Source organism: Antedon mediterranea, chromosome 2 (assembly GCF_964355755.1).
Source record: "Antedon mediterranea chromosome 2, ecAntMedi1.1, whole genome shotgun sequence".
Taxonomy (NCBI): Eukaryota; Metazoa; Echinodermata; class Crinoidea; order Comatulida; family Antedonidae; genus Antedon; species Antedon mediterranea.
This window is the reverse complement of record NC_092671.1, coordinates 18909495-18967254: the sequence shown is the minus strand read 5'-3', so window position 1 is coordinate 18967254 and position 57760 is coordinate 18909495. Positions and strand designations below refer to the sequence as shown.

General features: G+C 34.9%; 4 protein-coding genes and 1 long non-coding RNA gene across 6 annotated transcripts; 4 read left to right on the top strand and 1 right to left on the bottom strand.

Annotated features, from left to right (window-relative positions):
* Positions 1-16516: 16516 nt before the first annotated feature.
* Positions 16517-19641, bottom strand: LOC140039337 (uncharacterized). Its single transcript, XM_072084942.1, has 2 exons — positions 17053-19641; positions 16517-16915 (listed from the first exon to the last, which is right to left on the bottom strand). Exons 1-2 carry the CDS (start codon positions 19639-19641, stop codon positions 16517-16519), a joined length of 2988 nt encoding a protein of 995 aa, XP_071941043.1.
* Positions 19642-23366: 3725 nt separating this feature from the next.
* On the top strand, positions 23367-34498 carry LOC140040662 (actin, cytoplasmic 2-like). Of its 2 annotated transcripts, none has more exons than XM_072086762.1 (5): positions 23367-23428; positions 25717-25882; positions 26033-26278; positions 33159-33398; positions 33514-34498. In XM_072086762.1, exons 2-5 carry the CDS (start codon positions 25745-25747, stop codon positions 34030-34032), a joined length of 1143 nt encoding a protein of 380 aa, XP_071942863.1. In that variant the 5' UTR covers positions 23367-23428; positions 25717-25744; the 3' UTR covers positions 34033-34498. The 2 variants fall into 2 exon arrangements, with proteins under 2 accessions (XP_071942863.1, XP_071942862.1); XM_072086761.1 differs by lacking the exon at positions 23367-23428 and adding an exon at positions 23627-24084.
* Positions 34499-40535: 6037 nt separating this feature from the next.
* Positions 40536-41557, top strand: LOC140039754 (uncharacterized). The gene is made up of 3 exons (XR_011842576.1): positions 40536-40677; positions 41229-41295; positions 41426-41557. It is a non-coding gene; the product is annotated as an uncharacterized lncRNA (long non-coding RNA).
* Positions 41558-41696: 139 nt separating this feature from the next.
* Positions 41697-43242, top strand: LOC140039336 (uncharacterized). Its single transcript, XM_072084941.1, has one exon. It carries the CDS (start codon positions 41773-41775, stop codon positions 43240-43242), a length of 1470 nt encoding a protein of 489 aa, XP_071941042.1. The 5' UTR covers positions 41697-41772.
* A 5138-nt stretch (positions 43243-48380) lies between these two features.
* On the top strand, positions 48381-48914 carry LOC140039335 (uncharacterized). Its single transcript, XM_072084940.1, has one exon. The coding sequence runs from the start codon at positions 48381-48383 to the stop codon at positions 48912-48914; it is 534 nt and encodes a 177-aa protein (XP_071941041.1).
* The last annotated feature ends 8846 nt before the right edge of the window (positions 48915-57760 follow it).

Below are 57760 nucleotides of genomic sequence, written 5' to 3'. Positions count from 1 at the left end.
GTTCATCGTCATGCACCAATGATTGCACTACCGACTTTGTTTACCGATTGAAGATTCCATTATTGATAGGGTAGCAAAAATAATCGTACTGCATTTATTTTTATGTAACTCATTGATGCATGTAGCTCTTAAAAAAATAATAATAACTTAAGCCCAGATTTTCAGTTTTAGCTACAAAATCGATGAAACACAGAATTCCAATACAAAATGCTTTTATTAATTATAACACAACTGCTTACTTTAAAACTCAATACTAACTACACAGATCTGACTCATTTATCCAATTTCACAGTATTCCTAGATAACACGTCAGGCTATAAACATTTCTTATTCCCCACCACAAACCCACAAAATGGACCAGTTATTATGGAAACCTAGATAGAGGAGATTAATTCAGAGTGTGGAATGTGTAAAATCTAATGATATGATCATTGAGGATATACAAGCTACTAGTAAATATGAACTTAAATACAATAAGATAATAATACTGCTTTTAGAGTATCGCTACATGTAACTAAAGGCAACAATTGGGTGCCCATGTGAGATTTTTGACTAGGGATCATATAAACTTTATGGTATCAACCTAAATTATACCTTGATGACAGAAAGCAATGTGTTTCTTGTTATAATGACCTCAATTTCTCCTTTTGTTTCACATACAAAAAATAACAACAACAATTATCAATAATGAATTGGAAAATAATATGTACACGACATGGTTCAAGTTAATTGTCACTAAACGTTTTTAAAACAATATACTTTATAAATCCCTAACAATTAAAATTGATAAGGATTTAATTAAACATGGATTTAATTAAACATGTAAAAATAAAAATAAATTTCGTTTAGTATTATATTATCTTATGTCGACAGCCTCAACGAATAGCATTTCTAATATTGTTTCTATGTTGTTGTAAAAGTAAATTAAAGTATTTATCTTTCTCAACATATTTTACCATCATTATAACACTTTAACATACAACTAACATATTCCCTAGAAAAGTCCTGAAGTAACACAAATTAGTAATATTTATTTGCAAAAACGCACAATAAGGATTTGTGCAGGTACATCTTGACTATCACAAAACCTTTATTGTATAAATTTAAAGTCCTTATGTCTTTTGATATAAAGTTGTTTTTATCTCTATGGAATATTATTAGGGGAGATATTTTTCTTTTCTCCTACGCTGAGAGTGAAGAGTCTCTATAATGAAAATGAAATCCACAGTGGTGGTCTATGGCGCCGTTTGGGTCAACAAAAAATTGATGGGTCGTAAAATCTTCTCCGATGGTGAAACTTTTTATCAATAATACATTGTTTGGGTCGCGAAAAAAAATTGCACATAGGCGCAATGTTGATTAATTAATATCTTAATTAATTAAGACTGTACCTCCTTTATCTAGGTTTCCATAACAAATGGTCCATTTTGTGGGTTTTGTGGTGTGGAATAAGAAAGTTTTATAGCCTGTGTTATCTAGGAATACTGTAAAATTGGATAGATGAGTCAGATCTGACGTGGAGTTAGTACAGTATTGAGTTTTTAAAGTAAGCAATTGTGCTATAATACAAGCATTTTGTATTGAAATTCTGTCTTTCATCGATTTTGTAGCTAAAATTGAGATCCTGGCTTTAAGTTATTATTGTTATTATTTTGTGAAGAGTTACATACATCAATGAGTTACATAAAAATAAATGCAGTACGATTATTTTCGCTGCCCTATCAATAATAGAATCGTCCAAATCTTCAAATCGGTAGTGCAATCATTGGTGCATGACGATGAACGACTTGGGGACAAACGACTTTATGATGAACAACTTGAGGACAAACGACTTTATGATGAATGACTTGAGGGCGGACGACTTGAAGACGAACGACTTGATGATGAACAACTTTAGGCCGAATGACTTGAAGACGAATGACTTAAAGACGAACGACTTGATGATGAACAACTTGAGGACAAACTACTTTATGATGAACAACTTGAGGACCAACGACTTGATGATGAACAACTTTAGGACGAACGACTTAATTATGAATGACTTAATGATGAACGACTTAATGATGAACGACTTGAGAACGAATGACTTGAGGACGAACGACTTAATGATGAATGACTTAATAATGAATGACTTGAGGACGAACGACTTGAGGACGAACGACTTAATGATGAATGACTTAATGATGAACGACTTAATGATGAATGACTTGAGGACGAACGACTTGAGGACGAACGACTTAATGATGAATGATTTAATGATGAATGACTTAATGATGAATGACTTTAGGACGAACGACTTGAGAATGAACGACTTGAGGATGAATGACTTAATGATGACTGACTTGAGGACGAACGACTTAATGATGAATGACTTAATGATGAATGACTTAATGATGACTGACTTACTGATGACTGACTTAAATGATGAATGACTAGGACGAGCGACTTGAAGATGAACGACTTAAGCACGAACGACTTGAAGACGAATAACGTAACGAAAAACGACTTAGAGACGAATGACTCGTGGACGAACGACTTAATGATGAATGACGTAACGATGAATGACTTGAAGACGAACGGTTTGGCTTGGTCATGAAACAAATAGATTCATAATGATTGGTTTGGCTTCACGGTGATTGGTCTGGCGATGAACAATTTGACTTCATGGTGAAGGGTTTGGTTTCGCGATGAACGATCTGGCTTCACGATGAATGATTTTTGGATGAATCGTTTGACTTGACGGCGACCGATGTGACTTCACGATGAATGGGTTGGTTTGACGATGAATGATTTCACATGACAATGCATGGCTTGACAATGAATGGTTTTACTTGACAATGAATTGAATGAAATGATAACAAATGGTGTGGCTGGACGGTGAATGATGTAGGTTCACGTTGATTGTTTACATGAATGTATTGTTGTTGAATGGTATGGATTGAGGACTTTTGGCGGACTTGGCTTGCCATAGCTCTGTGGTCTAGTGGTATGATACTCGTCCTGTAAGCGAGAGGTTGTTCGAATCCCGTCAGAGACATTTTTTCATACAATTAAAAAATACGGAACTTTCGCCAATGAGCTATGCTCGACGCGATTATGAGAGATTTCTTTCTTCTTTCTCCAGAAGATTACTATTACGTAATTTTTTTGCTGATTCAGACAGCAGCACCACGCAAAACGAAGGCAACGTTAACAAATTTAAACCAAAAATTTCATGGAATCCATCTAAAAATCGTTGTCCCGAGTTCTGATAAACGTGACAATCTCTCAAAACAAGAGAGGCAGGCCATTGCGTCAGCGTAATGATATCATCATTAAACCCGCTGTTTCTATAAACATCAAATTTTATGAAGAGGAGTCCTTAAGAAAGCTAAACAATCCTCTTCATTACAACGGATCCCACCCCGGAAATTGCGGATAAGGTAGCCAAATCTGTTTCTGTGATGGTAAAAAAACACTCCATCGATCCTAAGATTGGACCTCATTTGGCACAGGTCAATCCAGTTCCAGGCAGATTTCCTACCTAAAATCCACAAAGCAGGCAATCCTGGTAGACACATTATTTCGGGCAATGGCACTGCTACAGAGAAAATTTCTGAATATGTGGATGATTTACTAAGACCATATGTGACTGATCTCCCTTCATACATTCAGGACTCCACGGACTTTATCCGCAAAATTAACCAATACTAAAGCTCATGTACCAGAACTGGTCATGTTGATTTTAACCAACAACAATGTTATTTTTGGAAATGACCATTACCTTCAAATTCAAGGCACGTCGATGGGCACAAACATGGCGCCAACTTTTGCAAATTTATTTATGGGACAATTTGAGGCCAATTTTCTGTCCCTCCAACCTAATAAACCACTTGTTTGGTTTAGATACATTGACGACATCTTCATGATCTGGACCCATGGTGAAGATAATTTTGAATTTTTTCATCTCAATATTTATTCAGCACACCCAACTATCAAATTTACAGCTACCAAATCCACAAGTAGCGTTGATTTTTTGGATACTACAGTGACCATAGAAAATGGTACACTCAAAACTGACCCATTCCGTAAACCCACGGATAAAAATATGTACCTGCTCCCTAGCAGTTGTCATCCCCGACACTGTACTAAAAACATACCGTACAGTCAAGCATTACGTATCAGACGTATCTCTTCTTCAGATTTAGATTTTCAGAATCGTACCGAAGAACTAACCGGACCTCTCCGGAATAGAAATTACAAGAAGGAATACATCGAAAGTGCTATAAAGAAAGCCAAAAGTCAAACACTGACGTGCAAACCACGTCAGCCAAATTCGACCAGAGTGCCATTGGTCACAACCTATCACCCTGGGTTGCCTCCATTACGGGCTATTATTGAGAAACATACGCCCATTCTACAGTCCACAGAACGTCTCAGGACTGTTTTTCCGGAACCACCCATTATTGCATTTCGTAGACCTCCCAACCTTCGTGATATATTAGTCAGATCCCAATTTAAGAGTGAAATTAACTCTCATGACAGCCACAATTTGGGCAGTCACCTTTGCGGAAAATCTTGTTCATTGGTTGATTCTACTGAAAAATTTAAAAGGAACCAAACTGGCCGCATTTTTCGGATAAGACAATCAATTAATTAAATGGTAAAATAAAAGTTAGTAGATAAAATGGTGGGCGGTAAATATTTATATATTATATAAGTGTAGTCTTTCTATGTCTCAATGCAGCAGTTAAGTATTGTTTAAAGTGATAGTCAACAATTTCACATATTTTCTCAAAATGGAAATTCTAAATAAACGTCATCAAGTAAAATATGATGTTGGTATTCAACAATACAACTTCTAAAATTCTCCCAGTATATAGGCCTATCATAACCACAATACAATAAATCATTGTTTAGTAAGTTATCTCTTACATGCTTAGGGTTTGAACATTCAAATAGAAAATGGTCTGTAGTTTCAATTACCTGATTGCTGCATAGCTTACAAAATCCAGACTCATTTTCTGACCAGGTAATGACCTACAAAATGTCCCAGATATGTATGTTGTAGCCAACATTTTGACATTGTATCGCATGGAACGCCTTAGAATGGATTCAAGAGGATTGATTTTGCTCCAAAATAAGGTCCAAACCGATCCTACAGGATGTAAACAAACAGATTTAGATTACCACAAATAAATAAATAAACAAATGTTTGCTGTAGACAGCATTAGTTGATATATTATCCACAAATCAATTTGATTGATTTTTTTTGATTGATTGATTCTTTTATTTTTCACACAACATTCTTAAAAATATAAATAAAAGATTAAGTACAATAAAGTGTGAAAAACAGGATAACCACAAGCAAGCAAAGCTTTTAATCTGTGGCACCCTAACTTAAAATATAAATTTACAAATATATTACAAAAAATGTTTTCATGTAGTAAATAAATGAAGGAAAATACAACGTACTATAATATAACATATATATATACATCAGTCTCAGAATATATACAAAAATGTAATTAATTAAGTTAAAGTTAGACATATTTTACAAATGTTGTTTTCGCATAGATATATTGTTTCTTTATAACTATTAATGCACTTATTTAGTAATAGTTTTTTAAATATTGATATATTTTCACTCTCTCTTATATTTCTTATAAGTTGATTCCATAGCTTAGGTCCTCTATATGCTATACTTTGCTGACCCATATTAGTTGATTTTAATTTTATACAATAATTGTCTTTATTTCGAGTGTTATATGTATGATAATTATCAAATAAATTGAATAAAGAATTAAAACATTTTGGAAGTTGTCCTTTTTGGTATTTAAACATAAAATTTAAAACACTGTTTTTATACAAATCAAATATATTAAATGTGCCCGTTTTCACAAAGAGCTGAGAAGAGGGATGATGAAAGTCTACCTTACAAATGATCCTAAGAGCTTTTTTTTGAAGCAATAGAAGGCGATCCAAATTGTCTTTGTTCCCCGCACCCCATACAATAATACCATATGTCAACACTGGTAATATAAGTGTCTTGTATATGGTAAGTAACACTTCAGTAGATACTAATTTTTTTATATGACACATGGCACCAATTATTGAGGATGCTTTACAAGAAACTGCATTTGTATGGTGTCTAAAGTTCAGTTTCTCATCAATGACGACACCGAGAAATTTAGTATATGGTACTCTGTCTATTGAAACTCTATTTATTGAAAGTACAAATTGGGATGTGTCAATGTTGGTATTCTTTCCACTAAATAACATATACGTAGTCTTGGTTGTATTAATAGTTAATCTATTAGTTTTACACCATTTCTCAATTTTATTTAGTTCATTTGTCATTATTGTAAAGGCAGTGACGATATCATTGTGTTGTAAAAACATATTCGTATCATCTGCAAACATTATTAAATCAACGACATTACTTACAGAAAACATGTCATTTATGAAAATCAAAAACAGCAGGGGTCCAAGGATTGACCCTTGTGGAACGCCTTGTTTTATTATTTTGGTTACAGACTGACACTTCCCAATTTGTACGAATTGTTGTCTTTCTCTAAGGTAGCTTCGGTACCAATCAAGAACCACGCCTCTTATTCCATAATGGGGCAATTTTGTGAGCAATAATTCATGATCTATCGAATCGAACGCCTTGGATAAATCCAAAAATACGCCAATCATAAATTGCTTGTTGTCAACGGCTGTTGTTATTTTATCAAGGACTTGTAGGAGGGCGTGGTTAGTTGAATGACCTGCCCTGAATCCATATTGAGATTCATGTAACATATCATATTTACACAAAAAAGCGATTGTTTGGTCATATACGACCCTTTCAAATACCTTAGATATACATGGTAATATCGATATCGGTCTATAATTTTCTATGTTCTCCCTTGCTCCTTTTTTATACACAGGAATTGTTTTAGCAATTTTTAGTTGACAAGGAAATACACCCGATTGAAGGGATACATTGATTATATGAGATAACGGTTTAGCCAGTATATCTGAGTTATTTTTTATATAAATGGTACCTATGTCATCACAACCACTTGACTTATTTACATTTAAGTCATTAATGTATTTAATGATATCGGACTCGGATACAGCTCTAAAAAACATTGAATTCAAAATGTCATGTTGTATTTTATATTCGGTGTTACTATTACGGTTATCATCACCTGTCATTTGGTCACCTATATTTATAAAGTATGTGTTAAACGCATTCGCTATGGATGTTGGGTCATTAAGTTGATGGGAGTTGATTTTCATTTTTTGAGGCATGTCTTGATGTTTCATCCTACCTAATAATGAGTTTATGACACCCCATGTTTTCTTTATATTACTCTTGTGCTTTTCAAATTCATTTTTGTAATAAGTAGTTTTCCTTTCTCTTATTATTGATGTTAACTTATTCTTATATTTCTTATATTTAGATTTATTTATATCTGTTGGTTTCTGTTTATATTTGATGTATAATTTATTTTTGGTACAAAGAGATTTTTGAATTCCATATGTTATCCACGGGGATTTAATTGTATCTACTTTTAACCTAACTCTTTTTAGTGGGAAATGCTTATCTATCATTGTTTTTAAAGAATCTGAGAAACATTTATATGATTCATTCGAATTTTCAATGCTAGTTACATATTGCCAATCATAGCCCTGTAATTCAAGTCTAAATTGCCGTTTTTGTTGATCAGTATAGCTTCTTTTTATTATAAATTTTTCTGATCGTGGTAATGAATAATTTTCTGAATCATCCATGCAGAAAACTGCAAAGTGGTCAGATATGTCGTTAACTAATATCCCTGTGTTAATATTTTGGAATTCCTGATAATTTGTATAAATATTGTCAATTACTGTTGCGGTATCTTTTGTGATTCGGGTGGGTTTATTAACTAGTGGAATGAAAGATTCTGTTAGCATGTTGTCTACGTGAGTTTGAACATTATTGTCACAGTTATATTTTTGTAGATCTAGGTTAAAGTCACCCATAAGGTATGCCTTTTTATTTTCATTGTTTATCATGTGCATTAATTCACTAAGTTGATTATTAAATGTTGGAATATGGGCTTTAGGGGGCCTGTAGATTATTCCACATATAATTGATTTATCATTATTTTTTAATTCAATTATAATGCACTCTCCCTCGTTTATCATAGCAGACAAGTCATTTCTTATTTGATATGATATATTTGAGTGTATGTACAATGCTACACATCCCCCTGTCTGGGTTTCTCTGTTTTTAAAGATAGGTGTATAGTTTGGAAGTGTATATAAACCAAGGTGATGTTTGCTTGAAAGCCAAGTTTCAGTAAGTCCTATTACATTAAATTCAAAATCGAGAGAGGATACATAATTTTTAAATTCTTCAAATTTGTTAACAATACTTCTACAGTTTAATGCAAACATAGAAAAACTATTAGTTGACGTTTGACTGAACGTGGATTTAAATGTATCAATACTAAAGTAATAGTTTTCCTTATAGTTAAATGCGGTTGTATTTTCGTCTTCATAATTAAAATTATCAATATTTAGAATTGAAAACATATAATTTCGTTAATATAAATAAATATCAGTTAATTATAGGGCCTAATGACAAAAGAAATATTTGATAATAAATATAACCTTATTTGCTATATCTGTACATTAGCTCCCCGTCAATTTTAACTATAAAAATAAAAATGAATACACCAACTGCTAATAATAATATATGTGTATATATTTTAGAATCTTAAAAATTGTCTACAATAAACAAAACTTTATGCGACAATAAAATGTGATGTGCCCATATATGACATGATGATGTCATATCACTACTATATTTGGGCACATCACACCCTTTTTTTGTCAAACTAATTTGAAAGTGTAGACAGAGCCTTAAGCCTTGTCTACACTATCAAACTTTATGTGACAAGAATATGTGACAAGATGATATCACATTTTTTTTGTCAAACTATTTTGATAGTGTGGACAGAGCTTTATGATATTTTCTTGCTGACTTACTGCATATTCGCTGCCGCCGTCGTAAAACCAGATATAATCCGTATTCAACATAGCATCCAGCTCAAACTCCACAAACTGTAGCTGGATAGTGTTCCCCTCGGACACGATGATCTTCAATTGGCAGTCTAGGTTATTCCCATAATTCATTGGGAAATTCGGAGAAATGAAATAACCCGGGTTGTCTTCCAGATAGTTCATGCACTTGCCGCAGCTCTCTTCATCGCGCCCGTCTGAACACTCTTTGACAGTATCGCATTTCCTTATGTCAGATAAGCATTCTTTTTCTTGTGTGTGGCGGCGGATATGCAGGAAAACGAATGTAACCCCTGAAACCACACGAATCAGTATATATCTGAGCCAAAAAGTACCTGTGTGACGTCACGTATAATATGTTTTATTCATTCATATATAAAGTAAAACTCGATTGAATCGACAAGCTGGATGGCTCATTGAGCTTGTATTGAGGGTATTGCACAGGGGGTTGTGAACATTCTCTACTGGACAATCTTTTAAAATATTTTTTTTTAGTTTGAGAGAGATTATTTAAAGGGTTAGGTTTTTAGGACGAGTGCTTTTACTTATGTTTTTATCAAGACAAGTTCATAGTTGATAAAACTAAGCCGTCAGACAGATAGATGCACTATTAGACTAAACAACGATGCCACATACATGACCAATGTGAGTACATACACTATCCTAAACATTCACTTCCAACATCAAAATCAGTAGGTGAGAGGATGCATTCCCCGTATGGGTAATGCATCCTCTCACCACCAGAATCCTTCATCAACAACAGCCATCATCCAAGCACAGGAGGAACATAACACAACATTATGTGCAACATCAAAACATCTCGAAACATGTACACCAATACATTGAAATTCCTTCATCAGGCCATGCCTTCAACAAGCACTGCATGTTAGCCAAAGTAATTGTACCTGTTCATTTTGCTAACACCTTTATCTTTTAATTATCTATAAATGTACGGGTATCCCCTTTCATCTGACCAGACGCAATACATTGCATTTATCTCTAGTTCCGAAAAACTCTGGATTGTATTAGCTGTAGATAATTGTGTTTAGCCAGTAGGTTATTAACATGGGATGTACCTTTCAACAAATCTTCATTGAAATCACCCATTATAATGCATTTTGTACCCATGTATTGCTTCCAATAGGTTTTCAAGAACGTTACAGAATTTCTTGATAACTGTAGGCCTAATAATAACAGACATTGGGGATGTTACCATAAAGGAAATGAATTCAATATTTTTAAAATTACTATTACTACAATATTTATTTTTGGTATACAGTACCACCTTGTTACTTATTTTTTAATTCCGAAGTGATTGTGTTGTCATTAGCATATGATGGACACCTTGGCTGGTGATACAATTTGAAATATCCTTACAAATATTACTGATATCGTTGTCATTAATCCAGGTGTATGTAAAACAAATAAAATCTGAATTGGCGAAATATGTATTACATTTTAAGTCGGCTAAATTTTGTCTCAAGCCATGTATGTTATGCAACATTGAAATTTACAGTACAATAAATGTTCATTCGGTTGTCAAAATGTCATATTGCTTAAAGCATGTTTTGATTGTTGGGTCACAACGTATATGTTTGGGATCAAAGTTTTCAATATAGAGACCCGTTAAAGATGTAACACGACTTAAACCTACATAAGCTTGTCCAGACAAAAATGTATTTTTAAGATTGAAAACAGTCTTATTCATTGTCATTCTCTGTACTTTGTGCACGGAAATTTTTGGCGATTATATTTTGTCCCTTAGATTCTTGGTACATTTCAATAGGCTGTATATCAACTTGGTTATTAAATTGTTTTATTTTAAATTTTTTATTGATGTTGGTTTAGAATGTTCATCAGGTTGAGTTATTTCTGTAACATTTCCCATACATCCATTTGTCATTCTCTTACTTACATCAACATTTTTAATTAACATTACTCTGGAATTAGGTGCAACCCATAAGTAACTTGGAAGTGAACATTGATTAGACTTCTTTATTTGTTAAATTTCCGTTTCTCAGTAGTTTTACATTTATTTTTCTATTAATACATTTTATTTTCAATAAATCCATCCAAATTAACATCTAATATTCTATTAACAATGTTTGCTTTTTTTCATCTGATTAAAACAATTAGTTGTATTCATTTCGTAACATATTATCATTATTTTTTTGTTTTTATCTATTCTTATATAATAAAAAAAAAAAAGTAAGTACTGATTTCCTCTTTTTATACATATAATCTCTTCTTATCTCTCCACACATTCCCATTCACTATTACAGTTGCATTTGTTTCGATCAAACATATATTCAATTAACAATGCATACTCTTTTAACTAAAAATTACTACTTACTAGCTATTTAAACTAACAAAATGTTTTCATTTAACATTGCTTTTTATTTTAAATAAATCCACTTTTCAACAGAGTTTCTTTTGCTTTATTGTTACATAAAATTTACATGAAACATAGCGAATGTTGCATGAATTTTAAGTGAATCAAAGAAAAAAAAACCCCATATGATAAAAAGCCTAAAATATTTAACGACATAAAATGTCGTATATTATGTTACCAATCTTTGTGATTAGTTCATTATGAAGACATTAATAAGATTGTTTTTATGGTTATTGTGTTTAAATTTACATATTGAGAATTTTGCAATAAATATAATTTTATTTATATATTTACAATTCATTCTTTGTGCGTAAAATCCAAACATAACATGTTTCTAACTCTATATTTATCATTATATTTCGTCTAAGTTCATCCCATAAACAGGAGACTCTGGGATATAAATAATGTTCTATATTGTCTATCAAGTGTGCATTACGGAAGTTACAAAAATGATCTTCAATTATTATTATTACATATTGAGAATTTTGCAATAAATATAATTTTATTTATATATTTACAATTCATTCTTTGTGCGTAAAATCCAAACATAACATGTTTCTAACTCTATATTTATCATTATATTTCGTCTAAGTTCATCCCATAAACAGGAGACTCTGGGATATAAATAATGTTCTATATTGTCTATCAATTGTGCATTACAGAAGTTACAAAAATGATCTTCAATTATTCCCATTATTTCAGTAAAATGTTTGTAACATTTATTCAGGATTTCCCAGTTTGTAGAGAATACTCTAGGGTATTGGGAGACTATGCATAGATTGTTCCAAATATCATCCCAATTAAATTCGTAAAATTTGAAGCGGTGATGCCAGTACATTTGACTGCTTGTGGTTTGAAATATTTATATATTCATACCTTATTAATAAATTAGTTAGTGACTCTAGGGGAATTAAGTACTTGGTCACAATTTTGGTTATAGTTATCCACTCTTTTGGAATTGCCTTAAAAGCATAAAGTATTCTATGGTGAAAGATTCTTTTCTTTGCACCACTTCTTTAGGTTGTGAAAAAGACTTAAATTAATGTTGCATCTTTATTAAAAAGATCTTTGACATAAACAATCCCGTTTTCTATCCTTTTTAAAATACAGTTTCCTATTTTCATGTAATGCAAGAATTGCACCAAATAATCTCGTTTGCAGGCATACCAACTTCAATTGTATTCTTGGGAGTTTAAAGTTCATACCAACATAACAAACACTTAACATAAAATTCTTTTCTTTGCGTCTCTAAAGTTATATAGAGTTGTGATGCAAAGGAATTGAAATAGAAAGACGAGATTCGGTGCAATACCTGATATTATTGACAGTGGTATGGTTTTCCATGCTGCTATTTAATCGTTAACAATTCTTTTGATCCAATTGATTTTAAAGATAGTTATTATAGTAGGTACATGGACTATATCTAGACCTATATGTATGTTGTTTCCAATAACCGTAGTCCGTTTAACTTTTTTCTTTTTTCATCCCCATACAAATGTATATAGTATTTTTTATAGCTTTATTAACCCATTGCGGTACATCGAGGACCATAATTGTAAATAAAATTTGGGATATCAGCAGTGATTTAATAATTACCACTTTAACTTTCAACGACAGATATCTTTTTCCCATAGGTAGGTAATTTTGTGTAGTTTTTCTATTCGCTTCGTCCAATTTTGTCCCCAATATAGCGTCCCTTCATAAATCCTTTTTAATCTGAGCTAATTATGTCACTTATCCCGTATTGTAGTCTATTAGTTAATGCTTTGACTGCAATTTTGTAGTCTATGTTGAGGAGTGTCAGGGGACGCCAATTTTTACAGTCTCTACTGTCTCCCTTTCCTTTGAATATCTGCACAATGACGCCACGTGTTTGTGTTTGTGATAGTTCACCATGAATTTAAGCTTCATTGAGGCTGTTAATTAGAAGGTGACTTATTTCGTTCCAAAAAAAACGTGTAAAATTCAACAGACAGTCCGTCTATTCCCGGACTCTTATTTAAGACCATGTCGTCTAGTGCCTTTTTACATTCTATTGATTTGATTTGAATTTCCCTTAGCAGTGCTCTGCAAAGGTATTACTAACTGTACTGTAGGAATTTGAATATCATAAGAAAAATTATCAAATTGTTCCGATATTTCTTCATAACTAGTAGACGAGCTATACATGGACTTATAATATTTAACTTGTTCTCTTATAATATCATTTTCATCATGTAATTCTATTCCATTCTTATCAATAACACTAATCATTGAATTTTTTCACCGTTGTATTTTTCCATCCCTAGGAAATATTGTATTCTATTGTATTTTTTAAAATCTTCTTTATTGGTTTTTCACGAATAGTTTTTATTCTAGGATTCATTTCGGTATCGTCTGCTAAAATACATATTATATCTGTGCATTGTTTGTGCCACATTTGTTTATTTCATGCGAAAACATATTTGATATATGAATAAATATGAATAGCTTCTTCACAATCTTCACCAGTTTCACGTAATTTCAAGGTTTGTAAGTACACCAACAGCTTATTTAGTAAGGGACTGCTTCTCATAATCGACCATCTCCCATCACAACGACCTCTCGAAAGTGACCGCCTCTATTGAACGACCACCGTCTCTGTTAATAGACCGCTTCTTATCATTGCCCACCTCTCGTAAGCGACCAGGGGAGGATTGCAATAAAGGTCTTAACCGCGGTCTTAGACTTAAGCCCAAGATGAAACCCTTAGCAACGATGGTCTTAGATTTAAGACCATTGCAATAAGAAGTCCTAGTCTTAGAATTTCAGCGCCGTGGTCTTAGATTCTAAGCCTCCTCCGGGCAGGCTTGCGCTAACCGCGCGACGCGAGCGCTCCTAGGCTAGCTAGTAATATCATGGCGAAATTAACTTCTTTAAATACTGATGTGAATTGATTTTATGATACTAGTGTAGAAAAAGGGTATTGAACTATAAGACAATAGATAAAATCTATATAGGCCCACACCTACCTGACGATCAATTACTATTAGCGGTCCACAACCGCACCAACAAGCTGTACGCATATTGTCCATACGCGGCCTAGCGCTACACTATTTTGACCAAGAAAAGACTGCATATAGTAGCATATTTAAAATTTATTTTTTTAAAATATTTGTTTGTAAACTTTAAGAATGTATTAATTAACCAATATTTACTATCAAATTACATACAATTTTGTTGCCAATATTTTTAATTATTTGCTAAAATCTGCTAGTATTTACGTAATCTTAACGCTATTGAATAGGCAGTGTGTCTGTAAGTACACGTACTTAAGAATGAAACGCTACCGACGAATTTACTGGCTCATTTATGCTGTATTACAGCCTTTATTTCTTCATTTATCTCTAACCTCTAATCTCTAGCCTCCTAGCCTCTAGCCGTAAATTACTGAAAACAAACAAGTAATAGCAATCAGCAAATACAACCTCAAACTGAGGTAAATACAACATTAAATCTTAGGAAGAGAACAATGACGTATCTCAACCATACTGTATATGACGTAATCTATGCTTCGTCAAGCGGAACGACCGCTCAGATGTGCACAACACACCATGACGTGCAGCTAACTGTGTGATACATGATGCAAATCTGCATGTCTTAAATAGACTAAATAACTATAAAGTAATCTTAAAGTTCACATCATAACTTCTACAATCATTCTGCTATCAGTAAACGTAATGATAATAATCAGTAAATAACAATTTAAATAAACAATGTAAACAAACAACTGAGGGCATAAAAGTGGGCTCCACAGAACAGCGACACCCATGACAACCTGCTCCGGCCATGCCACTCCAACCCTCCATGCTCTAGGCGGCGAGTCTAAACGACCTCGCCATCTAAATAATGCCAATCTGCCTAAGCAAGAAGGAGTCACGAATATTAACTGTATCATAACTAAAGCTAAATACATCTATAACAAAGCATTACCGGTTCCGGTATCGTAGCTCAAATTCAACATAACAACTTTGTTGATTATTATGTCCTCTAAACAAACAATTAATTATCACGTTCTCATATCTGTCCAAAAGGACCCGCACGATGGCGCTATACAAATTAACCTACTGATTAGAAATCAGTACAGGCCTCCCATAAATTGACTACAATTTCTAACAAACAAATTAAACAATGGTAATTATCAATAATAAATAAAGTAACATTCAAACAATTACTAAATTATATAATTTCTACAAATGCAGTGTTAGATTACTGATCTTTAGGAACCAACAACACAATCTTGGTTACTGGCCTATCCAATGTTGTTCTTCTTCATCCAACGAAGACAGTGACGCTTCTCACTAAACCATCATCACTCGGCTTGGTATTGGTAACTCGAGCAAGCTCCCAATGATTTCTCGGGACACCTTCTTCATACAAAAGTACAATATCTCCAATGCTTATGTTTCTTTTCTTCTTAGTCCACTTCTGTCTTTGCTGTAAATTGATAATATATTCTTTTCGCCATCTACTCCAAAACGTATCCGCCAGATGCTGGACTCTTCTCCAGAGCTTCCGGCTAAACTTCCCGTCCCTTTTGAAGTTTCCTGGCGGAGCATACACCGCACTGCTTTTCATCGTTAACAAGTGAAATGGTGTCAACGGTTCTAAAGATGCATCGTTAGTAGCACATAAAGGTCTGCTGTTAATTATTGCTTCTGCTTCTGTCATAAATGTGCTCAGCATGTCATCATTCAATAACGCCTTATGCTGAAGCATTAAGCTATCTAAAATGTTTCTGGTTGTTCTGATCATACGCTCTCAAGCTCCTCCGTGATGGCTTGCAGTGGGTGTGTTAAATTTCCAATCACAATTTAACCTTAGCATATTTATGCGAATTGCCTCTTGATCCATCTCCTTTACTGCTTCCTTCAGCTCTCTTGTGGCACCAATAAAATTGGTTCCTTGGTCGGACCTCATTTGTCTGACGGGTCCTCTCCTACATAAAAATCGCCGAAAGGCATTCATAAAGGAATCTGTCGATAACGAGCTGGCTATCTCCAGGTGCACACTTCGAGACACCAAACATGTAAATAGCACACCATAGCGCTTAAGTTCCTTTCTACCATTTTATACAATGATCGGCCCAAAGAAGTCTACGCCGCAGTAACTAAAGGCAGGACCTGCCTCGGCTCTTTCGACTGGTAGATCTGCCATACGCTGGAGTTCTGTAGGTCGTCTAAGTCGACGACATACTGTGCAGTCGTGAATATATCTTGAGACAGATGCCACGCCACCTATCATCCAGAACCCAGCAACTCGCACCGCATTAAGAGTAATCCCTCTACCTTGGTGGTACACTTGATTATGGTAATGACTGACTATTAATCGGGTTAAATCACTTTTTGCAGGGATGATTACTGGATGTTTAATTTCTTCTGGTAGATTAGTTTTCTTTAAACGACCTCCTACACGCAGCAATCCATCGTTGTCTACGACTGGGTCTAACTTCACCAGCGCATTCAAATCCTTCCATTCATTGTATTGCACAGCTTTAATTATCAATTTTCACTTCTAGTTAGGTCTTCTACCGTAACTTCTCCGGATCGCTTCCATCCTCTTAATTTATAAATAAAGATTAAACACCTTGCAAGTATTTGTCGTACCTTGTGCCAACTGGAAGTTCTTCTTAACATGTCTGGGATCAGTTCAGTTTTCACTTGTGTTGCAAACACCTTAGCTTGCCTTACTTCCACATCGTCATCTTTTATTTCAATATGTAACTGGTTGATTGTATATTTTTCACGGTTTAAGAAAGCTGGTCCATGCCACCACCTCTCGCAATCTCTCAATTTCTCAGCATCCATTCCACGTGATGCAATATCAGCGGGATTATCCTCACTGCTTACGTAGTGCCACTGACCACTAGTGCTCGCATCGTGAATTTGTTGCACCCTATTAGCTACAAAGGTGTTAAACCTTTTCGCTTCATTATTAATATATCCAATGACTACTTGGCTGTCAGTCCAGAAATACTCAGTGACGTTCGGATACTCTATCTCTTCTTTCAGCATGGATGCAACCTTAACCGATACCACTGCAGCTGCCAGTTCCAACCTTGGTATAGTTATCATTCTCTTAGGAGCTACACGGCATTTGCTAATTAAGAGTGATGTCTTCACTTTACCTTCTTTATCAACAAGTCGTAAGTATGAACACTGACCGTATCCTTTCTCGCTCGCATCACTAAAATGGTGTAGCTCGGTGGATACAATTTCTGAATTTCTATTGCTTATTGGCTTATAACATCTTTCAATACTGACGTCTTTCAAGTACACCAATTGCTTTTTCCATTCTTCCCATGATCTAAGGGTTTCTTCACCAACCGGATGATCCCATTCAGCACCACCAGCACAAATCTCCTGCAATATGCGTTTACCCAACAGAACGTAAGGACCAACAAACCCAAGAGGGTCAAATATAGCACTCACCGTAGACAGAATACCTCTTCTAGTTGATGGCTTATTTCTCAAATTGGCTTCAAATGTAAAGGTATCTTCCGCTGCATTCCACAATATACCCAACGTCCGCTCTGTAGGAAGATCACTCAAGTCCAACTGGTTTACTTTGGAAGCAATTGACGTGGCGGGTAAGGACTTCAATACCTCTGGAGAATTAGAGAGAAATTTGTGCAACCTAAAGCCGCCTCTGCTAAGCATATCCACAGTTCTCTTTATCAAACTGATAGCAGCATCGATCGTTGGAACAGCCTTTAAGCCATCATCCACGTAGAATCCTCTGCGGACGAATTCAGCAGCATCAGTCCCATACTCGTTTTCATACAAATCTGCTACTTTTTTAAATCCATAGTTGGCACAGCCAGGAGATGAAGCCGCTCCAAAAACGTGAACGAGCATTCGGTAATCAGTGGGCTCTTCATTTAAATGACCATGTTGCCACCACAAGAACCTCAAAAAGTTTCGATGCTCCGGCGCCACTAAGACCCGATGGAACATTCCTTCAACATCGCCAACGACTGCTATGCGATCTTGTCTGAACCTTAGCATCACACCCACTAGATTGTTAGTTAAATTTGGACCAGTGAGTAACATATCGTTTAGGGATATACCTTGGTAGCGTGATGCACAGTCCATAACTACCCTCAATTTTTCTGGCTTTTTAGGGTGAAATATTCCATGATGTGGAATATACCATACGTTTTCACACCCACACACAAGTTCTTCTGTAGGTACCTTTTCTGCCTGACCTTTGTCTATGATACTAGTCATAAACTCTTTATATTTTGCAGCGAATGATGGCTGTTTTATCATTTTGTGTCTCAGCTGAATTAACCTCTTACCAACAGCTACTTTGTTGTTAGGCAACTTGGGAATTTCCAATTTAAATGGTAATGGCAGTTGGATATGTCCATTTTCTGTTCTGCATCCTTTTTGCATAGCGTTCAAGAATTTTGTGTCCTCGACTGATATCATTTTTCCATTTATACGATCATCCAAGAAATCTCTTTCCAGCACCTTTATTACTTCTTTAGTAGTTGTTTTGAAGGAGAATTGCTTCACATTGTTGGTGGGTTCTCCCTTCCGTGCCTTAATGACACCTACCACACCCCATCCTAATAAGGTCTTAATCGCATACGGATCTTCGTCATGATTACCTTGTACCACTTCCCTTGGCATCAGTGCACTAGAACAATTGTGGCCTATTATTAGACCAACTTCAATATCAAGAAGTGGACTTAAGTCATTTTTTATTTTCTGTAGATGTTGCCAACCATTCACTGAGTTTGGAGTAGGAATCTGGTGTCTTGATACAGGTATGGAATCCCGAGTATAGGCTGCTGGTAAACTTATAGTTTTCCCTTCTTTAAGTCCTCTCACCTTCAAACCATTTATCTTCTCCGAAGTAACACATCCCTTTGTAAGTACTGTTGATATTTCCAGTTGTATGCGGACACCCTTGGTTTTTAATTCTTGTGCAAGTTTTGCTGAGATAAAACAGGAGTCTGACTGCTCATCAAGGAGGGCGTATGTTATGCTTTCCTGTTTCTCATATTCAATCCACACAGGCACTATTGAAGAGCAACACTGTTCATTGTCACATGTATTGCTGCACAAATTGTTTGAAGATACTACAGGTGGTTTATCTGCGCTGTTTGAAGATACTACAGGTGGTTCAGCTGCACTGTTCGAAGATACTACAGGTGGTTCAGCAGTACTGTTTGAAAATCTATGCATGATAGTGGGGTGCTCGCCTTTACATATATCACAAATCCTTCGGCACTTACATTCTCTCCATATGTGCCCTTTTTTCAAGCAACCTCTACATAATCCTTTCCTTCTTATTAGCTCTTCTCGCTGTTTCAATTCTAAACCCTTAAATTTATCACATCCTTCCACTGTGTGATTTCCGTCACAACAAAAACACCTTTTTCTGCTTGGACTGAGTACTATAAGCTCTTGCAGAATCACCAGATTTATTTCCCTTATGGCTATCACGGCTTTTTGATGCAGATGTAATCTGAAATGACGGGTCGTTACGTACCTTGGCCTCTTTTGCAACAAACTCTACAAAAACATTGAATGGCGGGAACGACACATCTTTATCGGCTTTATACCTTGCTCCGGTTGTACGCCACCGGTCTTGTAGTTGGTATGATAGTTTTTCTGTCACCATATTGACACCCCTTGCGGTATCAAAGCAGGCCAATCCTGGTAGTCTTTTATCTGATTTCGCTACTTCAATTTCCCTTAACAGGTCTGACATTTCCTTCAGCTGATGGTCATCTTTGATCCTCGGGAAGGTTTCTAATTTCTTTAATAGAACACTCTCAATCAACTCTGGGGCACCATACTCTTCATTCAAGCGTTTCCACATGTCCTTTAGGCCATTTTCAGGGTTGTCTAGATGAACCGCCCTTAACCTCATTACTATTTTCCTCGATTCAGGACCTAGCCATTTAATCATCAAATCACACTCTTCTCGTGCACTCAAGGATAGCTCTTTGACAATTGCCTTAAACGTACCCATCCATGATCTGTAATTTAATGGACTGTCATCAAATTTAATCAAACCATTGCTGATCAAATCTTTCTTCATTAGGAATTTCGCAATTGCATTGCTGCTTACGTTTCGGTCATCATCCTCCCTGTTGCTGGTAGTAGTATCCACCACTGATGTCTCCCTTGCCTTGATATCTGCTAAATATTTTTTCCCTATTTGCAGACCTTGTGTGAACTCTAATAACACAATTTCAATATACGTTTCTGCTTCTTCTAATTCAGGTTCAGTGTCAAGTATTGCAACGAGTGCATCATGAACTTGTTCTACTCCATTAGACGCATTTAGCAGTCTTTCAAGAGCATTCTCTACTACTTCCTTCTCATTTTCTTCAGCTGTCGCTGCTTTTAATACATTTAAGGCTCTAGTGAATGCTCCCCTTTTTACTCTTCTGGAGTGTTTCAGCTTGTCCTTTTGATCAGATGTGCTAGCGGGCATCTTGCTTCACTTTCAGGATTGGTTGAAATACCTCCGTAATTTACTGTAAGTACACGTACTTAAGAATGAAACGCTACCGACGAATTTACTGGCTCATTTATGCTGTATTACAGCCTTTATTTCTTCATTTATCTCTAACCTCTAATCTCTAGCCTCTAGCCTCCTAGCCTCTAGCCGTAAATTACTGAAAACAAACAAGTAATAGCAATCAGCAAATACAACCTCAAACTGAGGTAAATACAACATTAAATCTTAGGAAGAGAACAATGACGTATCTCAACCATACTGTATATGACGTAATCTATGCTTCGTCAAGCGGAACGACCGCTCAGATGTGCACAACACACCATGACGTGCAGCTAACTGTGTGATACATGATGCAAATCTGCATGTCTTAAATAGACTAAATAACTATAAAGTAATCTTAAAGTTCACATCATAACTTCTACAATCATTCTGCTATCAGTAAACGTAATGATAATAATCAGTAAATAACAATTTAAATAAACAATGTAAACAAACAACTGAGGGCATAAAAGTGGGCTCCACAGAACAGCGACACCCATGACAACCTGCTCCGGCCATGCCACTCCAACCCTCCATGCTCTAGGCGGCGAGTCTAAACGACCTCGCCATCTAAATAATGCCAATCTGCCTAAGCAAGAAGGAGTCACGAATATTAACTGTATCATAACTAAAGCTAAATACATCTATAACAAAGCATTACCGGTTCCGGTATCGTAGCTCAAATTCAACATAACAACTTTGTTGATTATTATGTCCTCTAAACAAACAATTAATTATCACGTTCTCATATCTGTCCAAAAGGACCCGCACGATGGCGCTATACAACTTAACCTACTGATTAGAAATCAGTACAGTGTCCATTCATGCATTAAAATGGCCTTAATATGTCCTACTGAGGAGCTTGTCGCTACTCCTTATTGTTTAAATTACTCTATTTGCACTTGTTGGTATAGCTCCCTCATTTGTCGGTAACTATAGGCTGGTTTGATTGTTTGAAATTATTTACTAATAAAGTCTCAGTTAAGACCGCTATATTACAATCGACTTTGCTGAGAGGCTTGACTAAGACTTTCGCGAGGGGATTAGGCTTAGATCTAAGCCTAAGTCTTTATATTGCAATCCGCCCCACCTCTGTTAAAGGACCGCTTCTCATAATCGACCATCTTTCGTCACAGCACCCTCTCGAAAATTACCACCTCGATTGAACGACCACCGTCTCTGTTAAGGGACCACTTCTCATAATCGACCATGGTCGTTCAATAGAGGCGGTCATTTTCGAGAGGTCGTTGTAATGGTATGGATGGTCGATTATGAGAAACGGTGAGAAAGAGGTCGTGGTTAAAAGAGGTGGTAATTTACGAGAGGTGTGGTCGTTAAAAGAGGTGGTCGCTTACGAGAGGTGGTGGTCGATTATGAGAAGCGGTCCCTTAAACAGAGATGGTTTCTTACGATGTGTGGTCGTTTTAAAAAGTGTGTTGCTTACGCAAGGTGGAAAGACTGATAGTTAAGTAAATACAGTATCGATGCATTTGCACATGATTTAGACATTTTTGTGAAATATATAACATTTTCTACATTAGCTAGCGATAGTAACTACATAAGCTGGGAGGCAATTTTCGTTACTACATAAGCTGTTGACCGTTTCTACATTAGCTGGTGTTAATTTGTATTTACTACATAAGCTGTTGGTGTTTCTACATTAGCTGGAGGTTTTACTACATTAGCGGTGGATTGTTTCGACATTAGCTGGCGTTTTCTACTTTAGCGGTTGTAACAGAGAAATTATCTATCCATAATACATTTTGAAGCGACTCTTTATATAATATACTGCCTTTTACAGGGGGTAATTAAGAGAAATCTCCAACTGTCAATACTGAAACATTACCAAAAGGTGAATTACTTGTTTAATCTGTCTTGTCCTAACAACATATTTACCCCATCCTTAATGGTACCTCACAATGCATGTGCAACTTGGTACGGATGTAACATCAATAATTGACTTTATTGTTATTACATTAGGTTTACATTATATATTCAGTACGTTTATTTATTCATTTAATACATATTCCATCCAGGTTTTTTTTGTCCTGGATTCCTGTTGAGAACAACATGATTTATTTCCTCCATGGATGGTGGTATACCAAAATCAAATGTAACATCCCGGTTATATCCGCTACACCTTCCGACATCTAATCACTAGGATTAAATGAACACCTCGGGAAAGATATAAACTCGCATGTATTGAAAATCTTAACGGTGAGCTGATTTTCAAAAGAGGCAATAATATTTAGAAATGTTTATTCATCTACTTTTTTCATTGGATAATGTATATTTTGTTATGAGAAGTCGATACAAGTCTCCATCCAGGGTTTTCACAGCCCAAATGTATTTTACATTTTAATCAAATATTATTTAAATGGCACATTACACAGACACAACATGCGTGATCATTGACTTAAACTTTTATAATTATATTTATTATAAATCCTTTTTGATCAGGTAATTCACTTTAACAAGAATATTTGAATTGAATAGTTGGGTATTAAACGTACATTTCACTTGACTATCCATACAATACTTTGTCTTCTGTGGATTTGCTACAATTGCATTTTATTTTTTCAGAATGGTTCCTTTTTTGTCATGGTTTTGCTAACCATGGTATTATGCATGATATGTTGTATGGCTGATCAAGACTATTGATAGCCTTGGGCTGATTTCAGTAGTTACACATAATTAGAGAAATACTAAGTAGGCCTAATACCTTCATATCCTTTTTATTGTCAAACTTCCGGACATAACAGAATTGTTAGTAGCTATAATATCTATCATTGGAAATACCCGAACACAATTTAGGTAGATTATTTGTCATTACTGTACTGTTTAAAGTTGCAAAGAATCAAAATGAATATCACTAAATAATAGCATTAGCAGATCGCTGTAGCGTTTTTATTTAACCGATTTAAGACGTTGAACCTACTCATACGAGGCGGCGAACTTTGCCCCGATGGGATTAGCAAGTGTTCTTACTGTGGTGTTCACTTTTAGTTTATCCTTTGTTGAGGAGTATTATGGAGGGGATTTAGAGAGCTAATAACGAACCTAATAATATTAAAACCTGAACGAGCAACTAGCCTGAGCCTACGCCTAAACACAAAGTAAGAGTAATATATTTTTCATTCGATTTATGTCCACTTTTTATGGAGTACCGGTACCAGTTAAAATATGAAGAAACCAACAAATTGGGAATATCTATTGTATATCTCGAAGCGACGAATTATCAAATGCAGTCTTCTAGCTAGGCCTACACCAACCAAGTCCATGTTATTCGTTTGGTTCGGCCTAGCCTACTGCCGAATTGCGTGGTCCGGTATATAAAACAAATGTTTACTAGGCTTTCAATGGGGCATGGTAAAAAAATTAACAACTATAGAGAGCTAATAGATTATATTTACACCTTTGCAGCATTTACTATTTATAGAATAAAAATGTTATCTGCACTAAATAAGCCAGTGGGTAAATCTTTATGGAATTCATTTAAAAGCAATATGTTATATAACATTGAATGTGAAACATATAACAATAAAGAAACAAGTATAGAAAAATGGGTAGCTTTAAGAAATAAGATTATGATAATATAATTTCTAATTTGATACGATTAACCGAAAAAGAATTACAGTGATACGGGTTACTGGTGGTACTGAGTTATTATTGTTTTTTTTATCATGTATATAAATATATTGTATAATCCGGGTTGTAAAATGAAAACAAACAAATGAAAATGTGTGAACTATTTTAAAACGGGATAGATGACAATGATGATCCTGTCAAGTGTATAACAAAATATACGAAAATTAATGAAAAAAGGAGTAATACAGAATTCATATATGTAAAAATGTTACTTATGAACTGTAACGACATTTACAAGTTAAATAATACGATTTTATGTAATATGAGATAATATGAATGTGAATAAAAGTGGTGTTTGCGCCACAAAAGAGAAAAAAAAAAAACTATAGAGAGAGAGTTGAGGCGATGTTGAAAATATGGCACCCCAAGATGGTCGGAAATTGCACTCTCACGTTATTATAAATGTATTAACAATGGATGTTTTAAATATGAAAACTGAGGCAGTAGCCTATTAAAATGTGAAATTTCCCCCCATAGGCCTATTTTAAATAAAAGCGTCACAACAGGGCGCTTCACGCAAGTCAGCGTTTGAACATGGCGGAAAAAAGTGCCACGGCCGTCGACATGACCTGTGGCGAAGCGAACTTTGTTGAATGACACCCCCACCCACTAAATCCGCCCTGCCAACCCCACACAACGTACTTAAGACTTACGATAAGCTTGGGTTGTGCCGGAGGTGGACATTATGACTTCAGGTACGTGCAAAGACCAGCTATTACAACAACACCCATACCAATCAATTAGTAGATCACTCTTTTATTTGGAATTGTACATTATTTATTAGCATTATGCATATCACGCTCACATACAATGTGCACACACTTGTGTTTATAATGTGCGTGTACCATGCACATGAGACACACATGCCTCGCTAGGCTATATTGTTATTATTCAGTAATGTAGTTTACCTTTATTATTATTTGAAACATTTGAGTTGCACAGTACTATACATACTTGTAATGGACGAAAAAATACGAAAGAAACTTACATTCCTTATTACACATGTTGATAGTGAAATTGAATTATATTGACTTCTAGGCATATAATATTTGTATTTGTATTTATTTTATTTAAAAATTATTTTTACAAACTTTTTTCAGAAAGTTCAGATACGTTATAATAATAAAAATGATCACCAATGATTACCACGAAGAGCTAAAACCACTTGTTATCGACATTGGTTCAGACATGTGCAAAGCGGGGTTTGCAGGCGATGATGCCCCAAAGGTCGTGTTCCCAACTTTAACTGGAAGACAAAGCAAAGAGGTATCGCAAATAAGTCTTATAAGATAAAGAACATTTGTTTATGTAATTTTCTGATTAGATTATACCATAATAGTGTCTTTTAACATGTTTACAACATTGAACAATTGCTTTTTCTGATTGTTTATGTTTTTTTTTTTTCATTTTGGTAAGTCACAAATGGCACGGATGGCACGAAATGAAGACATATTATATATTGGCAACGAAGCACAATCAAATCGAAGTAGGCTTACTCTGCAATGTCCAATAGAACATGGTATTGTAACGAATTGGGACGACATGGAAAAAATATGGCACCATTGTTTTCAAAATGAACTTCGGGTTGAGCCTAATAAACATCCGATACTACTGACAGAAGTGCCACTTAACCCTACAGCGAACCGACAGAAAATGACACAGGTATGTAGGCTAATAGTGTTTTAATTGAATAAGTCGTATCGAGTAAATTTCTAAAATTGAACTATTATTTTTAATTTTGCTTTTATACCCAAAACAAAAATATATTAAATTGCTTATTAGAACTCCAGTACATTATATTGAACCATAATAAGAAACTTATTAATCACAACAATGAAAAAAAAAAACAATAGGCCTACAAATTTATTGCAGTTGTTGAAAGAACTAAATTGTAGAGTATGCCTTTTTATTGTAATGATTAAAAGAAATAACGTTCCTATTGAACCATATTCTATATAGTAGGCCTAATATAACATACAAGGTTTTGTTCTATGTTAGCATATTAATGGAAACAATTCACAAGGTTGACTATTTTCTCAAATTAAACTGACACTCATGATTCATACAGCTTTTGTATGGAATTGAAGCAGAACAAAACTACCGGTAATCAATTGAACACAAAGAAAGCACTACCACATGTCAGTTTTTTAATGATAAGTTACAATCTTTATATAACCATCATTTTCCCTTTGTTCCCTTAACACAGTATGTGATGGATAAACCCTGGGTTACTTCCAAATATAAGAATCTTATTCGTAAACGTCAAATTGCTTTTAAGGAAGGAAATCTTACTGAGTTCCGCTCACCGAGAAACAAAGTTAGCCGGATGTCAAAATCCCTTCGTAAATCTTTTTACCCAAAAAATGTAGCTAAGCTCTTGTATTCCCGATCCTGGTGGAAGCACACCAAGAGGTTTTTCAATCTAGGATGCAAAGATAATCCTTCTCTTGTAGGAATGTCAAATTTGGTGTGTAACGGCGACAATACCTCGCTTTCCAATAAAATTAATCAATTTTTTACCTCATTCACCTCGGAATTTAACCCTCTCCCTCCTCTAGATCCACTATTAGATATTGATAAGCCCTAGTCATCTTATCATAGAGCTGGAAACCGTCAGGATTAAACTTAATCAAATTTAATTTAATAAAACCCCTGGCCTTTCCCCCTTGGTGTTTAAAGAGGGTGCTGAGATTCTTAGTGGTCCTTTATGTGCTATTGCTAACTCAAGTGTTAGAAACGGATGGGTTCCCCAAGAATGGAAACAAGTCAATATTGTCCCAATCCCAGAAGTGTTTCTCCAAAGTTGGCCGAAAGTGATCTCCGCCCTATAGCTTTAACACATGGCAAAGGTAATTGAGAGCCTAGTGGGCGAAATGATCTGGTACCAAGTTAAGGATAAGATAAACCTAAAACATTTTGGTTGTGGTAAAGGTGTGTCTACGGTTGACGCCTAATTGAATTTCTCAATGTTTGTTTCCTTGCAAAGGAGGCGGGCGAAGAGGTTAGAGTTTTATTATTGGATTTTAAAAAGGCCTACGATTTGATTGTCCACAAAATTCACTTAAACAAACTCATTGCGCTGGGGGTTGTTGGTCACCTGATCCGATGGGTTAATGCCTTCCTGTATAACTGACAACAACGTGTTAAAATTGGTGATAGTCTTTCTGAATGGCTATGCTACTTCTATTGTTGTGTCAGGCCTGTTCTAGAATACGCCGTCCCCGTTCGGGGAACGTGCTTAACTAAATTGCAGTCTGACCAACTGGAAAGTATCCAACGTAGGGCGCTTAGAATCACGTTCCCAGAGCTCAGTTACAACAAAGCAATGGATCAATGTAATGTGTCTGTGCTATGTGAACGTCGAACTAGACTGTGCAAGGATTACTATCAGAAACTTAAAAACCCTTCCCATAGACTACATCACCTTCTGCCAAAAGCGCCTAAATCTAGATAGAATTTAAAACAAGTTAAAGAATTTTGCATTACAAAAGTAAAAACGGAACGATCAAAAAATTTCATTGTAAACTTTGGTCTCTTTCACAAGTGGTAGGCATAAATATCCCTGCACGGTCTTATCTTTCCCTGACTTCTGTTTTGTCTGTTCTTCGATGTTTTGTTTAATTTGATTTTTATTGTTGATGGATAATATATATTTATTTAAGTATATATTTTGTATAATTCAACCCAAAAGTTGCAATAAAAGTATTTTACCAGTTAAAATGTCATCGTTGCGTGGCATACTCAATCGAAATCAGACATAAGTCGCATAGGTAGTTTTGTATACACAGGCAAAAACAGGTTGAAAATCACAATTTTTTTTAAACGAAAAGTGATAGTTGAAACAGTATTTATACATAAGCTTAGTGTTTTTTTAATTTTTAGACAAATAAATGCCGGAATTTTATAATTTTGTATCATCTGTTAAAACATGGTGTAAATTGTGTATGATTTTCATAAAACCTATCATGTTTTATGCTTAAATTGAAAATGTTCTCATGGGTTGTTTGTAAGTTGTTGACGATTTGACATTGGGTGAGATTATCAAATCTGGCTCAAGGTCTAACTTGCAGAGTTCATTTGATAATTTGAGTGAATGGTGTGAAACAAATCATGATAGGAGATTTCAATTTTCCTGAAATTGATTGGATTTCTTGGAGTACAAATAAAAATGAAACACATAACAGTAATCGGTTTATAGAATGCCTTAGAGATAATTTTCTATGCCAGTGTATACAGCAACCAACACGATTTCGAGATGGTCAAACACCTAACATACTCGACTTAGTAATCACCATGGATGAAACCAAAATAAGTGATATTTAGATAGGTCCACCATTAGGAAAAAGCGACCATGTAACAATCTTGTTTTCACACGACTGTGTATCTAAAATACAAGAGGAAATGGAATACAAGCTAAATTTCAACAAGGGTGACTATATTAATATGAAAAAATTTATTACTGAGGTGGACTACCAATTTGAAAATACAAATGTTGAAGAGGCCTGTGAAGCTTTAAATCAATCAATAAGAAATGGTGTTCAGATCTGTATTCCCAAGTCAAACATAAAAAAAGAAAATAAACCTATCTGGATGACTGGTGACGTTCAGAGGAAAATTAAAATGAAACACAATGCATGGAAAAAGTTTACAAGGTCTCGACAACAGAAAGATTATGACTGTTACAAAAAGGCAAGAAATATAGTAACGGGTGAAAAAAGGGCAGCAAAGATTGCATTTGAGCGGAAAATATGCAATGAAGTAAAAACCAATCCTAAAAGTTTCTGGAAATAAAATGTAAGAGAGAAAACCAAAACAACTCAATCTATTGGATTGGTGAAGGATGGAAAAGGTAATATGGCTGATAACAATCAGCATAAAGCTGAAATTTTCAACGCATTTTTCACAAGTGTATTCATAAATGAAGACCTCGAGTCATTGCCAAAAGTTACACCAAGAGTTGACGTGGATGACCATTTGGATTCAATTGAAGTGACAAAGGAGGAAGTGCTTACATGTCTTCAGCAGATGAACTCAAATAAATCAGCTGGACCAGATGATGTGCATCCAAGAGTACTGAAGGAACTTAAAGAGATTGTTGCAACTCCATTGACGTCAATATACAACAAATCACTATCGACTGGACAGTTACCGGAGTGCTGGAAATGTGCCAATGTAGTACCAATATTTAAGAAAGGGGACAAGACGGAGGTTGGAAACTACAGGCCAGTAAGTTTGACATCTGTCGTATGCAAACTTTTGGAATCAATTGTGAGAGACAAGATTATATCGTTTCTAAATGATAGAAACCTTATTATAAAAGCACAGCATGGGTTTCGGAAAGGTAGATCTTGCGTCACACAATTGCTGGAGGTGATGGAAGAATGGACAAAATTGCTGGATGCAGTGGAAAACTTTGATGCGGTATATTTGGATTTCAGTAAGGCGTTCGATTCTATCCCCCACCAGAGATTAATAACAAAATTAGAAGCGTATGGAATAAAAGAAAAAAAATACTGAGATGGATACATCAATTTTTGACAGGGAGGAGACAAAGAGTTAGAGTGGCCGCAGCATTTTCTGAATGGTCTACGGTTAAAAGCGGAGTCCCTCAAGGCAGCGTGTTAGGCCCTTTATCTATATATAAATTTACGTAAGGGCAAAATTCGGTAAATCGTGCGTTATTTCTAGAATGTTCACTCGATGGTATATAAAGTTGGTTCGTACTTTCGGTACTGATTTTAACCACCTGATGTAACCCTGTTTACTAATTAAATTGAGTTCGATAATTAGTTATTGACGATTAAAGTATATATATATATTTTATCTGTTTTTTATTGTTAACCGTTTTTGATGTTGTATTGTTTTATGTTTCAAACCTGTTAGTGGCGGTATTTATCGCTGTTGGTTTTGATTGAATAAAATAAAAATAAAATAAAATAAAATAAAACGAATTTAGGTTCAACGATTTTCCCCAAATAGGGGTGTTTTCCGATCGTGGTATACACTGTCTAATGGATGTCAATTTGAAAAATACCCGCACACAATAATACGAGGACACTTCGCATTTTCCTATCTCCTCCTGCGATAATTGTTTTTAATAGCTGAAAACCGGTTGAAGAGTTCGAGTACAGCATCATAATGTTGAAGACAGGCCGATTTTCTTTAAAAAATGCTATTTTGATACACGTAATATACGTTTTTACAAATGTATTGATTTGTGATGAATGGAACATTCCAAATTATTTGGTTTAACCATACAGGTATAGATTTAGATTTATGGGCCCCCTTGGAGAATAAACATAAATAGTATTGCAATGCTGTACAATACTGTTAAGGTATTAACCACTTTTGATCGCAATTTGAATCGCAAATTTCTTACTGTGAGTGTTGGTACTGTTAGATATAATATAAACAAATATACAAATAAACTGTATTACTGTGAGTGTGGGTAGGCCCTACTGTTAGATTATAAACATATAATATACAAATAAATAAACGTTATTACTGACAGTTGCTTCTCAACGTTTGTATTAATTAATAATTTAAAAATATATAAACGTCGTAGGGTCTATCGTTACATGTACTTTACTATTTCATTCGACTATGACAGTGAGAGTTTTAACAAAGTATTAAATCGTAAATGTTTTACTGTATTTAGTGGTATATTATTTATAGGCCTATAAAACATTAAAAACAATATTTCGTTACTGAGTGGATAGGAATATATTTTAAAATGTTTCCTCTTTGTACCTATCTTCTTCCCCCATCCCTCAACCCTTAGGCCTAATGTTACATACAAAACACAAATTGGGTTTGTTTAAATGAGTCCAAATAAAAAAATTTGACTCATTTTGTTTCTCTCTCGGAAGTAATTCCCAGGGTGCTAATTTTGGTTGACTACATAAATCATTGTGTATATTTATTCGTTTCTGTAAACGACAATGTATTATAGTCCTGCAGTACGTACATTTGAAATCTCCATTTTTTTCTCACTGGAAATACTGTGTATTCGAGAACCATCTGTGGGCACGACCTAGATGGTACGCGAGCGAAGCGAGCGTGCCATCTAGTTATTTATAATTTACATAAACGACCTACCTGATGCAGTTAAATCTAAAGTATGGATGTTTGCAGATGACACTAAGATGTTTAATGTTGTGCATGAAAACAGAAATGATACAGTTCAAAATGATCTCAAGGCATTATCTGATTGGTCTAAAAGATGGCAGCTGAAATTCAACATCAATAAATGTAAAGTAATTCATTATGGAAATTCAAATCCACAAATGAAATTCACTATGCCAACAGAGGAAGGTGACGAGGATCTGCCAACTGCCAATACTGAAAAGGACCTTGGAGTTACTTTTGATCAGTCTTTAAAATTTTCACTACAAACGAATGAAGCTGTAAATAAAGCAAATAGACTAATTGGACTGGTAAGGCAATCTTTTGCTTACATGGATAAGGATATGTTCCTGCCCCTTTATACAAGTATAATTCGACCTCATCTGGAATACGCAAGCTGTATATGGTACCCTCTCCTAAAAGGTTATTTGGATAAGCTTGAATGAGTGCAGCGTAGGGCCACTAAAATTGTCAACAAGTTACGAGATAAATCTTACGATCAGAGATTAAAAGAGCTTGGATTACCTACACTGAATTACAGAAGAAGGAGAGCGGACATTATACAAGTGTTTACAATTATCAAGGGCTTGGATGATATTGAAGCCGAAACCTTTTTTGATTTTAGAGAGGACAGTAGAACAAGGGGCCATCAATTCAAATTAAGAAAGCCAAGAGCCCGACTGAAAATCAGAAGCCACTCCTTTTCAAGTAGAATTGTCAACACATGGAACAATCTATACCACACTACAGTACAAGCAGAAAACATTAATGCATTCAAGGACCACCTAAACAAAGAAAGAGCAATGGGAGATAAATTTTGCTACCAATTCTAGTAAATACAGAAGAAATGGAGGGCGTTTAAAAGGCACTTGCCTTAATCATGAGCCCGAAGATTCAAGTAAGAAATGTTGTTAAACCCAAGCCGGCTAAATGCCAAATAATCCGATTTAATTTAAGAAAACAACAGGTTGATATATCCTACAATCTATATTGATAATTTTACTTGACCAGTAGTTAGAATTTAAACTTGTAGGTGTTATTATCCAGTATGATATCAAATGGTCTTCTAATGTAAACTACATTACTTCAAGGGCATCTCGTAGATTGTTTTTTTTTTTGCATTTTAAAAAGATCATGTGCACCAGTAAGTGACTGTATACACTACATATGTAAGATCCATTCTTGAATATGCTTGTCAGTACAGTATACTATGTACTACTACTTTTTTTTAAAATTTACAAATAGAAGTTTCATTTCATTGGTTAGTACAATTAATATTCCTTAAGCCGGGGCATAACCATATTGACCAAGGCAGATTTTGGATTACCTTCACAGGACTGTGCTTTGTAACATTACCAACAGACACAGCACACTCAACGTACTTTCTGTCATTTTCCGAATTATTTCGGATTTCTAGATTATGTTTGAGACATTCGAAGTACCTGCAATGTACATAACCACACAAGCTGTTCTGTCTCTGTACGCTGTAGGAAGACGTACTGGCATAGTTTTTGATTCAGGAGAGGACGTTTCCTATATTGTTCCAATCTACGAAGGATATACACTTCCATACGCTATAGAACGAGTTGATTTAGCTGGACGGCATATTACTGAACATTTAGCAAGGATTATTTATGAACGTGAATATTCACGGAAGGTAAGTTAATATTTTTAGGTTGGCAGACAAATATTCTGTCTCTCGTCTGGACAACATGTTATTCAACCAGTTTGTACACTAAATAAAATTAATATAAGTAGTGCTTTTCTTATAGCTGGAAAAAGAAATTGTTCGAGATATGAAGGAAAAGTTCTGTTACGTCGCTCTTGATTTTAAAGAAGAAATGAATACAGCCGCAGTAACTAATTCCATTGAAAAAAGTTACGAAGTGCACAACAGAGGCTACATAACAATCGGAAACGAACGATTTCGATGTCCCGAAATCCTCTTCCAACCATCGCTTGTAAGAAGACAACATTGCGGAATTCATCAAATGATAGTTGACAGTATAGTGAAATGTAACGTTGACATTCGTAAAGAACTTTATCAAAATTGTGTAATGTCGGGTGGCTCTACAATGTATCCAGGAATTGCGGATCGTCTGCAAAAAGAAATGACGGCACTAGTACCGACCGGTACCGCGGTAAAAGTAATAGCTCCCCCTGATCGCAACTATTTGGCATGGAAAGGGGGATCTATGCTAGGATGTTTGTCAACTTTCCAACAGATGTGGATTAGTAAACTGGAATACGAGGAATTTGGCCCTAGTGTGGTGCAAAAGAAGTGCTTTTAAATTAAATTATATAATAATTGTATATGGCCAACGATACCTTCAATATACTGTTGTGTCTATAACGTGTGTTTAGCTAATATGAAATAAAATAATTGAATGTAGGATACATACTACTGTAACAGATTTAGGTTGCTGCAAACCAATAATATTAGTACAGTTCAACTTTTATTGTAATAAAACAAACTATTTTGTACATGTAAATGTTAAATTAGAAAAAAATTCAGAATAAGATAATTGTGTTCAGTAAAAAAAACACATTTGTAGGCGCCCTGACAAAAAGTAATACATTATTGAAAAATAGCACTTAAGAACAAATTAGTTTTATATTACCCCATATTGATATACCATAAGTAAGATTTAGTAAAATAGAAGATCTGTAAATAACGAGAGGTACATAAAGTAAAATTGTTTTAAAAATGTTTCTACAGTAACACCAACTGAATCCTTTCTAGGTTTTTCTAGTCACCATCGGCTCTCTTACCACTTAATAGCATGTACAGTAGTCTTACTTGTATTTATAGTAAGCTTTTGATTCATTATTAAATATTATGCATATGTTATACTTTCATACAACAATACATTAGTATTACATGCAATATTTAGATGAACAAAAGCCTACATACTGATAGTTAATAAAGAATAAAAATATTAAGGGACCAATTATATATATATATTTTTTGGTCTAATGTGGGTTCATCCTACCTTTACTTACTTTTCATATAAATATAATACGTTATACATAGTTTTTCTGCCATTTTATGTTTGTTATCATATGTTTACATACATGATTTTGTTATTGTAATCATTTATCTATCCAATATCATTATTTACCATCATTTTTATGATTTTTATACATATCATCTTTTAATCTATTTCCAAAACCTGTTAGTACTTATACACATTTTCTACATACTGTATATTCGTTTCTTTATACATACATTACCATTTAACACAATTTATATTTAATAATCTACTAATAAACTTAAACTTACACATTTTAAATCTGACATGCAAGAAGAATGTTATTTTTCTTTAAGACCAGAAACGTTGTTAACCCAGATGTTCTGCCATGGCAGTTTACCAAATATGGATTCCCACTTAACCTGTGCCGTTGGTGTAATATATTTAGAATCTATTATGAGACTATATAATTGTGTAGAAATCATATTCAAGACCTTATTATTTGTGATAAGTATATCATTTCCATTAATGTCACATTTTGATTTAAAAATACATTTCCATTCTTGTGGAATGGCTTTCAATATACAAGAATATTCGATAATCCAATTTTGTGTACATCTTAACCCTCTTTTTATCTCGATCGCAGGCTTAAACATATTATTATTATTTATTACATTACTTATTTTTACAAACCATGATCTAATCCAGTTACAGTTGTTTTCTTCTTTAATATTATTACAAGCATTAGCTACTGAGATAAAATTAATAACCGGAACTTTTGATATATTTTAGGTTAATGATTTTGGGCATTTTTCTTTCTATTGAAAATGTTGATACGTTTTCATACAGTCTCCTGTATCATTTAACTTGGACAGATTTTATCTGAGATCTGAAATCTACCATTTTCAGACCACATTGACTCTACAGCTAACTATGTCGGTCGGTTGGTCGGTTGAGCACTGCAGCCATGTATATGGTCTTGTTCTTTTTCTTTTTTTCTTTATTAGTTTCCCAAATGAATTACAAAATTAATTTGTCCACCTCTTTTATTACTTTTTCTGGTAAAGTGCTGGAATTGTATATAATTTTTGAGAGCGCTAATGTTTTTACAATATTATTTCTTCCAAAAAAGTGAGGTGTCCTTTCTCCATGTTTTTAGGGTATTTTCTAATGCGTCTACTTTTTATTTCCAATTCTTTTGATAACAATATTCCTTATCATGTCCAAAATAGATACCTAATATCCGAATTGGTGTGGATGTTCAAGAAATATTACCATATGTGTCCTTACAGTCTCTTAAACTGCCAAGCCAAAACGCATTTGTTTTATTCTTATTTAATTTTAATCCAGAAACCTCTCCAAACTTTACAATAATGCCTATGCTGTTATCTATACTATTTACATAATTATTCTTTTGTGTAATAGTGTTTACATCAGATTTACAGTTACACTTAATATATACATATTATTCCCTCAGAAACTAAAAAATAGCTACAAGAGAGAACTCATTATCATTTGGTTAGATAAACAATTTAGGCCCTAAATAATAAGTTATAATTCATTCGCAAATTAGGGCAAACATTACTGAAATTCTTATTTTCTCTATATCATTTTCAATAAGTATGCTAGATATACCTGAACAAATTGGATGTATAAATAATCTTTTATAAAGAAAATTCCATAAATTGTGTTCAGACATACTGTGTGTTTGGATACTGAAAATTATCGATGTAGTTAACATATTTTCTTAATTAAATCTATTCTTGTCATATTTTAAGAATATTTTTTGTTTTCTTTTCTTTTTAGTATTGCACTTTTTAATTAAACATTTTGTTTTCTCTTTTGTGGGAATTTCATTCACTTTTATTTCTTGGATGATTAAAACATCATCATCGTGATATTACTTTTTTAGTCACATACGTTTGACAGAGGACCGCATAATTTTCGGCAGAACAGTTTCCAGATGCAGGAAAATCTGCAATAATGATATGGACGATAAGCCTATGTAAGAGACAGGGATCACTGTACTGACAGGAAGCTTTACATTTAAAGAGTGAACCATCTCAGTAGTAAACACTGAGGCTATCAAGTTTTTAGGGTTAGAGTGAAACGATCAATTTATGTTACTAGTACCAACGTATTGTAAAGAAGTAGGAAAACAGACTAAGAGGAGATACTTGTGAAAACAATGATTGACAGCACAACTGCTGTTTGTGTTATCAATATGGACACGTTTTCAATGGAATTTAGTGGCAGGAGGATATATTTTTACATTTTTTCCCAGAAATTTATCCAAGAAAAAGCAGAGGAAATGTTGGGATGCTGGGAATCACGAAAAGACCACAATTGCGACGTTACCCACAAACATATCTACTTGTTAATGCCATCTCAACCATATTTGTTATTATAATAAGAAACAACATTAAGTACATTAACAAGTCGTTCGGTCTGAAAACAACGAAAGATAGTCTTGGAAGACCGATTATTTCAACGCCTAAGTCAAATGTTATAGTACAAACGACTGATTAACCCATTGACTGGTGGCTGGAGGAATACCAACTAAGATTACACCATAAAAAGCTTGTAGAAGAGAGACATAATGAGGTAGATGATAAAAGGATAAATGCCGCCAACATAATTCTAAAGAGAAACACGTGGATTTCAAGACACCATCCATCAACACCAAATTGACACTTTTGTCAAGACTACACAATATGTTCAATTTATAAAACCTCAGAAACTCACACTGGATTACTATATCAGACAAGCATTGGTGCCAACAACTTACCAATAGTAACGCCGATGTGTACGATAGTTTACAGACATTGAATCCAATATATTACCCGTTAGAATTGACTCAGGTGGCATGCAAGTTGATGGAACCCAGCGTTCACAATATGAATCCACGTACATGGTGTACAGCAACAACCTTATGCAAGTAACACTTGTGGCCATATTTGTATAGCATTTGCTGCTGCACTGTGTGCAAGAAAAGATCAATCAACTTTGAAGAAGACGAGAGGGTTGTTAGGCGAAAGCTTGTTAAAGCATTTGAGAAGGAAGATTTGCGTGGACATTTAGAAAACACAACATCACTCCACAAATAATCAACTGCTCTACATGTCACAAGCCTTATCATAAGAAATGCGTAACAAATGCCAAAACGAACTGAAGCAAGAACACAAGCAAATGGTCAAGGACATACATTCGCTCTACAATTGTATACTTAGGACTAAGTTACCAAGGTAATGTTTACGGAGAAACACTTCAATTGCATAAGAATAAAATTGGTTTCTCATCAAAGTGAATTGCCTAATACTATGGCGAAAGAATCATGGCAACAAAAACCAGATCTAAAGCAGACAGCGAGCTGGATACTATTGTTTGAAAACTGAAAAAAGTTGCAAATAATCGATTCCATTAACCAAAGACTTGCCATTTTTAAACAGGATTTTAAACAAATATGGCGGAGCGTCCATGATATCGAAGCATACCAAGAAACATTACAGGCAAACATAAACGAAAAGGCGGAGTCACGAGACATGGAACAACTACAACTACTCGGGTTGACGAACTTGAGAATAGAGAATTAAGGAGGAACAATATAGTCTAGACTTTTTAAAAACATGTCTGAAAGTGGACACTAATATAGACATAGAACGGGCTCATCGTACTCCGACATTCCTACCTACCGGGGGTAAACAAACTAACTACCCGAGAGACGAATACGCATGTATCAGCGACATAAAATCGTATTTTGATGATCTGAATACTGGTACATTCAAAGATATTACAATAGTCTGCGGCACAAATAACCTTGTTTCGAATAGCTCAGTGAATATACAGATTTAATCACGCAGGAAAAGTCCAAATCCGAACAACAGACTGTTTCCAGCATCCCTCCCCGCGTTGATAACCGGGTTAAGCATAATGTAATCTTGGATCTAAACGCAATATTGAAAATTGTCTCCGAAAAAAGTGACATTACATTCGTTGGCAACGATAGCAACTTTCGATACAAAGATGATTGCCTAGACAAATCCCTTTTTGTACAGATTATCTTCATTTATCAGAAGCGGGAGTAAATCGCCTTCTACAAAATGTGTCTCTAAGCGAAAGCGCCATCTTTCGAGATGGGAGAAGAAACTCAAATCAGCGTTCCAAAAGGCAGTCTCTTCGGAAGGTTTAAAAACCAACCCAGCGGCAGCATTACGCGAACAGCCACAGATCATCAGACCGTCGACGACTAGTTACGTGCTACAACTGCAGGCAACAAGGTCACAAGCAACACTGCCCATACGAACAATATCAACCAAACAACTGGTATCACGACGGACTGTTGAGTCGTGCAATGTGCAAAACAACCACATGTGTGCAAACAACCACATGTGTGCAAACATTATGCCTTCACATGTGCAAACAACCACATTTGTGGAAAAATGGCACCCTCAAATGTGCTAATCTGTCAAAATTCATAATCCACTAATGTGCAAACATCACGCCGTTAAATGTAACAAGTTTTGACGTTAAAGGTGCAAAAGGTATGCTACAAACGTGCAAATCATTTTTTTCAACCAAAACTAATTAACAGCAGGAAAGTAATATAATAATAATATAATATATATTGTGTGCAGTATGTGGCTGCTGTTGTTTTGTGGGTTTATCCCAAAAATGCATATTAGAATATTATCAATAAACAATGTATATTTAAAATTGTAATTAATAAGAAATGAGCAATGGGTCCACAAAGGAGGCTGCAAGATCGATACCAGCGGTTGGAGACCAAAGCCAATAGAATGACGCATACATATTATACAGAAAAAGCAGTGGAGAAGTCGAACAAACCACCAACAGAGAGGCAGAGTGATATGTTATTCAAACAAAAGCTGAAGGAAATTTGTCAAAGAGTATGTACAGTATTTTAATGATATTTCATATTATTTAGGTCTCATCGAAACATTGTTTCCAACTTAATATACCATAGCTTTGGCTTTCTGTACCTAGAAAACTTCATTGATCGAGATTATATTTTATAAATCTGGTTTATGCAAAGTCAATTTGTTATGATTACAAGAGGCTACAGTAGTACACATTTCAGTAGAAACACAAGTGTTTCTGTAAAACATTGTTGACGATCATCAATGAACAAATTGAAAGAATATCATTGAAATATGATTTAAAACAATAGTCATGCATATTTGTCCCCAGTGTCTACCGTTAGAAATAAGCAAGCACTAATGTTTATGTTTATGTTTATGAAAGCTGTGTGTGCGTTGCTAAATCAAGCGGAAAGATGACTGGCATTGGATCGACCAATGGAGTGACGTTTTTGGAGAACACCAACTTTTTGCTGGATTTTTCCAAACAAATATCCACAACACTTATGAACACAGAAACAAAAGAAAGAAGTGTATTGAGGAAAGAGTGCAGTCTGTATTTAACAATAAATTCTGTAAGTATATATGCTCATATACTGTAAATTAACATGTTAATAATTTTAATTTTGCACTTTGTGTAGATTTTACCAAAGAGTATTTTTTTCTTTTGTGTGTATAAAAACCACCTTTATTGACATTGTCACATCTCAGTCTCTCTCGCAAATACCTTATTGATCATCAGTTGCCATACTGAAATATAATTAATATGGAAGATTTTGTAGTAAATATAGGATACATATATAAAATTATCTACAACAAATGAAAAAAAAAGCAAATGAAGTTGTTTCGGACTTTATTATATGTGTGTTATTTTTGTTCTGCAACAAGTTCAGTGACTGGTAGAGCCCAGGTCCCACATAAGGAAATTGTTTCGTTAGAGAAAGGAATTAACGCCCTCTACAAAGTTGTGGTTTTACAGTAATACACGTGAGAAGACTGCATACTTTTCTGAGAAAACGTGAAAACATTAAGAGAAATAATTGAGTAAATTAACGCCGTTGTTTAAGAGTATTTTAAGAAACGATCGGTGAGTTAATCTATTTTATTGTATTAAACGTGATTATAAAAGTATTAGTTATATTAGAACGATTTAAATGCTGAAATCATAGTCTATAAATACGGTAACAGTATAGATAGTTAGTGAACTTAAAGTTTGAAAGGAAATTACTACGGTATGTTTAATTACTTAATCAACATTAGTTTATAGTTGAACTAAGTTGTGGACTGAATGATACGGCATATGTATTAATAATGCAAAGTTAGTGGTAGATGTTTAAGAACATTATATTATTGGAACTATATTCTATCAGTGTATTAATGTAAGAGTAAAATGTTAGTAATGTTCTACACAAGTACATAACGCGGATTGATATCATTTTGAGTTTCTATTGTGCTGAGGTTGGGGTTCGACTCGTGAATGTTGATCCCTGATTAATGGTATTTTGTGGTTAGAAGTTTCTGAGTGTAGACAGATAAGGAGAGATTTTATTACTTTGATTTGATCTACTTTTATTAGTTTTGAGCTTATAATTTTACGGAATGATTTAACATGTATAAATGTCCTTGTGTTTTTTTTAGGTGATATTTAACATTTCAATGTTCAAGCTGTTGAGTAATTTGAGTTGAGTTTTGGATGTCGAAAAGTGTAAGTTTAAGTATACACTTTGATCATGAGCTGAACTTTAATTTTATTTATCAATAGCTTAGATTATACATTTGTTACACTGAGTTAAACGTTCTAAGATTTACGTATAGTATTGTATTTTTATTGATAGGTTCGAACAACCTACTTGAGATAATCAGTTGGGACACAATAAATCCACTATTCAAGTCAATCTGAGTTCACGAGTTTTTTTATCAGTTTGAATATCGAAACATTCGAACACTTGGCAAGATTGTCAACGCACAGAGATGGAGGATGCAAAAAGGCACAGACGGAGGAGAGAACGGAGCTTTAAAACAAAGGCAGAGGAGATAAACATCGGTACACGCAAATCATCCACCGGAGTTGTTAAAAGATTTGTATGAAGAGTTAGACGAGTAATTCCAAAATTTAAAGATTGCGCACGAGAAGATACTAGATCTGACTGAGGCTGACAAAGAAGCGGAAGAAGACGCATGGATGCTACCACGGATAGACGTTCATAGCGCGATCAGACTACTCTTTTATAAACATAGAAAAGATCAAGAAGAGGCGGTACAAAAGGACTCCAAAGACGGAATGAGACAAACCGAAACACATAAAATTGACCTAAAGAAAATGGAGTTGCCAAAATTCAATGGGGACATAAAGACATACACGAGGTTTAAGACGGACTTTAAGAAATTTGTCGAAAAGGCTACACATCCAGAGCAGTTGCCTTTCAGACTCCGGTCTTGTTTAGGTAACGAGGTGAATAAAGTTGTACAAGCAGCTGAAGACGATTATGAGCAAATGTGGACCCTACTAGACGAGAAATATGGCGATAGACACAAGCTGGTCAATGCGCTCATAGGAAACATTCTGAAGCAAAATCCTTTAAAGGAAGGAGAAGAGAAACAATTTGTTGAGTTCATAGATCTAATTTTAGCATGCCATCGAAATCTGAAGCGGATGGCAATAGAGCACGAGATGAACAATATCAGAGTAATAAGTGAAATTGAGAGTAGGTTACCCGACGATCAAAAGAGAAGATGGGTCAGACTAATACATGATCCCCAATCGAAGGATAAAATAGAAAAAGACGGTAAACTGAAGATTCTTTTGGACTACCTAGAAGAAGAAGCCAAAAGTTTGAAATATATGATGACTAGCTTACACGAAACTAATCAGAGACCAAAACAGCAACGCAGCATTGTCAACACGGTATTTACAGAGAAGCCCACAGATACTGCTGCTTGTATCTTACATGACAATGCTAAACACCAAACGCAAGACTGCAAAGGTTTTAAGGCCATGTCAATGCAAGAACGAATAGAGGTCATCAAACAGAAAAGAGTTTGTTTCAGATGCCTCAAACATGGGCATCAAGTGAAAACATGTAAGTTGGGAAATTGTGGAAAGGATGGATGCAGTAGGAAGCATCACCCGTTAATTCATTTTCCACCGAAAAAAGAGCCAGCTTCAAATACTCAGAACACCGAAACGTCGCAACAGACTAGTACCGGCACTGACGCGCCGTGTATCTTAATGGCCAAGAGCGTGATAACGAAATGGGGAACCAAAGTCAACGCGATGTTTGATACGGCCAGTACGTCATCCGTTATATTGGCAGACGTAGCTGAAAAACTAAAGTTGAAAGGAAAGCCGCTGACAGTCTCCGTGACAAAATTTGGCGGTGAAACTGAGCAAATCGAGACATTCAGTTATACATTGCCGCTAAAGACGAAGTATAATGGATATATTAAAATAGAAGTATTTGGGATGCCACGCATTACAAACAGATTACTCCCTCAAGACACTGAGAAGTTAGCTGACATCTTTAAGGTGGAAAAGCATCTGATAGAGAGACCTACAGGTGCAGTAGAATTGTTGATAGGAGCAGACAATGCAAGTCTATTTCCAAACATTCTGCGGACTGAAGGGCTCTATGTGAAGGGACGTTTGAAGTAATGGTTTTTGGTAAACATCCTGTGTGTCGGAGTGAGTCTAACGCAACCAATCTTACGTACATAGAAAAACAGGTTTCTTCGCAATTCCTTGATATAGAAAGTATGGGAGTTGCTTGCAATCCGAAGTGCGGAAGTTGCGAGTGTGGCAATTGTCCTATTGGGTCAAAACGATTTACCCTAAAGGAAGAGAGAGAACTGAATCTTATTGACGAAGGTTTAAGTTATTCAGATGGTAAATGGACAGCCAAATATCCATGGATCAGAGATCCTAAAGATTTACCGGACAACCGATCGGTTGCGGAAGCGAAACTGAGAGCAACCGAAAAGAGATTGCAGAAAAATGAGAAATATGCAGAGTGCTATGCTTCACAGATGGATGATATGTTAGAGCGGAAAGTTGCTCGTAAGTTATCTGACAGTGAGATGAGGAGCTATAAAGGACCTGTTCACTACATATCACATCACGGAATAGCAAAACCGGACAGTAAAAGTACACCTTTAAGAATTGTTTTTAACAGTAGTGCAAACTATAAGGGCCATGTGCTGAACGAATATTGGGCCAAAGGACCAGACGTTAACAATAACTTGTTGGCCGTTCTATTTCGATTTAGAAGAGAACAAGTTGCTTTAGTAGGCGCTATTCGATAATGCAACATGTAGTTTTATTTTGCTCTGAACCTCATGAATTAAATCTGCTAAAATCTTTGAAACCGGGATTTAAATTGTTCTTCAAAGTGGATGATATGATATATTAATTGATAATAAGTACTAGTACCAAGAAATTTGTATCAAAAAGGATATATTTTTCGATATTCTGGAAGCGTGTTTGCTAAGTCGGGGTAAGTCAACTGGACCCATGTGAAGCCTACAGTATCCATACAGAGGAGCATAGAGTCCTGGAAGCAGGGTGTAGGGGCTAGGCCTAGTGTTCCTTGAACTTAACAACCATGGCTGAAGGTAGGCCTACTACTAGAGGGAAGGCAAGGGATAGAAAGGATATGGAACTGGAACCTAGATTTAGGCCTGCAGATGCTAGGCCTAGGCCTAGCCAACCTGAACAGGAAGCAACTCCACAGTCAGTTGAGGGAGCTTGTGCTATCTGTAAAACCATCATAGGCGAAAAGGATAAGGGCGTAAATTGTGACATTTGTAAGAGGTGTTTCTGCCTGAAATGTTCAAAACTCTCAAATAAAATGTATGCTCTCCTCTCCGACAGCGAAATAAAGAATTTTTTATGGTCATGTGATACATGCCTTGTACAGTTACCTTTGTTGAAGAAAATTGCGGAGATAAATGAATTGCAGGAAAATATGAATGCGAGATTAAATATTGTGGAAAAAACGCAAAAAGATCAGGCGCTTAGAGCATCACTAACCAATAAAAACATTGAAGTCATTGAAAAAATCCAGGTCGACACAAGAAATAATTTGATAGAATTAAAAGAGAGCTACGATCTAATGGATGGGAAAATTAAAGAGAGTGTTCAGGAAGGCATTGAAGAATATAGAGATAGAGAATCTCGTAAATTAAATATTGTGATCGAAAATCTACCTGAATCTGATAACCAAAGTTCTCAGCAGAGACTGAAGGAAGACAGGGTTGCTATTGAGAAATTATTCAATGAGTGTCTAGAGATAGAGGGAGTTGAAATAACAGAAGTGATCAGGCTTGGGAAATACACGGAAGACGGGTGTAGAATGGCAAGAGTTTCTCTGGATAGCCTGAAAAGTAAAAGGGAAGTGATGGTAAATGCAAAAAAACTTAGAAGCACGGATCACGCATTTCTAAAGAACATATATATTAATCCTGATAGATCAAAAAAAGAGAGGCAAATGAACTATGAGTTAAGACAGGAACTAAGATCAAGGAAAGATAACGGCGAGATTGATCTTGTTATAAGAAGAAAAATTATGAAGCGGGATAGCGAACTGGCGTTTGATCGTTTTCGAGGCCCTAGTTCATCATCATAAAGAATTTTCAAATATAGAATCTTTTTGTTTTGAAGAAAATTATTTTAACTTAGAAAGAAAAGTGAAACAAACATTTATAAGAAAAAAAAAATGTTCAGAGGACAAGAAAAAATTTAAAACTTTTATAGAAGGATTAAAGCAGAAGAAATCTAGTTTAAGAAAAGATGATATTGTTGATTTTCATGAGAAGTCGTTGAAATTTCTTTACACAAACGCAGATGCCCTGAGAAATAAAATAGGTGAGTTACGTGATATTATAAATCAAAGGAAACCTGATGTGGTTGCAATAACTGAAGTAAATAACAAAACTTGTACAGACATATTGGAAGTTGAGTTAAGCATCAAGGGATACACAGAATTTGATTCTGGCAGAAGTGGTAGAGGTGTGGTTATTTTTGCGAAGGAAGAGCTGAATGCCAGTATCTGTAACGAATTACTGAATTTAAATTTTGTAGAAGCACTATGGATCAAAATTGAAATAAATAAAAGGCAACAACTATTATGCGGATGTATTTACAGAAGTCCTAACAGTATTGACGAAAATAATCAAGCTTTACTATCTGCTATCAACAAAGCAAGTGAACTAAATGGTATTTCTGATTTCATCATGTTAGGAGATTTCAATTTTCCTGAAATTGATTGGATTTCTTGGAGTACAAATAAAAATGAAACACATAAAAGTAATCGGTTTATAGAATGCCTTAGAGATAATTTTCTATGCCAGTGTATACAGCAACCAACACGATTTCGAGATGGTCAAACACCTAACATACTCGACTTAGTAATCACCATGGATGAAACCAAAATAAGTGAAATTGAGATAGGTCCACCATTAGGAAAAAGCGACCACGTAACAATCTTGTTTTCATATGACTGTGTAACTAAAATACAAGAGAAAATGGAATACAAGCTAAATTTCAACAAGGGTGACTATATTAAAATGAAAGAACTGATTACTGAGGTGGACTACCAATTTGAAAATACAAATGTTGAAGAGGCCTGTGAAGCTTTAAATAAATCAATAAGAAATGCTGTTCAGATCTGTATTCCCAAGTCAAACATAAAAAAAGAAAATAAACCTATCTGGATGACTGGTGACGTTCAGAGGAAAATTAAAATGAAACATAATGCATGGAAAAAGTTTACAAGGTCTCGACAACAGAAGGATTATGACAGTTACAAAAAGGCAAGAAATATAGTAACAGGTGAAAAAAGGGCAGCAAAGATTGCACTGGAGCGGAAAATTTGCAATGAAGTAAAAACAAATCCTAAAAGTTTCTGGAAATATGTAAGAGAGAAAACCAAAACAACTCAATCTATTGGATTGGTGAAGGATGGAAAGGGTAATATGGCTGATGACAATCAGCATAAAGCGGAAATTTTCAACGCATTTTTCATAAGTGTATTCACGAATGAAGACCTCGAGTCATTGCCAGAAGTTACACCAAGAGTTGACGTGGATGACCATTTGGAGTCAATTGAAGTGACAAAGGAGGAAGTGCTTACATGCCTTCAGCAGATGAACTCAAATAAATCAGCTGGACCAGATGACGTGCATCCAAGAGTACTGAAGGAACTTAAAGAAATTGTTGCAACTCCATTGACGTCAATATACAACAAATCACTATCGACTGGACAGTTACCGGAGTGCTGGAAATGTGCAAATGTAGTACCAATTTTTAAGAAAGGGGACAAGACGGAGGTTGGAAACTACAGGCCAGTAAGTTTGACATCTGTCGTATGCAAACTTTTGGAATCAATTGTGAGAGACAAAATTATACAGTTTCTAAATGATAGAAACCTTATTATAAAAGCACAGCATGGGTTTCGGAAAGGTAGATCTTGCGTCACACAATTGCTGGAGGTGATGGAAGAATGGACGAAATTGCTGGATGCGGGAGAAAACTTTGATGCTGTATATTTGGATTTTAGTAAGGCATTCGATTCTATCCCCCACCAGAGATTAATAACAAAATTGGAAGCGTACGGAATAAAAGGAAACCTACTGAGATGGATACATCAATTTTTGACAGGGAGGAGACAAAGAGTTAGAGTGGCCGCAGCATTTTCTGAATGGTCTACGGTTAAAAGCGGAGTCCCTCAAGGCAGCGTGTTAGGCCCTTTATTATTTATCATTTTCATAAACGACCTACCTGATGCAGTTAAATCTAAAGTATGGATGTTTGCAGATGACACTAAGATGTTTAATGTTGTGTATGAAAACAGAAATGATACTGTTCAAAATGATCTCAAGGCATTATCCGATTGGTCTAAAAGATGGCAGCTGAAATTCAACATTAATAAATGTAAAGTAATACATTATGGAAATTCAAATCCACAAATGCAATTCACTATGCCAACAGAGGAAGGTGACGAGGATCTGCCAAATGCCAATACTGAAAAGGACCTTGGAGTTACTTTTGATCAGTCTTTAAAATTTTCACTACATACGAATGAAGCTGTAAATAAAGCAAATAGACTCATTGGATTGGTAAGGCGATCTTTTGCTTACATGGATAAGGATATGTTCCTGCCCCTTTATAAAAGTATAATTCGACCTCATCTGGAATACGCAAGCTGTATATGGTACCCTCTCCTAAAAGGTGATTTGGATAAGCTTGAAAGAGTGCAGCGTAGGGCCACTAAAATTGTCAAAAAGTTAAGAGATAAATCTTACGATCAGAGATTAAAAGAGCTTGGATTACCTACACTGAATTACAGAAGAAGGAGAGCGGACATTATACAAGTGTTTAAAATTATCAAGGGCTTGGATGATATTGAAGCCGAAACCTTTTTTGACTTTAGAGAGGACAGTAGAACAAGGGGCCATCAATTCAAATTAAGAAAGCCAAGAGCCCGACTGAAAATCAGAAGCCACTCCTTTTCATGTAGAATCGTCAACACATGGAACAATCTATACCACACTACAGTACAAGCAGAAAACATAAATGCATTCAAGGATCAACTAAACAAAGACAGAGCAATGGGAGATAAATTTTGCTACCAATTCTAGATAAATACAGAAGAAATGGAGGGCGTTTAAAAGGCATTTGCCTTAATCAAGAGCCCGAAGATTCAAGTAAGATTCAAGTAAGATATCAAGAAAATGTACCACAGTATTGATATTTCAATGTTGGACCAGCATACCCATCGCTTTCTTTGGAGGAATATGGAGATAGATCGTCCAATTCACACTTCTTGTGTCACAGCGGTGAATTTTGGAGATGGACCATCTGCTACTATGGCTATAAGAGCACTACAAAAGACAGCAGAGCTTTCGGCAGAACTGTTTCCGGAAGCAGCACAAACGCTACAGGAAAACGTGTATATGGACGATATAGCCGATAATCTACAGACCGTAGAAAAGGCCTACGAGAGATCCGAAGAGATCAACGCTATACTGAGCAAAGGAAGTTTCAATGTAAAAGAATGGACCATCTCAGGTGTAAACATGGACACTACAAAATTTTTAGGGTTAGAATGGAACCCCCGAGACGATAAGCTAAAGGTACCAGTACCAACGTACTGCGAAGAAGTAGGAAGCCTGACTAAGAGGAAATGCTTAGGTGCAGCCAATTCCATATATGATCCATTGGGGTTACTATCTCCGGTGACCGTAAGAGCAAAGATACTACTGAGAAATTTGTGGGGAAAGAAGGTGGATTGGGATCAAGAAATTGAGCCGGGAGACTTAGACGAATAGCGCAGCTTTCTAAAGGATGTTAAAAATTGCGAAAAGGTGTCAATACCTCGAAGTGTAAAACCAAGCAAACAAAGCGAAAACCCTACGTTGATAATGTTCTCAGATGCCTCAGAAGAAGCTATGGGGACAGTTGCCTACATCAGATATGAGACGAATCTTGGGGTCTTCGAATCTCGCTTGATGGCTGCTAAAAGTAGAGTTGCCCCCGTGAGAATAACAAGTATAGTCAGGTTGGAGTTGAGCGCGGCAGTAATGAGTGTGCGACTAGCAAAAACAATCAGATAAGAGAGCAGAATCCCGTTTGTAAGGGTTTTATACCTAGTAGACAGCGAAATTGTCCGATCCATGATACAGAAAGAGAGCTATGGTTTTAAAACATTCGCTGCGACCAGAATAGGAGAAATTCAGCAGTTTAGTGACTCTACTGACTGGTTCTGGGTTGCCGGCAAAGATAACATTGCAGATATTATTTCTAGGAGTATTACGAGCAAATGTTTAGAAGAGAATAAACAGTGGTTCCAGGGGCCAGAATTCATGAGAAATCCTTTAGAGCAATGGCCAATCTCTCAGAGTTGTAGCGTTTCGGACATACCAGAAAGAGTTGGAGTGATCATGGTGGCAGACGTAGAGGAAATGATAGAAAGCCCTATTAACATTAAAAGATTTGGAAGCTTCGACAAATTGTTAAAAACAACCGCCATGGTTAAGCGCATAGCAAAGCAAAAAAGCTTTGCACAAAGCACAATAAATCCACTATTCAAGTCAATCTGAGTTCACGAGTTTTTTTATCAGTTTGAATATCGAAACAGAAATTGAGAAAGGAAAGTGGAAAATTACGGGTCTTCCAGAAGGAATGACTTTCAAAAACCCATCATCCTATTGAATCGAGAGTCTGCAACAAATTCTCAAGAAATCTGAGATAATTACTTTTTCAAATATAAATAACTAATTCATTTATTTACAGAAAGATGACTGACATTGGATCCTCCACCACCAGATCGCATTCATTCTTTCATACTACAGTCTGTTTTAATGATGGAGGTGTGTTTATCTCATAAATCTTAACAATCTTAAGTACAATGATTATAGCAAGAGACAACAGTGTTATAGTGCTAGTTATACAATGGCATTGTTTACCAGAAAGTCTGATTATAGTTAAAATAAATAGGCCTAGAATAGCATGAACTAGAGTTTTAATAAGGCAACCCTTTTTTGTTTGAGTGAATTTACCTATTCAAGAGTTGGAGTCGATGAATGATGCCCTAAGAGACGATATTAACGATACAGGTGTGTATATAACATGATTTAACATAATAAGTCTTTTCACACTTAGAACTGGACATGACATGTCTCAGACGCGGTTGTGAAAGTATTAATCATCCTATTTTTGTTTTATTAAATGTTGGCAAACACTTTCTATATTCATTCATTCATTCATTCATTCATCTATATTTGTTGAGAATTTTTACATACTAATTTAGCTTATTAGTCCAGTAAAAATATGGTTGAACCTAGAACAAATTGCAACAGAATTTTTTTTTGTTTTATTTGGTTGATATGGTGAACATGAACATCATATCCAAAGTTTACCAAAATCGGACATCGGGAAGTGGGTTAATTAGCATAAATTCAAAATGGCCGCCATTTGCTATTTTAAAGCCCCATATCTCCTTAACGGTTGGATTTAGACCACCTATATGCATTACGAGTAGATATAAATGTGATATTAAACATTCTAACTGGCATATTTAAATTTCCATAGGACGTACCTATGACGTCATATGGTAGTTGTGACGTCATAAATTATGTTATAAATGCTTAAATGACATTATACTATGCGAACAATTTAGAAACTGCAGAAAAACAAGTTTCCTAACATTCTCCTTGTTGAAATGAACATAATTTCCAAAGTTTACCAAAATCGGACGTCAGGAAGTGTGTTAATTAGCATAAATTAAAAATGGCCGCTATTTACTATATCATTTTGAAGCCCTATATCTCCTTAATGGTGGTTTTTAGACCACCTAAGTTCATTGCGAGTAGATATAAATGTGACATTAAACTTCCCAATTAGCACATTTAAATTACCATATGACGTAAATATGACGTCATAAGGTAGTTGTGACGTCATATATATTATGTTATAACTGCTTAAATGGCATTATCCCATGCTACAAAATGTAGAAACTGCAGGAAAACAATTTTCTAACAATTTCCTGTTGAAATGAACATGATATCCTAAGTTCACCAAAATCAGACTTCAAGAGGGTCAATTAGCATAAATTCAAAATACCATTTTGAAGCCCTGTATCTCCTTAGCGGTTGGGTTTAGACAGCCTATGTGCATTACGAGTAGATATATATGTAAACACCATTGAAATTTATCATTAAGTTTCCATTTACAAAATCTTATGAAAATAGATATTCTACAGAACCGTATGAAAGGTGATCATCAACTGTATTTCCGAAACTGATTTGTGCTCAAGCGCACATCTTGTTTTGTGTTTTCTAAAACTACATCTTTTAGAACTTTATCTCTTTAAATTGGTAAAGGAATAAAAAAAATATTTTAATGAGGCGATTGATTGTGGGTCAGGCTATTCAAACCCATCATTCCCACAAACTCATCTCAATTGAAATGAAAATGATAAATGTCATACTGATAGTCAGCATCTCCATTCTGCTCTTTCAAATTTGCTATTTCATTGCATCTGTTTGGTGTCGATCATTTATGAGACAACAACTTTTTATGATGTTTTATATAATGTTTATCTTTTGAATGCTGTTTCCAAGATTCAATGAGCATATAACAAGGACACTTCATCCTAGTGTTAACTAGGATGAAGAACCATCAGTTAAAAGATACACATCAACGGAATCCAAAAAGGGGTTGTTAAGGTAATACAGTAATTTTCAAACTTCTTGCCACTACTAATTACAGTATTTTCTTTTTCGACAAGACAGTATTCAACTTCCTTGACAAAAAATGTCAGAAAAATGGAATAGAAACTTTGAATGCAGATGGGGATCTATTAAATATCTTACTTTGCCATAATTAAAAAAAGCGATTGCGTTTTAAGACAGAAGAAGCAAAAAATAGTGGAATAATTGGTACTTAAAGAAAACATCTTAAGGAGCAAATTTGCAACATCTTTGTAATGCTCTGCACTTGCAAAGAAACAGGGGGATGCATTCTATTCTAAGCAAGAACTGTTTGGTCCAAAATTTAAAAAGACATCAGAAAAGCCAATGAAGTAGACTTGCTGTGCCTACATGTATGGTGGAAGTATTTTGACATTACATTTTCTATGTATGTACTTTGGATTGGAAACTTACTGTGATCCAACTCCATATTTAGGATGGGGTCGAATTATTAAATCCCAGACTCATTACTTAATTAAGAATCCTATTTCTTTAAATATATATGAGATATATGAGATATATATGCAGTTATAAAAAGTTGCAGTTGCAGAAAATTAACTGGAATGTTCTATTGCATGTTGTGAAGGGTGGCCGAATAACTTCTGATACCCATGATCTTAACCTGGATGTGGTAAATGTTCTACTATTTTCATGAGATTAAAAACATTTTTTCCTTTCGGTTTCTATATTTTCCCCTTAGAATAATGCCAATTGAGCATTATTGTGACAAAATACATGACGTCATATGTCTTATGACATCATAGGTACGTTATATGGCAATTTAAATATGCTAATTACAAAGTTTAATATCACATTTATATCTACTCTCAATGCACTTAGGTGGTCTAAAACCAAGCGTTAAGGAGATATGGAGCTTCAAAATGGTATGATAAATAGCGGCCATTTTGAATGTATGCTAATTAACCCACTTCCTGACGTCCTATTTTGGTAAACTTTGGAAATAATGTTCATTTTAACAAGGAGAATGTCAAGAAACATGTTTTCTTGCAGTCCCTAAATTGTTCGAATAGTATAATGTCATTTAAACAGTTATAACATAATATATGACGTCACAACTACCATATGACGTCATAAGTACGTCATATGAAAATTTAAATATGCTAATTAGAATGTTTAATATCACATTTATATCTACTCGTAATGCACTTAGGTGGTCTAAATCCAACCGTTAGAGAGATATGAGGCTTCAAAATAGCAAATGGCGGCCATTTTGAATTTATGCTAATTAACCCACTTCCCGATGTCCGATTTTGGTAAACTTTGGATATGATATTCATTTGAACCATATTTACCAGACAAAACAAAAAAAAATTCTGTTGCAATTTGTTCTAGGTTCACCCTATTTTTGACTTATCTTTACTGGACTATATTGAAATAATGTTTTAACTTGGCAAGTGGGACTTTTTGGCAACCATGCAAAAATGGCTACTTTACACTAAATAAAGACACCAGAATAGTATTTTTCTTTAAATTTTTTATTCAATGACCGTTGATTTTTACAATTTATTTAAAATGCCTAAAATTATAAGGATTTAAACTTGCAATTTGAACTATTCCCCCACTGTGCCAATAATAAACCATTTTCAAAAAGATTTACTCACACCAAAAAAAAAAAAAACACACATAAAAATTCCCAAACACAGATGAACACACTTGTTATTATACTAAAATGTATAAGGAATACCAAAACAAACTTTGCCTGCACCTGACCTTTAGGAGTTTTAATAAGGCAATCAAATTTTGGTAATGTTTTAGAGAATGCCCCTATGCAAGAGGAGCCCGACGTGATGAATTGATTGATGCCCTAAGAGACGATATTAAGGATACAGGTGTGTATAAAATCATGATAGAATTACACAAGTCTCTTCACGCTTAGAACTTCTCATGACCATTTAAAAGTGATATGATAAAAATTAAAAAATGTGAACACAAAATGTTATCTTTGCGAGCATGTCATGGTTAATAATAAATTGTTAAAACGTCAATTTTTTTTTACATAGCTTCATTTCCATTAATTAACAATCTCTCGTCAAATTTTGTCTATGATGTCAAACTATTTTTCAGTGCTATTTTAGATTCAAACTTTTTCATTGCTATTTTGGATTCCAACTTATGCAAGGTTGACTGTAGTAACTCACTCTTAAAAAACTATCAACGAATTATATCTTATTAGAAGCTTTGTTGTATCAGGAATTATTGGTTTTTCCATTGATGCTAGAGTTTTAATGAGGTCAACCATGTTTATGTTTTAGAGAATGCAACCAAAGACTCCCCCGAAGAATCTGGTGAAAATGAAGGAACTGACAGTACAGGTGTGTATAAAAAACATGATCATCATTTTTAGATGTAATACAATCTATTAATCAATTGTCTTTTTGTTAATTAGATAAGCCTACAGGTATGTGTTCAAGATGACATGATGGTGTTTAAGCATTCTAGATTTATATTGAAAACAAACTATCATTTGTTTGCTTTGTACGATAGTTGGAGTTGACCAAAATTCAGGTAAGTCTTATCATCTAAATACATTAATACAGTACTTTAAATCTTTTTCAACTAGTGACGACATTATCTTACAACGATTATGAAACGAATAATCTTCTCCACAGCTGCAGTAACCGGACATTGGGCACTACCAACAAAACTTACTATATTTTTGTTGAGTGTTATGTAAAATTAAAAATAAGTAAGTGGTAAGAGGTCGCAACCATATATAAAGAACTCAGTACATCTACCTACCTCTACATGGTAGGCGCTGAAGGTAAGCCCAAAAAAGGCCTAATTATAATTTTAACTGAGGAATATATTGCATTTACATATACATATTTTATAACTATGTAATTTAATCCAGGTAGAGCTTTATTTGAATATCCAATTTCTACTAGTTAACTTTAAAGTGTACCAAATGATGATGAAAAAAAATTTCCATAAGCTTGATTATTAGATTTGCTGCATATTGTTTTTTTGATTAAAAAAGTTATTTAAAAAAAAAATTGTTCGCAACCAAATTATTTTGAATGGATTGATGTTTGCGGTTGTTTGAGGGTTATGTAGGTCCTGTTCTCCTTATATTATACAGAATATATGTTTCTCGTGTGATAACACTGTGGTAATATCTTTTTTTTTTCAAATAAAATATAGTGTTGAAAGAATTGTAAAGACCAGACTAAGAAAGAATAAACTACAATACCTTGTGAAGTGGCATGGGTATAATGAAAACGAACAGACCTGGGAACCAGCAATAAACATCCCATTATCTAAAAGGCGTATATAAATCTAAAAATAAATAAATTATTATCAACCATTATGTTAAAACAGGCTACTATCACCTTGAAATGGGTCATTATAAATCACAATTTTAAATATTTTCCTGCTATACCCACCCTTACAATAGCGTTACATGCCCACTTTAATATGAAATGTTTATTACATGCTTATTTATATACAGCTAAGGTATAAAAAAAAGGTTAATGCAATACAAAGGATAATAAAATTGAATGTTTTTCCAATCGTAAATTGTTTCGTATTCGGTGTACACGTTTAAAGTAATTACTGCATTTCCAACCAAGGCCAACAGCCATAAGTCGCGTGCTCTCAGAAAAAATGAACTTTCAAAAAGTAAAGTACTTTAATACTTTTCTGTACATCAAAACAGTTCAAAAAGTACAGAAAAACGCAAAGTGATACCCGACAGACCGACCGACCAACATAGTGAACTATAGAGTCGCGTGTACGTCTAAAAACGAAATGAAACGCTTCTATTGGGCCGTTGCATCATGAGACAAACTTTTAGTCGCGGGGGATATGCATAAGGTAAAACAAACGACCGATAGAGGGCTCATTACTTTTTGACGTGGATGTAAACATCATATTCATACTCGTCTTCTATTTAAAAACAAGGAACAACTTCAACTCCAATCACTCCTTCTCATAAACACAGCAAATGGAGATGATAGAAACGCTTGTTTCTGCAACAGCATAATTCAAGTTCTACGAAGAACTTACTCAATTAGAAACCATATTGTGCAAGCTATGACTAGCCATTCTCTCAAATGTGAATTGAAAAATATTTTTCTTGCTCAAGGACCTTCAGAAATAAAAAGTGCTGCTAAAATTCGAAAATTGATTGGTGGGGACTTTGCAGTAGGCACACAGCAAGATGCCAAGGAATTCATGGATACTCTCATTCAACGGTGTTATCCCTCACACCAAAATCCCTTCAGATTCACCATGAAAAATCAGTTTCATGCACTAAGAACTTCTCACTGTTCTTCTTGTGTTCAAGACCCAATAAGTGACAGATCGTTTTCTCTTCAACACCAGTAAGACTCCAATGATAAATCGCTATTTCAGTCAAAGCACTGTAAATAAGCGCTGCAGTAAATGTTCAAATCCATCTGAACAGAACTTTACTGTTGATAAACAGTTCACAGAGTCTGGACCATACTTGTGCATTGAACTTTTAAGGTTCAACAATGCTCTTTTTGTAAAGGGTTCATTTAAAATCGCCGTACAGAATGTTAATTACAAACTAATCACCAAGGACTATTGCATAGTGGACACTACTATTCTTTGCTGGAGTGTGCTGGAGGATGGTATAAATGTGAGGATGCCAAGTTTCCTGAGAGAATAGCAGACAATTCAGTTTTCTCTGATCTCAATTATGTTTACATTTTTTAGAAAGTTTCTAAACTCGGAGCAATCCAAAATCGATCAGCAAACACTACAACACAACACTATTTTTTTTTTTTATTAAAACTGCTTCAATTGTTGATTCTCCTGAAAAGAGCTAAAATACACAACTTTGTTCTGGTCCAAGTAACACACACAAAAAAGTTAAGACTACAATTAATGTTTTGTCAGAAGACTCTGGTGAGGAGGATTTCATTTTCATCACTCATCCTCCTAAAAAAAATCAACATTCTTTCTCCAATTTGCCAAAAGATATTAGTAGTTGGTTCAATGATGGAAAAACTGAGCCAGACAGCATTTCAAATGTTTCAAGTGAAGTTATACAAAAAGCATCTGATGCCAAATCTTCAAAACAAAATATCCACCTTAATATCTGATAACAAGTCTAAAAATCATATTGACTTTGAAACAAGAATCTACAGTCACAATGTGAAAAGCTGCTTCATTCAACTTGGCTCAAGAGTTGATGAACAGACAAAACTTTCATCTTCCACAGAAACAATCAGCATTTCGTCTGAAAACTCAGAACAGAATTCATCAGCTGCAAACTCTTCTGAATCCAAACTCCAACCACAGCCAAGGAATGACTTGGACGCATATACTGATATTCATGGAACAAGAATCTTTATGAAGGCCTGCTCTGTGAACCTAGGACAAAGAATTCAAAGTGATGACTTATCTAACAAACTCACAACCAAAGAAAATTTGAAAAGTGCATTGGGTGCTACAGAGGATTTAAAAGAATCAGACATTTGCAACAAAAATCCACATGCAGAAACCATTATGATCTTGAGAAATTGAAAAGTGAATCAATGTCAAGAAGAAAAACAAAAGTACAAATAAATAAGAAAAACTATCGTGAAGCAAAAAGACATGAAAATGAAAGTCTGTACAAACAGAAATCTGCAGCAGTAAAACAAAACCAGAGAGAATCAGAGAGGCAAAAAAATGAACAATCCTTTCGGCAAAAAAGATCAAACGAAAAGAGTCAGAAGAATGAAACTTTGTTTAAACAGAAACTAGCAGAAGAAAAACAAAAGCAAAGAGAATCTGAGAGACAGAAGAATGAAACAGCTTTTAAGCAAAAAAGGGCAGAAGAAAAGCAAAGTGAAAGAGATTTAAAGAGTCAGAAGAATGAAACTCTGTTTAAACAGAAACTAGCAGAAGAAAAACATAAGCAAAGAGAATCTGAGAGACAGAAAAATGAAACA

Excerpts from the sequence above, each read along its gene's own strand:
- LOC140039337 (XM_072084942.1), bottom strand. The coding sequence starts at position 19,641 with ATGCATAGATTTTCAAACAGTACTGCTGAACCACCTGTAGTATCTTCG. Across the intron at positions 16,916-17,052 it reads GAACTTCCAGTTGGCACAAG|GATTTGAATGCGCTGGTGAA; the intron begins GTACGACAAATA and ends AATGAATGGAAG.
- LOC140040662 (XM_072086762.1), top strand. The coding sequence starts at position 25,745 with ATGATCACCAATGATTACCACGAAGAGCTAAAACCACTTGTTATCGAC. Across the intron at positions 25,883-26,032 it reads CTGGAAGACAAAGCAAAGAG|TCACAAATGGCACGGATGGC; the intron begins GTATCGCAAATA and ends CATTTTGGTAAG. Across the intron at positions 26,279-33,158 it reads ACCGACAGAAAATGACACAG|ATTATGTTTGAGACATTCGA; the intron begins GTATGTAGGCTA and ends TCGGATTTCTAG.
- LOC140039336 (XM_072084941.1), top strand. The coding sequence starts at position 41,773 with ATGCTACCACGGATAGACGTTCATAGCGCGATCAGACTACTCTTTTAT.
- LOC140039335 (XM_072084940.1), top strand. The coding sequence starts at position 48,381 with ATGGAGATAGATCGTCCAATTCACACTTCTTGTGTCACAGCGGTGAAT.